This window comes from Oncorhynchus masou, chromosome 11 (genome assembly GCF_036934945.1).
Source record: "Oncorhynchus masou masou isolate Uvic2021 chromosome 11, UVic_Omas_1.1, whole genome shotgun sequence".
In the NCBI taxonomy this organism is placed as follows: domain Eukaryota; kingdom Metazoa; phylum Chordata; class Actinopteri; order Salmoniformes; family Salmonidae; genus Oncorhynchus; species Oncorhynchus masou.
In genome coordinates, this window is record NC_088222.1 from 42,915,942 (window position 1) to 42,988,030 (window position 72,089).

Here is a 72,089-nt window from a genome sequence, read left to right on the forward strand (position 1 = left end):
TGATTAAACAGCATGATCATTATTACACAGGTGTACCTTGTGCTTGCGACAATAAAAAGCCACTCTAAAATGCGCAGTTTTGTCACACAACAAAATACCACAGATGTCTCAAGTTTTGAGGGAGCGTGCAATTGGCATGCTGACTGCAGGAAAATCCACCAGAGCTGTTGCCAGAGAATTGAATGTTAATTTCCCCATCATAAGCCACCCCCAACGTTGTTTTGGAAAATTTGTCAGTGCATCCAACTGGCCTCACAACCGCAGACCACGAGTGTGACGTCATCTGGGCGAGCGGTTTGCTGATGTCAACGTTGTGAACAGGGTGCCCCATGGTGGTGATGGGGTTATGGTATGGGCAGGCATAAACTGTGGACAACAAACACAATTGCATTTTATCAATGGCAATTTGAATGCACAGAGATACTGTGGCAAGATCCTGAGGCCCATTGTGAGGCCCAGTTTGTTTAAAGTATCTGTCACGGCGTTCTTCCATTGAAGGAAAGGCGGACCAAAACGCGGCGCTGTTTGTGTTCATCTTGATATTTAATTAAAGAAAGAACTGAACACTCAATACAAAAACAATAAACAAATGACGACCATGAAGCTAAATGAGAACTGTGATGACACAAGCAATCAACATAGACAATCACCCACAAACAAACAGTGCAACCCAGGCTACCTAAGTATGATTCTCAATCAGAGACAACTAATGACACCTGCCTCTGATTGAGAACCATACTAGGCCGAAACATACAAATCCCCAAATCATAGAAAAACAAACATAGACTGCCCACCCAACTCACGCCCTGACCATAGTAAATAAATACAAAACAAAGGAAATAAAGGTCAGAACGTGACAGTATCTGTGACCAACTGATGCATATCTGTATTCCCAGTCATGTGAAATCCATAGATTAGGGCCAAATGAATTTATTTCAATTGACTGATTTCTTTATATGAACTGTGAATCAGTAAAATCTTTGAAATTGTTGAATGTTTCTGTTTATATTCTTGTTCAGTATAAATAGAAAGTGTCTAAATCTTCATGGGAGGATATTCATTGTGAATTTAGATAGCCGCCTCATTTTCCCCTGACCTTGCTGACTGCCACATAAGTGACTTGGAGCAACAGCCATAAGTATATAAAAATAAAAGAAATCTGTATACTTGCAAGAGATGGGCTTCAAGGCAAAATACAGATTTAAAAAAAAAATTCAACAATGCAAGTCAAAGTTTTAGTCTGACTGTATACGTCCCTTCTGCTTAAAACATGCCCTGAAAGAGGAACCCAGGGATAAGAATGATGACCGTGAATACAATATGGGCTCAGAGCCAAAAGCTTGGACTTAAAGTGGATGGCAACGAAGAATGTTGTTGTCTTAAGTGCTGAAAGTAAACCTGAGAATTCAGGAAGTCTCTAAATGACTCAAGGCACCTCTATTATTCAAAAGATAAGAGAAACAATGGAAACAAAAGAAGCTGTTACATATTGTTTGTGTGTGTATGGGAGTAGGGGGATTTAAGGGTTACTTTCCAACACTGTACATCAAAAAGTGTGGTGCATTAGGTGCATATTTGTCACGTTTTGACCTTAGTTCATTTGTTTTGTCTTTGTTGTAGTATGGTCAGGGCGTGAGTTGGGGTGGGCAGTCTACGTTTGTTTTTCTATGTTGTATTCTGTGTTTGGCCTGGTATGGTTCTCAATCAGAGGCAGGTGTCGTTAGTTGTCTCTGATTGAGAATCATACTTAGGTAGCCTTTTCCCACCAGTGTTTCGTGGGTGATTATTTTCTGTTCTGTGTTTTGTATTTCACCTTTCAGGACTGTTTCGTTCTCGTTGTTTTTGTTTTGTGTTCATATAATAAATACAATATGGACACTTGCCACTCTGCGCATTGGTCCTCCGATCCTTCTTACTACTCCTCCTCAAAAGAGGAGGACGAGAATCGTTACAATATTGGGAATGCCTTTTACATTTGAGCGTTATTCACTGAGTGGATCTTGACAACATGGAACACATTAAACTACTAGTAAAATGACCAGTACTGTTCCATTTTCTGTATTACTACATAGTACTTACATGGTCTGATATTTAAAATCCATACGAACTCATTAGGGGGAAGCCACCCTGACAACCCGAAAAGTGTAATGCAATTAATAGTTTTTATACCCTCCAGTTCATCAAAGCAATACACATTTAATCTGATATTGTCGCAATAAAATTGCAAGCAATATATTTGAGGCACAATCCAGACAATGTTTCCTATTCCACACACCAACACACACACAAGCACGCACACACACAGAAGCACGCACGCACATGCACACACATTCACGCAATCCACACACATCCAGTCAAATACTTTCTAGCAGACACTATTCCAATGGTTGGCTGCGCTATCTAAAAGCAATAGCGATTGCATGCAACCTCAATTGAGATTGACTAGGATAAGTAGCAGATTCCTTCAATCACGATCTGCTTGACGATACAGCTGTGGGGTTCTACTTAAGAGCCGTTACCACTGACAAGATTAGGCCAGTAAAAAGAGCCTCCAATCAATGCATATTAATCCCGTGTTTACTCTACACAACATGAATAGTCAACACAACATCTCAGTCATTTGTTTTAGGAAGGATGCCTATTGTATATTTTTTAAGAATGGGATTTGTTTGGATATCTGATAATCATTTTTTTTTAATCATCAATTTGCAATTTGTATCTTAGTCTCACAGCAGAGTTTGTCTGATATAATATAATGGGTAGAATGGGTAGCCTAATACAGTAGTCTTCAATCACAGCTTCCACCGTTGTAAAACGTATGGTCCTCCACGTATTGTCAACCATTAATTCTTGACTGTGTGAGTGATGCTTTTGGTAGCCATGGAAACCTGATTCACCGAAACCTGATTCACCCCCGCCTCTCTCTCCCCGGCCAGTCCTCCTCTCTCCATCCACTGAAAAGCTCTTAACTTTGCGCATGTACGGCCAAACTGAACATTGCATCGACTCCAAGATGGCGTTAACACGTCTGGCTTGCATTCTGGTCCTGCTCTCAACTCACTGTAAGTAAATGCATGAGGACCACGCTTGATTTCCTTAGCTCAGATACATTCTGGACGTGACATTCGCTATTGTTATTCGGAATTAGCTACTTTGACATGTTCGAGCTACAATGTGATCTGCGTTAGGATATATCCTAAGTGATTCTTCCTGACCTAACTAAACTCAGAAAACTAGCTATAGTCTACCAGCTATCGTGTTATTCATGGATGATGTTCTGATTAAATGGAGATATATTAATGTATAAAGGAAGCAATCGAAGACCAGAAGTAGGAAATCGTTTGGTAACGCACGAGGCTCAAGCGTTGGAATGTTTGATCCGTCGCGAGCCTGCCAGTGCACCGTTATCTGTATGGCATTTGGAGGCATGTCTAGCTTCTCGAACTCTTCAGAGATAGAAAGCCCCGCAAACTGCTGTATATACAGTTCGTTATCGATAGCGCATGTTTATTTGCTACAAACTTTACATTATGAAATAGCAAGAAGTGTTGTTTCAACGGGATGAGTCGAGTCCCTTTTGTCCGTCTTACTTTCAAAAGTTGTCAACTATCAATTCAACTCTAAATGTGTTATTGTGTTGAATAAATACGTATTTGATAGGAACATAGGTTTTTTCAAATGTTTTTTTAACGTGTTTGAATTGTGGTTGATACAAGTTCAGACTGGCAATATTCAGTGATGCGAGATAGCGTTTTTTCCATTCGGGAATAAAGACAGTCCGCGGGAGGAGCCTGCCTGAAAGCAGCATGCAGCGCGCTTTACAATCGTTGAGAACTCATTGAAGATTGGTTCTAAAACGTTGATTTGTAACTTTTTATTAGCCATCTCAGATCAAGCGATTTGTCTCTGCACCTGGCCAAATTGTGGCGTTTCTTTCATGTTTTGATTGGGCTATGTTTCTGAAAGGGTATGATGCAATTTGTTCCGGAAAAGTGTTCCCACGTGTTTTAGACAGCTCATGCATGGTCAGATCCTCTTCGGAAAGAACGGTTAATCATTATGTTGACATTTTAGAATTACGTTTGTATCCACTTTCACAACTGTTGTCATTGATGCTTAATGAAACAACATAGAACTCAGATTAAGAAAAAATGTAACCAAAACATTTAGAATTGTTCCCATGGCTCCTAATATTCTGTAGCAGGTGTTATAGTATAGCCTATGTCAAATTGATATTGTGTGTATTGTAATGAGAAGTATAATCACTAAAGTTAATGATAACTAAGTTAAGGCTACTCGCATACACAATAAATAAGACTAGATCATAGCAGGATGCTATTAAACAGCACCACATGTGATGGACTGGTGGTGCTCATTTGCTTTGAGCAAGGGCTTGACTTAACTGTTTTCCTGGTGTTCTTTAAGCCTGGTTGAACCCTTCATGACGACAGACAGACACACACGAAAGGGGGGGGGCAGACCTCATTGTGCCTTCAGCCCCTCTGATCATCCAAGTGTGTGGATTGGCTTAATTCTATGTGGATTTAATTAGGAATAGCAAGAAGGCTGCTTCCTAATATGTTGCTGATGTCTTTTTCTGTTGCTCTGGATTTAGGCCTACTGACAATCTGATTTAGTGTGCTTTAAGTGGTGTATTATGTTACAGCTTATCCAGTTGTTATTGTCTGTAGGCTATATAGTAAGAGCTGGTTGACCCTGATTGTTGTTGGAAATACTGTTTACCACAACTATATTTCTGAAAGAAAAACATAATTAAACATTTCTGAGGAAAACAACTTTAATCAGCTTTGTACATTTAAACACTTTTTAATTTTATTTTTGTTGCTTGAATCTAAAATTAATTAGATCTCTTGCTATGCATATTCTTTAATTTGTTTTAGGCTAACTCATCATTGGCTTGTTTGTTCACTGTCAAATAACTGTTTTGAACTCATGTCATAGTTTATATTTATTTTGAATAGTTATAAGAAATGTAGCTATTGTGTATGTATCCATCACAGATCTTAGAGAACAGGCTGATATTTCGCTGTTGGATTTACACAAGTTGTTTTACATCAAATTTCCTAAGAAAGGTGTAAGCACTCAGGAACGCATTTTGCCTGAGTGCTCCTGCCAATACTTAGAAGTGCCAAGATATGTGGGAGCTGAACAATGCTCTAAGTGGAAAAGTGCCAAGCCAATATAAACGTTGATCTTTCCTTGATAGGCATAGAAAAAGCACCTAGGCAAAACAACCCTTTAGGTCCAGTCACTCCTATTTGAAGTTCGAGAATTATTGTTTTCTAAAATGCAAGTTTGTACATTGATTGCAATAAAACATGTTTCCAGTCTGAATAAATGTGAAAGAAACATGCATTACAATATACCATGTATTTCTTAAAAGCATGGTTGTGGCAAATGTTATTTCAGACTTGATAAATGACTTTTTAGCAAATAAGTGGCTACTCGTGGAGGCTTGGCCAACTGAAATGATTGTCTCTGGTCTAGTTCTTTTTTTGCTCTATGGCAGCTCACAGTAAGTCTACTAAAGCCTTATGCCTCTTTGGGTGAGAAGAGAAGTCCCTTATTTGAGGTGATAATGTAAGTAAAGAAAAGAAAACACACACACACACAAGGAGGATAAGACGGAAGGATAAGACGTCTGTCTTCTTTGAATTAAGGCGTCCGAGTGCTTTCCAGCCAAAACAGTTTGGAACAGTTTGTGCGTATACTATGATGACATTTTGTGATGTTTTGGTCTTTGGCAATGTTTTTTTTCGGCTGTTTGGGCACACAACATTTTTTCTCGAGGCAAACCGAAGACAGTAGCCGAAGTAAAACCGAAGATGGTAGCCAAAGTCTCCGCCCCCCCCCTCGCCGGTGATTGGTCAAAAGTAGGGATTATTCAATGAAGTGCCTGTTGTCATTCAACGAGAGACGACTCGCCCTTATTCACATTTTTTTCACTTGAGAAATACTGCACCAGACGTCCTAGTCAATTTTTTTAATTTAACCAGGCAAGTCAGTTAAGAACAAATTCTTATTTACAACGAAGGCCTACCCCTGCCAAACCCGGACGACGCTGGGCAAATTGTTCGCCGCCCTATGGGACTCCCAATCACGGCCGGATGTGATGCAGCCTGGATTCGAACCAGATACTGCAGTGAGATGCAGTGTCTTAGACCACTGCGCCACTCGGGAGCCCTTAGATCTCTTCAAAACTGTTAACTCAAGAAATCTGTCATTCATTTTACCTTAGATTAATTCTGACTATTTTGAGAAAATGTATACTGGCTACGGCGTCTCAAAATGGACAAACAGTACTATTGCTGCTTTTAAAGGAGTATGCGAGTGCACCCGTTCGGTTCTGCTAGCTGATCCCGGCTAGGCGCCACCCGAACTGAAGCATGCTGACGACTTTAAGCACTACGAGCATCCATTTAAACAAGTGCCAGATGACAGGTGCTTTCTTCATTGTCTGAAATGTGTGGCATTACTGGGGTAGGCAGGAGTTAGTGAGCCCCAGGGATAGTGCTGCTAGTGCCTCCCCCAGGAGGTGCTTGTTATCAGGTGCTTCCCTTCCCACCCACAGCTTGTGAGCAAATGTTTGGAGCACTCCCTAAATGGCATGCTGGACCCTTCCCGGCGAGTCACATCCAGCTTGAAATTTTAGTGGAAAGACCGTAAATGGCAGGGAAAAAGGGAATAGCACGCTCTGAGAGGAGTTGCTGCCCACTCAGCGGTCATTTGTTTAAAGAGTTAAGAGTTATTCCCAACAGACAGAGGTTGTGTGAGAATGGTAGACCCACTGTCCGTTTAAACTAGAACGGTATCCATTTCCTGTAATAAGGCTTGCAGCTCTAGCCTACATTTCTATTTTGCATGTAAAGCTGTTTACAGTTGACCTATTATTGGGTTAGGTTTTGACAACAACCATGGACAACAACAAGATGATAACTGCGCTACAAAGGTCTATGCGTGGGATAAAAGGCAGCGCAGCAAATACCTCCTACATTGGAATGGCCTGAAACAGCTGAGCAGGAGTGGGTGGAGGTGTTTGGTGTGAATGCATGGGTGACCAGAAATATCTGTGGCGTCCCTCCCAAACCTCAGACGCCGTATGTTAGCACATATGGCATTCTGAATCAAAAGCATACGGAGGGGGGAAAAAACATTCTAATGTACAGTGAATTACAATACCCCTCCCACTCAACAACAACGTCAGCAAGACAAAAGAGCTGATCGTGGACTTAAAGGAAACTGCGGGCCGAGCATGCTCCCCATCCACATCAACAGGACTGTAGTGGAGCAGGTTGAGAGCTTCAAGTTCCTCGGTGTCCACATCCCTAAGGAATTAACATGGTCCACACACACCAACACAGTCGTGAAGAAGGCATGACAATGCCTCTTTCCCCCTCAGGAGGCTGAAAAGATTAGTCATGGGACCTAAGATCCTCAAAAAGTTCAACAGCTGCACCATTGAGAGCATCTTGACTGGCTGCATCACCGCTTGGTACGGCAACTGCTTGGCATCCTACCGCAAGGTGCTACACAGGGTAGTGCGTACAGCACAGTACATCACTGGGTCCGAACTCCCTGCCATTCAGGACCTCTATACCAGGTGGTGTCAGATGAAGCCCCTAAAAAATGTTAAATACTCCAGCCACCCAAGTCATAGACTGAACTCTTTCTACTGCAAGGCAAGTGGCACAAATCCATCAAATCTGGAACCAACAGGACCCTGAACAGCTTCTAGCGCCAAGCCGTAAGACTACTATATAGTAGCCCCCCCCCTTTGCACTAACTCTTTTGACTGTTTATTATCTATCCTGTTGCCTAGTCACTTTATCCCTACCTATATGTACATATCTACCTCAATTACCTCGTACCCCTGCACATCGACTCGGTACTTGTACCTGTGTATATAGCCAAGTTATTGTTTCTCATTGTTTTATTGATTCCTCGTATTATTCTCTTTCTATTATTTTTGGGAAAATGTCTCTCTTTATTGTTGGGAAGGGCCTGTAAGTAAGCATTTCACTGTTATTCTACACCTGTTGTTTACGAAGCAATCATGTGACAAATACAATTAGATTTGATTGACCTGTTTTGTTAAGAGATAGAAGGATACCCCTGCGGATAAATTGGGCTTAATGAAAATGAAAGGGGAGTTAACTAAGAAAGAAAGCATAACAGTTGTGTTAGCTGAAGGAGTTACACATAAAAGCTGGATAAAAAAACGGAATGATCTTTCATGAGACACAAATCCACATGAACTTCACACAAAGAGCTTGAAAGGTGATTGAAGTCGGCTCTATCATGCTTTAAATGAAAAACCTCCTCTGGGTAAGTAGTGGCAGATGCTGAGGGGAAAGTTGAAAATGACATGCTTACTGTGCGCTCCAGGAATGGCAAGCATGTACATTCTTCACATGTCAATAAGACTATCATATGGAAGAAGCGCTGATAAAAAGAATAGGCCTAGTGCCTGGCTGTATAAGCTGAAAGGACTGGCCAAACCCCACCATATATATATATATATATATATATATATATATATATATATATACAGTACCAGTCAATAGTTTGGACACACCTACTTATTCAAGGGTTTTTCTTTATTTGACTATTTTCTACATTGTGTGCCAATAGTGTGTAAAGTTGTCATCAAGGTAAAGGGTGGCTACTTTAAAGAATCTCAAATATAAAACATATTTAGATTTGTTTAACACTTTTTTGGTTTCTACATGATTCCATATGTGTTATTTCATAGTTTTTTATGTCTTCACTATTATTCTACAATGTAGAAAATAGTGAAAATAAAGACAAATCCTTGAATTAGTAGGTGTGTCCATACTTGACTGGTACTGTAGGCCTCAATGTCGTTTCATGGAATTATCAGCATGACAAATCTTTCTCTTTCTTGCACTTTTGTCTGTCGTGAGATACGTCAACATTACGTCTGGAAGAGATATTTCCCCTTGTCAATAGCAGGCTGTTTGATTTACTAAGACATTATTATGTTTATTCTGTGTCTGCGGGATAATCTTTGAAATTCTCTTCAATCGGCTGTCTGAGCAGTGCATGGCTGATTTCCTGTTTGGGCTATCTGTGGTCGCATGATCCCTAGGGGAGGAAGCACCAGAGGATTTTCTACTCCCTGTGTTCAAGTCACTGGATTCAGATAGAGCCAGCACATCAACAGGTCAGGAGGAACCGCCATCGATCACACAATGGGATACTGTCAAATTGGTGAAATGATTACGGAATAATTGATGACAGTGCACAGATAATGAAGTGAATGCTGCTGAAGAACTGCCTGTCTGAAAAGGGAAGGGAAGGCTGAGCTACATGCTTGGAGTCATAGCCAGATAATCGCTTTGGATTCCTCCTCTATTTACCATACTGTCACAAAGGCAATTACTCTCTCTATAAATAGCCAGATGCCAGAATCATGAGACACCCTCAGGTGATTGAACACTGTTTATTCCAAAGCATTGGGCTTGTAATCAAGCAACTCTAAATATATGATTCAACTTGAAACATATGCATAGTGCTGACATCTAAACCATAATAAAACTACTATAGAAACTATTGGCATTATCAGACAGAATTGAAGATTTTGAAAATCATTTTCTCCAAATTGTTTCTCCTCTTCAAAATTGGAGAATAGATTTGAATCATATTAGAAATTCCACTTGACCCAAAAAATAATTCATCAGACACATTGACAACAACTGGCTAGCTTCAGCGCCATCATCACTGCTTTTCTACCCTCCCGAAAATGCAATTTGGCTCTTTCAGAGAGGGCGGTGTTAGGCCCCCAAAACAAGTCTATCACCAACAGCCAAGCTCACAGTCAAAACACTCTCCTTCCTGTGAATTGCAGGTGTGACGACGACTCCAATCCCTTAAAGCAGTGTTCTTAAGTGTCTTCTATGAAGGGCATACGACACCAGAATTGTAATAAAAAAAAACATTCCAATAATTGTGTTGACCGTAACTAATCCACGCTGAGGCATTCTCTTGATGTAGTGCCTTACCGAAAAAGGTCAGTGTGCAAGAGCCATGGTTGTACGGCCTCCAGGGAGGGATGTGCAATTCTTGCGCTAAGACCTGGCAAAAATGTTTGTGTTCATCCAAAGGGAGTGTTGGGAGTTTACTGTGACTTCTCTTTATGTTTCTATCCAAGGTAATTGGCCCAGATGCTTTATCCACCCAGTGACACATTTGCCACAAATTATTCATCATCAGGGAGAAATCCTTCTTTACGACCATCTCAAGCTCAGGAAATGTACAGTAGTCTACTGCAGACTACCATGCCATCGCAAATGAGATTTTTGATCGGATAACGCTTTGGTATTACACAGTTTTAGTAATTTTGTCCAGAGGTTCTTATTCACAGGGCTCGACATTCAGGTACAGGCCAGTGGCAAGTCAAATCCAAAGATTTGTAACCTTTTTAAGCACTTAATTCTAATTCAATTACCAAATTTCTATGAATTGTTGTAATAGACTATAGGAAAAAAACTCTCAAATGTATGCAAAAAAGTATGCATTACCACTAGGGTTGCAAAGGGTCAGAAACTTTCAGGGACATTTTCTATGGGTAGTTAAGCCCTGGAATTTGGGGAATTTTGCTTAAATTCATTTAAAAAAAGTTAGCTCATACCAGTGACCCTTTTTTTGTGGGATACACACAAGGCAATTTTAGGTCTTGTGGCATATTTTGGTTAAACTATCCCCAATTCAATGGAATTGCAACGCTCTGCATGTGCAGTGCATTCTTCCATCACATGTACAGCTGATTCTCAAGATCTTGCACACTAATGAGATGCTATTGAGCCCACACTACTACACTGTCTGAGCCAAGGACTACATGCTTTCTGGTAAGTTTTGATTACAATACTGGGTGGGGTGAATATATTTTATATGACATGCATGTTTTTTTTGTTAACTAGTAAATAGTAGCCTACAGCGAAGTGTGTTTAAATCATTTCTAACTTGTTAACAATTTCTGATAGTGTTTGCTACCATGTGGGTTTTAGTTTGCTTGAGCTTGCAAACTGAGGGGTGTTAATTCACCAGTTTCCAAACATGTTTCACTTTAAAGCATTTATTTTACAAAGTAGTTGTTAAATCTAACTACTTTATTATCAATCTGTACATGGAAGTGTATATTCTTACTCGTTTATTTTCTAAACTTTACAGGAAAATGCCACGGTGCGGATGTGTGGAGACATTTCACTGTAGCTAATGTAGAAGGAAAAGCTGTGTACATTTGCAAATACTGTGCCAAATAATATGTGAAGAATGCAACAAAGATGCAGAATCATCTGGCCGAGTGCATAAAGTTCCCTCAGCACTCACAACAAGCAACCACTGACAAATGTCCCTCTAGTTCTTTTCGAGGTGAAAATGATGAATTAGACACCTTATCGATAGCAACAGCCCATGGTCCTCCTGGAATCAGATGTTTTTTTGACTCAATGGAGGAACGTAGTCAGAGATGCTTATGAATGTTTTGCTCAAGCTCTGTATGCAACAGGTTCACCTCTGATGCTCACAGGCAATGTGATTTGGAAGAGATTTCTGAATGTTCTTTGCCCAGCATACACCCCTCCAACCAGACATGCTTAATCTACTCATTTGATGGATGCAGAGTTCAACAGAGTTCAAGTGAAGGACAAGAAAATCATAGAGAAAGCTGACTGTATTGCAATCATTTCTGATGGGTGGTTGAATGTTCGTGGGCAAGGAATAATTAACTACATAATCTCCACCCCTCAATCAGTATTCTAAAAGAGCACAGACACAGGGGACAACAGACACACTGGTTTCTACATTGCATATGAGCTGAAGGCAGCAATCAATGACCTTGGACCACAGAAGGTATTTGCACTGGTGACAGACAATGCTGCAAACACCCATTGGCTGTGCTGCTCATGCATTGAATCTGCTCCTCAAGGACATCATGGCACTGAAAACAATGGATCCAGAGAGCCATGTATGTGAAGGGTCATCAAGTTACAGCAGCAATCTACCTCAGAGGAAACTACAGTTCCGAAATGCATCAAAAAGCTGGAGACTTCTGCCTGAAGCCCATACACACCGCAGTATACACGTTGGACCCCAAGTATGCTGGCAAGAGCATCCTGTCTGCTACAGAGATCAACATTGCCTATGGTGTCATCACTACTGTGTCTCGCCACCTTGGCCTGGATGAGAGCAAGGTTCTTGGCAGTTTGGCGAAGTACACTTCCAAGCATGGGCTTTGGGATTGAGATGCAATATGGCAGTCGTGCCAACATATCTCATCAGCCACCTGGTGGAATGGACTTTGTGGATCTGAGGCTCTTTCCCCTGTTGCCTCCATCATCCTCCAAATCCCACCAACATCATCCGCCTCAGAGCGCAACAATGTTGGTAAGTGACAGTGTAGATGAGGCCTCAGATTCTGATGTTCAAAAGGTGGACATTGAGGAGGTCCAGGGAGAAGACATGGAAGCCTGAGAGAAAGACAGCCAAGAAACTAAAGCGTTGGTTATCATTTTACAGATGTATGTGGAAAACGTTTTTGGGAGATGCGATGGATCATTCAATATTCACTTTCTTTTGTTGTTCAGTGAAATCATCCCATGTGAAGAGTCAACTCATTTAATTAAAGTTCAATTCATAACTAAATTTTTTATTTATTTTTCTATTGGAAGGATTTAATCATTTGCAATTATGTCTACTTATGATGAGGTAAAATGTTTGTTTCTGTCTCCATATGATATGGTAAATATATCCAATGCAAATTTTTTTTTAAACTGTATTAATATTCATTTGCATATATTTCCGTTAATTCCCATATATTCCCACAGAATGTTTCCACCTCTGAATATTCCCCAAAATGTGCAACCCTAATTACCACTCAGAATAATACATGTTTTAATAGGCCTTTCCAATGGCGTTATGCATTGAAATTCACATTATAAAATATGTAAGAATAAGGTGGGCATTGACTAAACAGACATCATGCTCCAGACAAAAACACTAATAAGTCTGTCCATGCGGTAGCTAGTCAGTCGTGCCATTTGAGATGTTGAAGAGCTATTGAGGTTTTATTGTTTCATGTTTTAAATCGAGAAAGCAACCAAAAACCGGGTTCCCTTTGTAATGAAACGCCAATGTTCAATGTTGTCTTGCTTATAATAACCGCACATGGTTTAAGCGCAACGAAAGCAACAGACTGGTAGAACACCTGTCAATTGAAGCGCTCATAAAAACTGATAAGAAATGAAAGAATAATTATATTGGGGTAGTAGAACTTCTAAATTGGCTGCCATAACTTGAAGGATTTTTCAAGGAGCAAATAGCCAAGAGGAAATGTCTGATTTTCAAAGTAGGCAATTACATCATAACTGAATTGCGCATTGCACATATTCAACCAACAGTTTGAACTTTTTAAATACCTGGTTTGCATACCCATTCATAACTCCATGCAACAACCAGCTGTTTCAGATCTGCATGCTCTCTCTGCCCGACAGATATAGGCCTACTATATGTGCACGGCGTGCTGGTGAATAAATAACCAACAATCTGTTTTTTAAATTAATTATATAGCTTAGATTAAAAATAGCATTATTACCATATTGTTTGTACTGGCCTAAGTGGGCCACTGATTGGTCCAGAGAGTTTCCAAAATCTCCCCGGGCCAGTGGGCAGCCTTGTATATCGAGCCCTGTATTTGGGCAGCTGATAGCTAAGCCTACAACCTACAACTACAGTACAGTTTCCAATTGAATATGGAGGCGTTCGTAAATTCACTCTGGTTGTCTACCCCGATTTCAGAGCACTCTCGTCTGAGTGTGCCAGAGTTCAGAATAACTGATGAATTTACGAACCCTCAACACCCGTTGAATATGGCCGGTGTCAATTAACGTCGGCAAAAAAGCATACTTCAATTGTTGCCAGCAGCACAGTTACAGTCACCAATGATCTGGATAACATGAAAACACATAAAATGGTGATAACATAAAATGGTCAGAGTGAGATTTTACTCTCATTTGTGTCTGGCAGTAGCTAGCCAACGTTAGCCAGTTGGCTTGACGACCGTTATGAGCCCAGAACGCTCTGAACTCTCAGAGAGCAAAATGCGAACAGACAATCTGGCAACTCTCTGAATTTACAAGCGCACTCTGAGCACACTCTGGCACTCCAGATTGAATTTACAAACACACACTATATTTCACATTATAAACTGGGTGGTTCAAGCCCTGAATGCTGATTGGCTGACAGCCATGGTTTATCAGACCATATATCACGGGTATGGCAAAACATGTCTTTTTACTGCTCTAATTACATTGGTAACCAGTTTTTAATAGCAATAATGCACCTCGGGGGTTTGTGATATATGGCCAATATACCACGGCTAAGGGCTGTGTCCTAGCACTCCGCGATGCTTCGTGCATAAGAACAGCCCTTAGCCGTGGTATATTGGCCATATATCACACCTCCTCGGGCCTTATTGCTTAAATAATCTCTCTCCATTAAATGTTAAAATGATGGTGAGTAGGCGACAGAGAACAGACAAAGCTACAAGAAAATATGAATGATTTGTGTTAAACAAAGGAAGGCCTTATTAGAATCAATAGCCTTTTTTACTGTTGAAAATCCACCATTAGCATCAGACTTGCAATGTTAATTTAGCTGACTGGTCAGATAGTGTTGGAAGATTGTAACCAGACCATATGGTGTCCGGGCATTAGGGCTAACACTTAGGGGCTACAGTATTAACTGGTACACTTAGGGGCTACAGTATTAACTGGTACACTTAGGGGCTACAGTATTAACTGGTACACTTAGGGGCTACAGTATTAACTGGTACACTTAGGGGCTACAGTATTAACTGGTACACTTAGGGGCTACAGTATTAACTGGTTACACTTAACTGGTACACTTAGGGCTACAGTATTAACTGGTACACTTAGGGGCTACAGTATTAACTGGTACACTTAGGGGCTACAGTATTAACTGGTACACTTAGGGGCTACAGTATTAACTGGTACACTTAGGGGCTACAGTATTAACCGGTACACTTAGGGGCTACAGTATTAACTGGTACACTTAGGGGCTACAGTATTAACCGGTACACTTAGGGGCTACAGTATTAACCGGTACACTTAGGGGCTACAGTATTAACCGGTACACTTAGGGGCTACAGTATTAACTGGTACACTTAGGGGCTACAGTATTAACTGGTACACTTAGGGGCTACAGTATTAACTGGTACACTTAGGGGCTACAGTATTAACTGGTACACTTAGGGGCTACAGTATTAACTGGTACACTTAGGGGCTACAGTATTAACCGGTACACTTAGGGGTATTAACTACACTTAGGGGCTACAGTATTAACTGGTACACTTAGGGGCTACAGTATTAACCGGTACACTTAGGGGCTACAGTATTAACTGGTACACTTAGGGGCTACAGTATTAAATGGTACACTTAGGGGCTACAGTATTAACCGGTACACTTAGGGGCTACAGTATTAACCGGTACACTTAGGGGCTACAGTATTAACTGGTACACTTAGGGGCTACAGTATTAACCGGTACACTTAGGGGCTACAGTATTAACCGGTACACTTAGGGGCTACAGTATTAACTGGTACACTTAGGGGCTACAGTATTAACTGGTACACTTAGGGGCTACAGTATTAACTGGTACACTTAGGGGCTACAGTATTAACTGGTACACATAGGGGCTACAGTATTAACTGGTACACTTAGGGGCTACAGTATTAACCGGTACACTTAGGGGCTACAGTATTAACTGGTACACTTAGGGGCTACAGTATTAACTGGTACACTTAGGGGCTACAGTATTAAATGGTACACTTAGGGGCTACAGTATTAACTGGTACACTTAGGGGCTACAGTATTAACTGGTACACTTAGGGGCTACAGTATTAACTGGTACACTTAGGGGCTACAGTATTAACTGGTACACATAGGGGCTACAGTATTAACTGGTACACTTAGGGGCTACAGTATTAAATGGTACACTTAGGGGCTACAGTATTAACCGGTACACTTAGGGGCTACAGTATTAACCGGTACACTTAGGGGCTACAGTATTAACTGGTACACTTAGGGGCTACAGTATTAACCGGTACACTTAGGGGCTACAGTATTAACCGGTACACTTAGGGGCTACAGTATTAACTGGTACACTTAGGGGCTACAGTATTAACTGGTACACTTAGGGGCTACAGTATTAACTGGTACACTTAGGGGCTACAGTATTAACTGGTACACATAGGGGCTACAGTATTAACTGGTACACTTAGGGGCTACAGTATTAACCGGTACACTTAGGGGCTACAGTATTAACTGGTACACTTAGGGGCTACAGTATTAACTGGTACACTTAGGGGCTACAGTATTAAATGGTACACTTAGGGGCTACAGTATTAACTGGTACACTTAGGGGCTACAGTATTAACTGGTACACTTAGGGGCTACAGTATTAACTGGTACACTTAGGGGCTACAGTATTAACTGGTACACATAGGGGCTACAGTATTAACTGGTACACTTAGGGGCTACAGTATTAACTGGTACACTTAGGGGCTACAGTATTAACTGGTACACTTAGGGGCTACAGTATTAACTGGTACACATAGGGGCTACAGTATTAACTGGTACACTTAGGGGCTACAGTATTAACTGGTACACTTAGGGGCTACAGTATAACTGGTACACTTAGGGGCTACAGTATTAACTGGTACACTTAGGGGCTACAGTATTAACTGGTACACATAGGGGCTACAGTATTAACTGGTACACTTAGGGGCTACAGTATTAACTGGTACACTTAGGGGCTACAGTATTAACTGGTACACATAGGGGCTACAGTATTAACTGGTACACTTAGGGGCTACAGTATTAACTGGTACACTTAGGGGATACAGTATTAACCGGTACACTTAGGGGCTACAGTATTAACCGGTACACTTAGGGGCTACAGTATTAACAGGTACACTTAGGGGCTACAGTATTAACTGGTACACTTAGGGGCTACAGTATTAACTGGTACACTTAGGGGCTACAGTATTAACTGGTACACTTAGGGGCTACAGTATTAACTGGTACACTTAGGGGCTACAGTATTAACTGGTACACTTAGGGGCTACAGTATTAACTGGTACACTTAGGGGCTACAGTATTAACTGGTACACTTAGGGGCTACAGTATTAACTGGTACACTTAGGGGCTACAGTATTAACTGGTAAAAAGGATGATTTGATAACTCAGCAAGTATGACCTCAGTAATTACTTTGTCCTATTAATGCTCTTAACACGGATACTCTTTATATTACAGTATGCTATTTACCTAGTACTTACTTAGAAATGACGTGGTGAAATGGTAATAAATAGTCAATAATAGCTTAATAACTTTGTTTGGTTTATTTGGGATTAATTGAAAAAAGCACCAGCATTTTGGCCCAGGTAATAGTGTTTTGAAGTATTGCTTTATTTGAATTAAGGACCGAAAAGTATTAATTGTCATCACATAATTTCATTAGTACATACCAGGTAAATATAGACAGAAACAGGGCTGTAAGTATAGCCAGTAATAATATCTTCACGATTGCTTTCAACTGACCTAGTGTGGAGCACATCCATTAAAACCTCATCAGTTAAGTGGGGAAAAAAGCCTGAGAACAGTGTTCGGACAGAGCATGTATACAGTGAATACTTAATGAGCACTGAAATGTTTGATTTCCAGCGACATTAATGGCATTTTCTAATCCTGTCAGTATGTATCACAGGGACGTAGGCGACCCATGTTTTCAGGTTTGCCATGAGTTCTGCATGAGAATACGGTAGAACCCCAGATACAGTATGCACACAGTACAGCTGCCACACGTGTGTGAGTGCATACCTTGGGTAAGTAAGTGCCTGAGATATTTGTCGACATGCCAGAAATTGTTGACGAGTTTGTACCATGGTGGCCCTCGACTGAGCTCCGGTAGAGGGTGTATATTCTGTAGTATTTGCCTGTCAACCATGTTACAGCAAGCTATAGAAAAAATAATAACAATTTGGGTAATTTTCATTGTGACAACAGAGCTTTGGCTGACATTTGTCATGGCTGTAACCGGATGCTGGACAAGGCCGCAGCCTCAGAGCTGGAGAAAGAGGGTTTAATCAGTCATATGTGAAGCTTGCTTAAGAGTCCATTTTAGTAGCAGAGTTTATATGGGCTGATAAGGGTGCTTGCCTGAACTGGTGACGTTGGCAAGTAAAAAAGAATTCAAAAAAGACCAACGCATGGAAGTGCACAGTTTGGATACATTTTCATAAACACTGCTGCATCAGCCAGGGATGAGGAGGGGAAAGAAAAAGCAAATAGGAGTGAAGAAAGTAGACAACTGTCGTCAAATGTGTCACATTTAGCTCAGGCATTTCCCAATTTCTAAAGCAAGAAGGTTGTAATTAAACTAAATTGTTCTAATGTGAAATGCAACGGAGACATCCCAAAATGACCACGCTATCTCATCTGCCATTTCCTCCTGATAGTCGCACTTCCCGAGTTGAACATGTTTACACAATGGTCATGATCAATGCTTACAAGATTACCTTAAAAGGAGCAACCAAGACCTTGGAAGGGTTTAACACAGGCAGGATAATCAGACAGTATTATTGGAGGGGATTATGTGGCTTAAAAGAGATCCTCACAACGTGGATAACACAACAAAGATACTGGTACATTCACCATAGATAGCCATGTAGGTTGGACACGAGAAGAGTAACGCTGGAAGGAATTCAAGACCACTAGATGAACGGCTGAGATATAGAAATGACGACTTCTTGTGAGCAAAGCAACATGGGAGGTGAGACAAAAGACGGATTCAATTTGTCCCTCTTTAAAACCCCTTTTTTCCTTTGTTTGTTGAAGCGCGAAGGCCCCCAAACTTTCCCCTTAACCTATTTGTTGTTGTATGTGTCGAATTGCTACGCTTTATCTTGGCCAGGTCGCAGTTGCAAATGATAACTTGTTCTCAACTAGCCTACCTGGTTAAATAAAGGTGGAATAAATACAAATGTAAAAAATTAAAATCCCAATAGAAGCAACAATAATGCTTTTGAAGTCAGTATTACAATAGATTGTGATATAAAATGGCATGTTTTCTAGTTCTTCTCCACTGGAATAATATCCCTTTCTAAAATCAATGCTCTATATCATTGATTGATTATAAGACCCTCTATGCACGAATGCACATTTCACACACAGTCATAATTATCTGCAAGCTGTACAGGATCATTCTGTCATATCCTCCCCATTTCCTTATAGTCTCTGCGTGTATTAAAGCTAAGATTAATATAGAACTTCGGATTTGTCCATCCACCCACTGGTTTCCATTGCAGACTTTAGTTGCCCTGAATCCCTGACACAGAAAATTGTGTTGTGACTTGTCAGACCCATGTTGAGTCAGTCTGCAGGCCTATATAGGCTTATTAAATCCCAAAATGTCATCAGTTGTGAGCTTGTTATTGGTTGAAATAACACCCCTCACTGTACAAACCCCGATCTTCAAACAAAGACTGCCTGCATTGCAAGGTAGCATATTGATAACAAACCATGAAATGAAATACTTTTGAGAGATATATCCTGACAGTCCTGTAAAATCAGATGAACGTACTATGACCCTGATGGAACATCTGGTCAACCTGCACCAATAGAGTTAAGACACTGAGCTGATAGCAGTAATAGAAAAAGAAAAGAGTCAAACGTCTTCAGGGGCTTGACCAGTGTTCTTCATTTCCAGTATGCACTGCTGGTATGATGAAGACGTGACTTCCCGAAAGAACAATGCGAGCACAGCTGTGCGTCTCCTGAAATATTCAACGCATAAAACAGCAGAGAGAAGGACTAGAGCACACACATCATTTATTGATTGAATAAATAAGAACGGTAGAAAAGAACTAGAACAAAAGCTTTTTAAGCAGGGCGAGTTATGTTAGCGCTCACGCGGGGCCTCAAAAAGTGTGTCTGTTGGATGAAAAGAGGAAAAACAAAAGTTTCTAGCCCCCCAAAAAGTTGAACCGCAGCTTCCTCGGGCCCATCCATTCTGTCTGTATCCGGTTTGAGCCACAATAAGGATCTTATGGGTTTGTGCATTTTCACCACACTTTCAGAGGGAATCTACAGTATATCTCTTGGCTGACGAGTCCCTTTTAAACAGCCTCCTGCTCAGTGTAATTAATTCCCCGCACTGACGGTCGTTCATGCGGAACTGGCCAACCATGCAGTTTTATTTCAGATCATCAACACTCAGGATCATCCCTCATATGTCCGTGGGCAGCATCCCGAGGTTTCAGGGAGATTGTTAGTGCAATGTTTTGAGACCGACCTCCGTTGCGCTGGGAATGACAGAGCTTGGAAGGCCTCGTGGAAGGCTTTGTGGAAAAGCATATATCTACAGGAGGCCCCAGATTTGAGCAATGAAGGTAGTGTAGAGTACTGTATGTACAGTAGGTTAAACATACTGATACCCACTCAATTTGACTGTTTTCCCCTCAGTTTAGCTGGGCGCTTGACTAGAGATCAGGCTGCAGTTGGCCAATCAGTTGGAGACATCACTTATCGGCGGTGAGGCTACTGTAATTGCAAGTGCAAAGAGTCCATCAGAATCTGGACATTCAAATCAAATACAATTTTAATTGTTACATGCTTCGAAAACAACAGGTGTAAACTAACAGGGAAATGCTTACTTACAGGCTCTTCCCAACAATGCATAATACAATATACAAATAAATAATCATATTTGAAAAAATAAATGAAAATAATACTCAGAGCAATATGCAGACCAGTGACACTCCCCAGTAATTGATAATCTCAATTACTGGGGATATTCTCCTCAGTGTGACTAATGAGCTTGACCATGATTATTTCCCATTAAAGGGCAATTTTTCCCCCTCTCGGTTCGCTGAGTCATGCTACAATTACTCAGCTAGTACTGTAATAATAGGTTAAACTGTATCATTAAAGTGTATCTGTAAAGGAATTCTCCATTGCATGAGACACAGAAGATGAGAACAAGCATAGCAAGAAACCCTCAGACAGGTGATTGCTCTCATTGGTTGGGAGTTTGGGTTATGAACACACCTCAGCGGTGCATTGCACATCTGTATAGTGAATAAATAATGAGGATTACCTGCGGGTTTAGAAAGGTCCAGATCTTTTTTGTGACTTTGTCTTGACATGTAAACACTGCTTAATCTGCCAACTATATCATTCAGTCTTTCAGAGCTTCAGGGAAAGGCATACTGTTCATTTAAAGAAGTCCCTGCCAGGCAACTGTGCCAGAATTTCACGTTTGTATGCGACTTTAATCTTGATGTTTCCCCCTTTTCCCTCTGTTACGTTTGAGGCTAAACATAAAGGAGAGCTACTGACGGTGGAGCACTTTTGTTTATCAAACAGAACATCACAGAGGACTTACGGTTGATGTAAGCAAAGACCTGGCAGGTGACAAAGGTCAACAGCTGTCCTCTATTCTTGCCATGAAAGCACTTCCGTGGCTGACCATTGTGTCCCAACATCCAGGTTGCATTGTAACATTGTACAGTATGTCTTACTTCCTGTAACGGCATGCGAGTGACTGCATTTCTAGCGTTAAAGCCAGCCATGGAATGGGGGGGCACGGAGTGCTCAGCGGTTTTGCTATGCAGCGCGTTTATCCGGCATTCCCCATAGGAACCTGTGGGGAATTCCTCCCGAGCAGGTGATGGAAACGGGTATTGTAGGGAAGGTCAGTGGTAACATTCCCTGTCCTGCTCCTCAGACGGACTATGCTAACTATTTCAGTCTGGAGTATGCCTTTGTGTTGTTCTGAAGGACTGCTCACTGGGTCAGTTGCTGGGATTGCTCACCGGGGAATTGCGCACTTTGAAGTCTCAAGTCTTTTCTGTTATATGAGAGCATTGTGTTAGTGTCTAGTCTGGAAATGGTTCTGAAATAGTCTTGATTTATTAAGTGATGTATCTTATGCTGTGGCATTTGGGAGACTTTAGAGTTTGGAGAGTGGGTGGTAAGAACGCTTTTTCCAACCAGAAAAGTCAGAACACAGTAATTCTGGGACGTCAATTTGGGCTGTCCCTGAAAAAATAAAAACACTTAATCAACAAAGTCATCTGTTCTTTTGACCAATCAATTGGTCAAAATGTTTAAATGTGCATTTTTTCCATATACTGTATAAACACACCCTATATGTAGGCTACTGAGCTTGTCTGATGCTTTAAGCACTGCATTCAAAAATGAAGACACAAATGACTAAAGAGGGAGCCAGAGATAAATATAGCCTAAGCAGAAGAAGAAAAAAAACTGTTTCTGATCCTCTTCCTCCCGCTTCCCACTGCTGCTGGTCTTTGCAGATTGTGCCATTACTCTCCTGAAGTCGCTGGTAATAGGCTATGCCAGTGGTCGGCAACCTTTTCCATTTGGAGTGCCAAGTAATCTACACACACTACCTCATAATGACGAAGCCAAAACAGTTTTTTTTAAACATTTTTGCAAATGTGTTAAAAATTTAAAAAACATACCTTGTTTACATAAGTATTCAGACCCTTTACTATGAGACTCGAAATTGAGCTCAGGTTCATCCTGTTTCCATTGGTCATCTTTGAGCTGTTTCTACAACTTGATTGGAGTCCACCTGTGGTAAATTCAATTAATTGGACATGATTTGGAAAGGCACACACCTGTCTATATAAGGTCCCACAGTTGACAGTGCATGTCAGAGCAAAAACCAAGCGCAGAGGTTGAAGGAATTGTCCGTAGAGCTCCAAGACAGGATTGTTTCGAGGCACAGATTGGGGAGGGGTACCAAAAAATGCCTGCAGCATTGAAGGTCCCCAAGAACACAGTGGCCTCCATCATTCTTAAGTGGAAGAAGTTTAGAACCACCAAGACTCTACCTAGGGCTGGCTGCTCGGCCAAACTGAGCAATCGGGGGAGAAGGGCCTTGGTCAGGGAGGTGAACAAGAACCCGATGGTCACTCTGACAGAGCTCCAGAGTTTCTCTGTGGAGATTGGAGAACCTTCTAGAAGGACAACCATCTCTGCAGCACTCTACCAATCAGGCCTTTATGGTAGAGCGGCCAGACGGAGCCCTCTCCTCAGTAAAAGGCACATGACAGCCCTCTTGAATTTTCCCAAAAGGCACCCAAAGGACTTGCACACCATGAGAAACAATATTCTCTGGTCTGATGAAACCAAGATTGAGCTCTTTAGCCTGAATGCCAAGTGTCACGTTTGGAGGAAACCTGACACTATCCCTAAGGTGAAGCATGGTGGTGGCAGCATCATGCTGTGGGGATGTTTTTCAGCGACAGGGACTGGGAGACTAATCAAGGTCGAGTGAAAGATGAACAGAGCGAAGTACAGAGAGATCCTCGATGAAAACCTGCTCCAGTGCACTCAGGACCTCAGACTGAGGTGAAGGCTCACCTTCCAACAGGACAATGGTCCGAAGCACACAGCCAAGACAACGTAGGAGAGGCTTCGGGACAAGTCTCTGAATGTCCTTAAGTGGCCCAGCCAGAGCCTGGACTTGAACCTGATTGAACATCTCTGGATAGACCTGAAAATAGCTGTGCAGCGACACTCCCCATCCAACCTGAGAGAGCTTGAGAGGATCTGCTGAGAAGAATGGGAGAAACTCCCCAAAAACAGGTGTGCCCAGCTTGTAGCGTCATACCCAAGAAGACTCAAAGCTGTAATCGGTGCCAAAGGTGTTTCAACAAAGTACTGAGTAAAAGGTCTGAATACTTATTTAAATGTGACATTTTAGTTGTTTTTTTTAAACCCGTTTTTGCTTTGTCATTGTGGGGTATTGTGTGTAGATTGAGGGAAAAAACAAACAATTTAATCAAATCAAATTTTATTTGTCACATACACATGGTTAGCAGATGTTAATACGAGTGTAGCGAAATGCTTGTGCTTCTAGTTCCGACAATGCAGTAATAACCATCGAGTAATCTAGCCTAACAATTCCACAACTACTACCTTATACAGACAAGTGTAAAGGGATAAATAATATGTACATAAAGATATATGAATGAGTGATGGTACAGAACGGCATAAGCAAGGTGTAGTAGATGATATTGAGTACAGTATATACATATGAGATGAGTAATGTATGGTATGTAAACAAAGTGGCGTAGTTTAAAGTGGCTAGTGGTATTACATAAAGAAGGCAAGATGCAGTAGATGATATAGAGTACACTATTTTTATTTTATTTTACTCAGCAAGTCAGTTAACAAATTCTTATTTCAATGATGGCCTAGGAACAGTGGGTTAACTGCCTGTTCAGGGGCAGAACGACAGATTTGTACCTTGTCAGCTCGGGATTTGAACTTGCAACCTTTCTGTTACTAGTCCAACGCTCTAACCACTAAGCTACCCTGCCGCCCAGAAGGTGTATTGTAGGGTATGTAAAACATTATATTAAGTGGCATTGTTTAAAGTGGCTAGTGATACATTTTTGTCCCATCAATTTCCATCAATTTCCATTATTAGTCAATGTTAGAATTCGGCTGTAATGTAACAATGTGTAAAAATTCAAGGGGTCTGAATACTTTCCGAATGCACTGTAAAGCCAACAAATAAAAATATTGCATTCCGCAGGTAAATATCCTGATGAAAATAAATATCCTATAAATCACGTTGGCTACACATGGCCTGTCTGCAACAAACTGAAGACATTGTATTAACTTGGTCCTGCTTGAAGCTCATGATAGCAAACTTGCAACATTTTATAAAATATTCAGGGTCCTCAGAGCTTCCCATGCCAGTGAGCTCCGGACAGACAGACACAGCTGTAGGCTATTTTGCGGAAAGGGATAAAAAGTAATCAGGTAGGCCCCTTTTTTGCTGAGTGGTAATCAAAAGAGAGAGAGCTGGAAATATTTTTTTAAATAGGCTACGTTGAGGAACTATTGTCATGCTCAATTGATGTAAAAACAGACTGTTGACTTGCTGTTTACCTAGAAAAAATGACTTTGTGAAGCTCTGCAGTGATGGTGAGTTAAGACCATCAGCAATAGTATCAAGATTGACAGCAGCGCTCCAAGCAAAAGCCTTTGAATAAATTGAGAACTCCTAAATGAAATGAAAAAAAAAACAAGCATAGCCTAGGTTCTGCACTCTGCAAAGGTGTCCACTCCTACAATGACCACGATAAAACTAAACATATGTTGAATGCATTTACAGAAATTACTGTAACCAAATAAACATTGCAGATTAGAAGTTATGTGAATTACCTGTTAAATGTACTACTGGTGTGCCAAACCTGCAGCCTCCAATGGATTAGTCCACTCAGACAGGCATGGATCCGACATGTCTCGTGTGCCATCATTTTGTTTTTATACACTTGCCACTGCTCGACTAAAAAAAATCTCGATCAACAGTCTATCAACCAAAAAATTGACCAGTTGACTAAATGGGGTCAGCTGTGATGTCAATAAACATGAAAATACAAACCCTACTGTAGTGAAGACTTTAACATTTACTACATAGAATATATCATAGCAGAGCAATGTATTTGCCTCAGCAAGGCACTTTAATCAGCTTTTTATATGGGTATTCACACTAACAAGCGAGGATTATAAAACGGGACAGTAAACAAATTAACGGGGAAAGTTATGATTGTTGTCATTACTTGACCTCGTCCTGGAAGGACTTTCTCCCACTGAAAGTCTATGAGTAGAGTGTGGGTGTGTTTTAAAAAGGGACCCTTGTCCCTGTCCACGCTTGTCAAAACATCTGCATCACCTGTGACCGATTGTCCCCACTGTGTCAAATGCTTTGGGTGACCTCACATTCTACACTCCTCCGCACTCACTCCACATTAACTGCTTACTAAGGAACAATGAAATAGGCCAGAACTGCTGCCCACAGCATTTCACAAAATATATAACCATATTTATTGAGTCCAGGTCTACTTAAAATCTGGTCAAAATATATATTCTTAGCTGAAGCAGTATATAACTTGTATGGCCGCTGAGTCCCTCAATCGATAGTAGTGATTGTGGACAGCTCTCCACCGGAATAAAAGTGTTGACACTACTATTTTATCAGTAAATAGTAAGTTAAAAAGAAAACAAGCAAAGTCTGAATAGTATGAATGCCTCAGACAATGTTTAGGTAGCCTACATCTTCCAACCTCTCCTCATGCTGGTTGTTTTCTGAGTACAGTCATTCATAACACTCAATCATTTTCAGGAGTCTATTCATGGGTCATTCATCAAAATGGGTTTTGTTGCCAGGACCCATTTTTCATTGAGCACTATCCTGCATGGCCAGCATATTTTAAAATAACAACTTTTATGAAAAGACTTAACTGGGGTTATTTTTACCTACAAATATACAGAGGTGCGAACCTTCATCTTTGAGTCATAAAAAAAGATGTGTAGCACTCACACCTGTAGCCATGAAATGCTTTAAAAGGCTGGTCATGGCGCACATCATCCCCATCATCCCAGACACTCTGGACCAACTCCAATTGCCATATCTCCCCAACAAATCCGCAGATGACGCCATCACTATTGCACTCCACACTGCCGTCTCCCACCTGGACAAGGGGAACACCTATGTGAGAATGCTGTTCATTGACTAAAGCTCAGCGTTCAACACCATAGTGCCTCATCACTAAGCTCAGGACCCCGGGACTGAACACTTCCCTCTACAACTGTATCCTGGACTTCCTGACGGGCCGCCCACAGGTGGTGAGGGTAGGCAACCACACATCCCCCACGCTGACCCTCAACACGGGGGCCTTCAGGGAGCGTGCTTAGTCCCCTCCTGTACTCCCTGTTCACCCATGACTGCGAGGCCACACATGAATCCAACATCATCATTAAGTTTGCTGACATCATAACGGTGGTAGGCCTGATCATCGACGATGATGAGACAGCATATAAGGATGAGGTCAGAGACCTGGCAGTGTAGTGCCAGGACAACAACCGCTCCCTCAATGTCAGCAAGACAAAGGAGCTGATTGTGGACTACAGGAAATGGAGGGCCGAGAACGCCCCCAACCACATCGACAGGCTGTAGTGGAGCGGGTCGAGAGCTTCTTGGGCAATCTGTAGAATTATTAGGACATGTAAACAGTTTAATCAGCGTTCCAGTGGTGTATTTAATTTGCGCATGTGCCAGCACCGGGTAGTGCAAGCTTCCATCTAATGCGCGAGTGAAGTAACGTTTGAAAAACTGAAATTATGCATCTTATAAATAGTTTTGACATATAAACTTTATATGTCAGAGCTCATAAATCAAATGGTATTCGCAAAAATAGTCTCTGTGGTAGAACGTTTGTTTTGATTGCCGATTTTCTGCATTTATCAAAGTCCCATCAGTAGCCTGATTTCAGATGTGTCCGTGTAAACAGGATTATTAGGGAAATCATTTTAAAACAAACAATATTAACCCGAATAGCCACAGTAATCGCATTATTGTGTGCATGTAACTGTGCTCAGGGATTCAGAAGTAACATTAAAACAGCATAATAACTATACTGAAAACCCAAACTACTATTGCTGAGATAAGTCAATGAAATCAATGAGAGAATAGTCAGATTAACTGATAACTAAAATAGCAGTGCAGATGGCACACTTTTGCTAAGTACAGAGAGATATTAAAGGTAATGAATGTGTTGGGGACTTCTGAAATTCAACAGTTTTTGTTGCGCAGCAGAAAGATTAGCATACCTCATATCCAGAGGTTGTGGGTTCGTCCAAAGTACTAAGTGATCATGTCAAATGTAATCATGTTGCCATTGATTGAAAGATTTGACTACCTTAGCTGAACAGCGAACCACTTACCTTAACCCCCATACCAGTTCATTATTTTACTTAAAATGGTTTGGAACACCTGGGACCATGACATGACAAAAAGTTCCAGGGGAACATGACACAACGTCCAAAGAACGTTCAGGGGACCATGACACAATGTCCAAAGAACGTTCAGGGGATCATGACACAACGTCCCGATTACATGCTAAAACGTCCCCGGGACAAATTGTGAAATAGACTAAGGTCCCCCAGAGAACATTCCCTTGGGACCATCAGGCAACGTCCTAAGAACTAGTAAAATGAAAGTCCTGAGAACGTCCTGACATGGCCCTCAGTGACATCCTGGGAACATACAGGGAACTAGACAAAGGTCCCCTAGACCAGTGCTTCCCATACATTTATTAAACATAAGAATGAGTATGAGTTCCTGTCACAACCGGGCTCATGGGAAGTGACAAAGAGCTCTAATAGGACCAGGGCACCAATAAACTCTTTCAGGACCCTGTCTTTCAAAGATAATTCGTAAAAATCCAAATAACTTCACAGATCTTCATTGTAAAGGGTTTAAACACTGTTTCCCATGCTTGTTCAATGAACCATAAACAATTAATGAACATGCACCTGTGGAACGGTCGTTAAGACACTAACAGCTTACAGACGGTAGGCAATTAAGGTCACAGTTGTGAAAACTTAGGACACTAAAGAGGCCTTTCTACTGACTCCAAAAGAAAGATGCTCAGCGTCCCTGCTCATCTGTGTGAATGTGCCTTCGGCATGCTGCAAGGAGGCGTGAGGACTGCAGATGTGGCCAGGGCAATACATTGCAATGTCTGTACTGTATGACGCCTAAGACAGTGCTACAGGGAGAAAGGGCGGACAGCTGATCATCCTCACAGTGGCAGACCACGTGTAACAACACATGCACAGGATCGGTACATCCAAACATCACACCTGCGGGACAGGTACAGGATGGCAACAACAACTGTCCGAGTTACACCAGTGACGCACAATCCCTCCATCAGTGCTCAGACTGTCCGCAATAGGCTGAGAGAGGCTGGACTGAGTGCTTGTAGGCCTGTTGTAAGGCAGGTCCTCACCACACATCACCGGCAACAACGTTGCCTATGGGCACAAACCCACCGTTGCTGGACCAGACAGGACTGGCAAAAAGTGCTCTTCACCAGGGGTGATGGTTGGATTCGCGTTTATCGTCGAAGGAATGAGTGTTACATCGAGGCCTGTACTCTGGAGCGGGATCGAGGTGGAGGGTCCGTCATGGTCTGGGGTGGGGTGTCACAGTATCATCAGACAGAGCTTGTTGTCATTGCCCGGCAATCTCAACGCTTTGCGTTACAGGGAAGATATCCTCCTCCCTCATGTGGTACCCTTCCTGCAGGCTCATCCTGACATGACACTCCAGCATGACAATGCCACCAGCCATACTGCTCATTCTGTGCATGATTTCCTGCAAGACAGGAATGTCAGTGTTCTTCCATGGCCAGCAAAGAGCCCGGATCTCAATCCCATTGAGCACGTCTGGGACCTGTTGGATCGGAGGGTGAGGGCTAGGGCCATTTCCCCCAGAAATGTCCGGGAACTTGATGGTGCCTGAAGAGTGGGGTAACATCTCACAGCAAGAACTGGCAAATCTGGTGCAGTCCACGTGGAGGAGATGCACTGCAATACTTAATGCAGCCGATGGCCACACCAGATACTGACTGTTCCTTTTGATTTTGACCCCCCTTTTTTCAGGGACACATTATTCAATTTCTGTTCATCACATGTCTGTGGAACTTGTTCAGTTTTTGTCTGTTGTTGAATATTGTTATGCTCATACAAATATTTACACATGTTAAGTTTGCTGAAAATAAACGCAGATGACAGTAAGAGGACATTTCTTTTAAATATATATCTCTCACTGTCAACTGCGTTTATTTTCAGCAAACTTAATATATATATAATAAAGAGCAAAATGATTTATTATATATATATATATATATATATATATATATATATATATATATATATATATATATATAATAAATCATTTTGCTCTTTATTTAGCAATCTTACAGATAAAACCTTATTTGTTCATCGAACATTGTGAATAACTCACCGCAGGTTAATGAGAAGGGTGTGCTTGAAAGGATGCTCATAAAATGTTGGGTTGTATTGGAGAGAGTCTCTCTTAAATAATTTTCCACACACAGTCTGTGCCTGTATTTAGTTTTCTTGCTAGAGAGGGCAGAGAATCCACTCTCACATAGGTACATGGTTGCAAAGGGCATCAGTGTCTTAACTGTGTGATTTGCCAAGGGTAGCATACTCTGAGGGCAGCCCAATCAAGAAATCTGGCAGTGGCTTCTGATTTTAACAGAACCGCGTGCTGCAATTTCGCTGAGGCTCTCTTATTCAGATATCGATCAGTGGACTGGAGGCAGGGCATGAAAGGGTTAACGAATCCAGTTGTTTGTGTCATCCGTTTCGGGAAAGTACCTGCGTAATTGCGCACCCAACTCACCTAGTAGCTTTGTCCATATCACATTTGACATTGTCCGTAAGCTTGAGTTCATTTGCACACAAAAACATCATACAATGATGGAAAGACCTGTGTGTTGTCCTTAATGCAGACAGGGAAGAACTCCAACTTCTTAATCATAGCCTCAATTTTGTCCTGCACATTGAATATAGTTGCGGAGAGTTCCTGTAATCCTAGATTCAGCTCATTCAGGCGAGGAAAAAACATTTACATTTACATTTACATTTAAGTCATTTAGCAGACGCTCTTATCCAGAGCGACTTACATATTTGTGTGCACATGCATCATCACCCAGATAGGCCAGTCGTATGAGAAATTTGTCATCATGCAAGCGGTCAGACAAGTGAAAATGATTGCCAGTAAAGGTGAGGCTGGGTAGCCTAGTGGTTAGCGCGTTGGACTAGTAACCGAAAGGTTGCAAGTTCATATCCCTGAGCTGACTAGGTACAAATCTGTCGTTCTGCCCCTGAACAGGCAGTTAACCCACTGTTCCTAGGCCGTCATTGAAAATAAGAACTTGTTCTTAACTGACTTGCCTAGTAAAATAAAAAACTTTAATATTATCTCTCAATTTAAAAAAATGTGTCAATACTTTGCCCCTTGATAACCAGCGCACTTCTGTATGTTGTAAAAGTGTTACATGGTTGCTGCTCACATCATTGCACAGTGCAGAACATACACAAGAGTCCAGGGGCCTTACTTTAACAACGTTAACCATTTTCACTGTAGTGTCCAAAACATCATTCAAGCTGTCAGTTATTCCCTTGGCAGCAAGAGCCTTTCAGTGGATGCTACAGTGTACCCAAGTGGCATCGGGAGCAATTGCTTGCACGCACATTACCACTCCACTATGTCTCCCTGTCATGGCCTTTGCGCCATCAGTACAGATACCAACACATCTTGATCACCAAAGTCCATTTGATGTCACAAAGCTGTCCAGTACTTTAAAAATATAATCTCCTGTTGTCCTGGTTTCCAGAAGAGGAAGTCTTCCTTAATTGACCCCACATAAACGTAACGGACATATACTAGGAGCTGTGCCAGGCCCGCCATGTCTGTTGACTCATCCAGCTGTAACCCATATAATTCACTGGCTTGTATGTGAAGCAGTAATTGTTTCAAAACATCTCCTGCCATGTCACTGATGTGTCATGAAAGTGTTGTTTGATGAAGGCATTATCTGTATAGTTTTTTTGGCCTTTTCCCCCAGCATTGTCCCAGCCATATCCTCAGCAGCAGGAAGAATTAAGTCTTCCAAAATAGTATGGGGCTTGCCTGTCCTAGCCACTTGGTAACTCACCATATAAGATGCTTCTAGACCCTTCTTATTAATGGTATCTGTTGCTTTTATACATGTCTTACTACTCTGAAGTCATCTTAATTCTCGCTCAAAACTCCTGTGGCTTATTTTTCAAATGGGCATGTTTTTGTTTCTAAATGCACGCACATTACTAAATGCACGCAAGAGTGAAGGTTTCATTGAGTTGTGAGATAGTACTTTTGCACACATAACACACTGTGGCTGAGAAAAGGCAATATAAATGAACCCCAAATCAATTGTGTTCTCATCATATTTGTGCCTCTTCGATGGTCCAACGTCCCTGTCTGTTGTTCTGTGCTTTCCCTGGTAAAGGGGCAGTAGCTCTTCGGCTGCATCAGATTCACAACTGTCAGTGGCCACGCTAGCTGGGTTAACAACATGTAGAATTACTGATGCTAGCATTGGATGTGCTCGTGGAAGCAGAACAACTTGTGTCGTCGACAGTTGCAGGTGTAGTACTGCTGGTAGTAGCAGTACTACCAGTAGAGTTGGTATGTGTCTCTATGGACGAGGGCCTTACAAAATGGATTGTTTGAAATCGTGAAGAATTGTTTTACTTTTTTTTGTAAAGGTATTTATTTTTAAAATATTTAAAGCAATGTGAATCACATTTTTATTTGGCGTACCCCCAGCGGCATTGTGTGTACACCATGGTGGGCAAGTCCTGCCCTAGACCATCACGCGACAAACTTAGAACGGTCTCAGACCGTCAGTGGGATAACATTGCGCCCAAAACCCTTAAGGGACCTAATGGGAACGTCGCTGAATGTCCTCAGGGCGTCCCCTTTTTGCTGGGTCTATACCAGGCAGTGTCAGAGGAAGGCCCTAACAATTGTCAACGGTTCCAGCCACCCAAGTCATAGACTGTTCTTTATGCTACTGCAGGGCAGGCGGTACTGATGCACCAAGTCTGGAACCAATAGGACCCTGAACAGCTTCTACCCCCAAGCCATAAGATTGCTAAATAGTTAACCAAATAGCCATCTGGACTGTCTACATTGACCCTCTTTTGACTCATTACATACGCTGCTGCTACTGTTAATTATCTATCCTGTTGCCTCGTCACTTTACCCCTACCTATATGTGTGTAACTTTAGTTATGAACAAATTCTTATTTACAATGAACTGTACCTCAGTTACCTTGTACCCATGCACATCGACTTGGTACTGATATCCAGTGTACTGTATATAGACAAGTTATCGTTACTCATTGTGTATTTATTATTTCTCTCTGCATTTATAGGAAGGACTCGTAAGTAAGCATTTCACTGTTAGTCTACACCTGTTGTTTACGAAGCATGTAACAAATAAAATTAGTTTTAATTCTGTGTAGAATTAAGTGTAGATATGTCTTGATTAGGGCTGGGAATTGCAAGGGAACTCACGATAATGTCACGATACTTAGGTGCCGATACAATATTTTGCAATTCTCACTATATGTATTGCGATTCACTACTGCCATTTTTATTGCGATTTGATGTTCCAAACATATTTCTCACGATATGTCTGCTGCTAAGAGAGCACGAGGAAAAACAAGTTTTAATCAGTCAGGGAAATAAAAGTTCTGAAAATATGTTGGCCCACTATTTAAAAAAGAAGATGGAGAACATGCTATAGGATGAAACATTTTGGTAGGGGCGCATGTTCAGCCAACTAGCGCTAGCTAATGCTACTTTTCAGTAGCAAAATATTTTGTATGTTCAGCTTGAATTTAGATGTTTTTGTCACTGGCCTACACACAATACCCCAAATGTCAAAGCAGAATTATATTTTGAAAAACGTATACAAATGAAACATTTTAAGCTGAAATGTCTTGAGTCAATAAGTATAAAACACTTTTTATTTTGGAAAGCATAAATAAGTTCAGGAGTAAACATTTGCTTAACAAGTCACATAAGTTGTATCGACTCACTGTGTGCAATCATTGTTAAACAAACATTTTTAATGACAACCTCATCTCAGTACCCAAAACATATTTAAAGTTCCTCAGTCGGGCAGTGAATTTCCAACACACATTTCAACACAAAGACCAGGGAGGTTTTCTATGCCTCGCAAAGAAGGGCACATATTGGTAGATGGGTAAAATAAAACAGACATTGAAAATCCATTTGAGGTTATTAATTACACTTTGGATGGTGTATCAATAAGCCCAGTCATTACAAAGATACAGGCGTCCTTCCTAACTTATTTGCTGGAGGCCAATGGTGACTTTAAAAATGTACAGAGTTTAACGGCTGTGATAGGAAAACTGAGGATGGATCAACAACATTGAAGTTACCTCACAATTAGGTTAACCTAATTGGCAGAGCAAAAAGGAAGCCTGTACAGAATATTTTTTATTCCAAAACATGCTTCCTGTTTGCAACAAGGCAAAATGTGGCCATGCAATTAACTTTTTCTCCCGAAAACAAAGAAAGTGTTATGTTTGGGGCAAATCCAATACAACACATTACTGAGTGCCACTCTCCATATTTTCAAGCATAGTGGAGGCTGCATCATGTTATGGGTATGCTTGTAATCGTTAAATACTAGGGAGGTTTTCAGGATAAAACATAAATGGAATGCAGCTAAGCACAGGCAAAATCCTAGAGGAAAACCTGGTTCAGTCTGCTTTCCAACAGACACTGGGAGATGAATTCACCTTTCAGCATGACAATAACCTAAAACACAAGTTCAAATCTACGCTGGAGTTGCTTACCAAGGAGAGTTACCGTTTTGACCTAAATCTGCTTGAAAATATATTGCAAGACTTGAAAGTGGTTGTCTAGCATTGATCAACAACCAATTGACCCAGCTTGAATGATTTTTTTCAAGAATAATCGGCAAATAATGTACAATCCAGGTGTGCAAAGCTCTTAGACTTACCCAGAAAGAAAGACAGCTGTAATCGCTGCCAAAAATGATTCTAACATGTATTGACTCAGGGGTGTGTATACTTAGGTAATGAGATTTCATTAACAATAAATGTGCCATAAAACAACAACATGCTTTCAGTTTGTCATTATGGGGTATTGTGTGTAGATGGGTGAGGAAAAACAATTTAATCAATATTGATTTCAGACAGTGACACAACAAAATGTGGAATAAGTCAAGCGGTTTGAATACTTTCTGAAGGGACTGTATATTTCTTTTTAACAAATTGAGTCGAATATAGACATATCGTCCAAAAATGTCATTGCAATATGTAACTGTATCAATTCCCTTCCCTACCCCACCCTTCACTATTCTTTATATAGAAGTGCTAGCTCATTTTTCTTTTAATGCTAGTAAGAATAACATTCTAAAAGGCATACCTTGCAACACACTATCTCATCAAATAAAATGGCTGTTGACAACCATGACATGTCATGAAAAAAGAAACCACTTAACAGTGTCCAGAATAGAGAGGTGACTAGGGGGATGTATAGTCTATTTATTAACGGTCCAGGCATTCGAAGTTGCTGTCCCACTGCACAAGATGGCTTTTGTTCAGGAGTGCAAACAAAAGGCAATTAATTGGATTGGCTATGGGGGGGGGGGGGGGGGCATTGCTGGAGAGGAAGACAGTGGGGGCGATGGGATTTGTGCTTGGGCTGCTGTTCCAGGGCTGATTGCATCTTGATGAGTGGACTGAATGCTACCGGGAGGCCCATTATAGAGACTTCATGAGCTTCCTGCTGCCTTTTCACAGACTCTGCCCTGTGAACACCATGATTGTGTGGCTAAAGAGTTCAGTATGTGACTATCTCTGGCTGTGCTACAATGTGTTTCGGCCATTGTCACATTGTCCAATAGAAAACTGGCCTGTTCCACTCACTTCCAACAGGATCTAAGCCTACGTAGTAGATCAATTTCATTGGGAAACACAGAGAGATGAATAGATAAAGCCAATCCACTTTGCTAGATTTAGATATGTAGGTTGTGAAAAGTCTCCGTTTTGTGAAAAGCTCAAGCGAGCCAGTGAAGTCTGGCCAATGGCCTTGTCCCCAGAGGCAGTGTCACACGGGACGCCCTGTCAACTCAGCCGTTTGTCAGAGCACAGCGAGCATCCTTTGGACCAGGAAGTGAGGCGGATTAAGGCTTTTGCCCCCACTAAATCAACACGTCTCTGCAGGCAGTGTGGCGTTATTATTCAGCTGTCAGACAAGCCTCACCGGTGTCTGCTGCATACGTCGGCTGGCACTCTCAACAATGGCCGCTTATCGCTGTAGCTCGGGCCAATGTGGCCGAACCTACCCCAGTGTATCGGGCCAAATAGGCCATTACGACGTAAACTATACGCTGAGGCGACATTCCGGAAACTCACGCATTGGTATCTCTTTATGCTCGTGAGGAATTATTAAGGAGTTGTATCTTGTTAATGGAAAGATTTAGGAAAGAGTTATTATCGCAGTTGAAGGATGAGAAGTACATGTGGGGGGTTGTGCATATGTCTGTGGAAGCTGGGATTATTATAGGATGACGTTATACATATTTAGCTCTCTCTTAGGGACTGTCTAGAGATTTAACCACAATAGTATTATCTATCTGTGTATGAACACTGTCAGGGGTTATGGAGTGAACTAGCAACACCCATGTTTCAACCCCATTGCTTGTTTTGTTTTTTCAAAATGTCATCACAATCACATTACTTGACCATAATATTTGGCCAAGGAACCTATTTAAACTCACAAAGCATAGACAAAGCATAGACATTTATTTCCATTGCAATGGGAAAGGCTGGGATGGAAATTACATTCCTAATTAGGATTTAGGAAAAGGTCAGTCTGCTTGGACTAGAATGTGAGGCATTTGCAGCGAGCAGGGCAGATGCCATCTGTGCAGAGTGCTGTGAGCAGCTAATTCTGGCACCCGAGAGCAACACGATTTAACACCGATTTTTGTTGTAGGAGCTTCGCTTCGAGCACGGGATTGACTCTGTCCCCTGCCAAAACTCTGTGATGAGCTGAATTAGGCCCATGGATCTCTTAAGCCCCTACCACGGTCTGAGGGAGCTCCCCAATGCATTTTGACGTGCGAGATGTGTGGCGTGTCAGATTGTAAACACCGGAGTGCTTCATCAGGGACGCCGTCCACTCAATTGGCCTTGACAGAAGGTGTTTTCAGCATCTAACATGGGCCAGCCGGGGGTCGAAAAATCAGCCACCTATTGATCTTAAGGGAGGATGGTCAAGGCTTCCTCAGCTGCCTGTAAAATATCAGGAAACGTAGTGCTGCTATGCATACTTAAGAGTGCAACCATTTAGCAAACTATGGGGGCCACTATAGCTGCAAGGCTTCTCAAACGCTAACCTGTTCTCACCCTACCAGACCCGCTACCACTGATTGTCCACCACATCACCACTGACCTGCACTTAATGTACAGTATTGACTCGAGAACAAGCTATGCACAACCCATATAGCATGGTGGCTTCCCTTTATGCACAGCAGAATGTCGAACTGGCGCACCTCTCCTCTCCATTCGCACTTTCATACCCACTAAAATGTGCATGACTTATAATGCTTCCTGTGTAAATGTGCCTGGATAGAAATATGTAGATTAGCAGTTCCAAGCTTAGATTCTTTTACCTGTTATCAGAACACCCTATCATAATTCTATTGGTGTTATCAGACTTATAGCACTGGCTGTTTTGAATTTCATGTTGCCCTTGGCAAGTAAAAAGAGATTACCTAAGAGGTGGTAATATAAACAGTATGCTTGCCATTTAATACAACACGGGGAATAGACTACAGTGCATTCAGAAAGTATTCAGGCCCCTTTACTTTTTACACATTTTCTTACGTTACAGCCTTATTCTAAAATGGATTATATAGATTTTTTTCCCCCTCATCAATCTACACACAATACCCCATAACGACAAAGCAAAAACAGGTTTTTAAAAATGTTTCCAAATGTATATAAAAAAAACTTATATCACGTGTTTTAAATGTGTCATTATTAATTACAAATAAAAAACAGATATCACATTTCTTGGGCATGACTCTACAAGCTTGGCACACCTGTATTTGGGGAGTTTCTCCCATTCTTCTCTGCAGATCCTCTCAAGCTCAGTCAGGTTGGATGGGGAGCGTCGCTGCACAGCTATTTTCAAGTCTATCCAGAGATGTTCGATCAGGTTCTAGTCTGGGCACTAGCGGGCCCACTCAAGGACATTCAGAGACTTGTCCCGAAGCAACTCCAGTGTTGTCTTAGCTGTGTGCTTAGGTACGTTGTTGTATTGGAAGGTGAACCATCGCCCCAGTCTGAGGTCCTGAGTGCTCTGAAGAAGGTTTTCGTCAAGGTTCTCTCTGTACTTCGCTCCATTCATATTTCCCTCGATCCTGACTAGTCTCCCAATCCCTGCCGCTGAAAAACATCCCAACAGCATGATGCTGCCACTACCATGCTTCACCGTAGGGATGAGGCCAGGTTTCCTCCAGACGTGACGCTTAGCATTCAGGTTTCATCAGACCAGAGAATCCTGTGCCTTTTGGCAAATTCCAAGAGGGCTGTCATGTGCCTTTTTACTGAGGTGTGGCATCCGTCTGGCCACTCTACCATAAAGGCCTGAATGGTGGAGTGCTGCAGAGATCATTGTCCTTCTGGAAGGTTCTCCCATCTCCACAGAGGAACTCTGGAGCTCTGTCAGAGTGACCAACGGGTTCTTGGTCACCTTCCTGACCAAGGCTCTTCTCCCCCGCTTGGTCGGGTGGCCAGCTCTACAAAGAGTCTTGGTGGTTCCAAACTTCTTCCGTTTAAGAATGATGGAGGCCACTGTGTTCTCGAGGACCGTCAATGTTGCAGACATTTTTTGAAACCCTTCCCCAGATCTGTGCCTCGACACAATCCTGTCTTGGAGCTCTACGGACAACTCCTTTGACCTCATGGCTTGGTTTTGTTCTGAAATGCACTGTCAACTTTGAGACCTTTATATAGACAGCTGTGTGCCTTTCCAAATCATGTCCAATCAATTGAATTTACCACAGGTGGACTCCAATCAAGTTGTAGAAACATCTTAGGGATGATCAATGGAAACAGGATGCACCTGAGCTCAATTTCGAGTCTCATAGCAAAGGGTTTGAATACTTTGTAAAGGTCTGTTTTCACTGTGTGTGTGTGTGTGTGTGTGTGTGTGTGTGTGTGTGTGTGTGTGTGTGTGTGTGTGTGTGTGTGTGTGTGTGTGTGTGTGTGTGTGTGTGTGTGTGTGTGTGTGTGTGTGTGTGGATTGAGGAAAACATTTTATTTAATCAATTTTAGAATGAGGCTGTAACGTAACAAAATGTGGAAAAAGTCAAGGGGTCTGAATAATTTACAAATGCACTGTAGGTAGCACACAGTATGACATTTTTCTCTGTAGCTCAGCAGAATAGTTTATGGAGAAAAGTAAGGATAAATGCTGGTTAATTATGAGTAGGACTGATGTCTGACTGTAAAGTCTATGTATACAGAGGGGTCTGTTTCGTGCAGATAAGTGTGATACAACATACTGTGAATCAAGTGCCTGTTTCTTTACATCTAGGTAATATTGAGTGTTGAGATCTGATATCATATTAAGTCAAGAGGAATAAAGACTGCATTAAATGATCGAAACATGATTATCTTAACAACCTTGAATTTAACATAAATATTTCATATCTTGAAAGGAGTTAATGCGGCAATGTTTCTGTTAAACAACTTTACAAATGTAAATCTGGTCAGGCATATCTCTGGACCTCTTAATTCAGTTAGGCCTGTAGGCCAGGGGATGCAATTTTAGTTATGCTTTTCTACTGGGTAAAGCTGGAATGCCATTATTCCTGGCACACAATGGCTATCGACAATTGTTCAGTTGAATTTATCATTCACTCACTCCTACTGCCGAAAACTGTGTCACAATACAATGGTCTCAATTGGCATGCAGGAGGGCCTGGACCCTGTGAACCACCAGTAGGACACCAAACAAGAGCTCTATTTTAATCCAGGAACAAGATTTTATCATGCAAAGACGCTGCACATGACTCAATGAATGAGGACGGCAATATTCTGCTCAAAGACCATTCAGAAATGTTTTGCATTTAGTTAATAATTCAATTGAATAGCACATTTTTGGAGCACTTTGACATCCTGTATTCTAATGTTAAGCGAGTGCAGATCACAAATGGTATGGCTGCGCCACCAAAGGTGAAGAGTGAAGTTTTGTGGACCAGCCTGTGAGTTAGTAACTACTCAGCTGGAGGACAAAGTGATAGCGGCCAGATGAAAACGCTGACGCAAAGTGACAGGTTCCCAGGCATTCGGTGACACCGTCGCCCCCTAACCCCTCCACTCTCTCATTGGTTCTAGTCAGGCCTACTCTTTGACCTGCGTAGATCAAGAGGACCCCTCCCTGCCGTAAAAGCACAGGGGGCTGCCCTGAAGCGGGGCTTATCGCAGCCACACATGCAAATGCAGAATAAATGAATGCGCAAAGAGCCCTTCCGGGTAAAACTGAACTCTGCCAGAGTCGACCTGGAGAAGATGGAATGTAAATGAGCATACTACTGATTCCCAACCACAACTTCTAATCAAAGACCATTATACACACACAGTGCACACAGTTTATTTTCAGCAGTAGGTATCTTACTGGATATAGCATGTTATACAACGGGTGGGTCTAATCCTGGATGCTGATTGGTTAAAACTGCATTCCAGCAGTTACCACCGGCTAAATCTATGATGTTGAAATGCCTATTCATTCTGTTCCATCTCACTGGCACTGCACAATCCACTGTCTCATCAGCCCAGCCAGGCACTTTATAAACTTGATCTCCACTATAAAAAGCATCCAGACATTATCTCCCATTTCTTTTACATTAGCATTTGGTTTTCAACAGCGGAGACTTGGATAAACTTTGCTGTCTGTCTCTCTGACATTTGCAACATTGTTTCAATGTTGAAATTCGATATACAGCTGTCCCATAGTAAGAAACATGTTCTATGCCAGGCGAAATCGTGCATCACTAGCTCATTATGGATGCGTCCAAATAAATGTCACTAAAAACAGCTTAAACAAACACAAAATGCAACTACTTACTACTGTTTTTCTGGCTGCACAGTTTGATGTACTAAGTTAGCTATAGTTGGCTAGCTAGCAAGCAAAGGATAAGACTGTTGCCAGCCAGTATGTCGTTGGAACATTTATAAAGAACGACTGGGCTTCGAGGGCATTATATCATTCACTCCTACTGCCCAAAATACATTGCCGTCATTGTAAATAAGAATTTGTTCTTAATGACTTGCGTAGATAAATAAATAAAAATGAATATGTATCTCGTGGAAGGATTAAATAGTATGGATACATTCATCAAAATAATGTTTTTAATGGAAATATCTTGGTAACCCCTTGTATGGCACGGTTTGCAACAACGCCCATGACAATATATCCTCCAAACACGGACTTCTTGGGCATTATCATTTAAAGATTGCATATACAATTGAAGTTTGCTGCTCTCTTGCACTGTTACAACACTCAGCCCTCCTCTCCCATATCAAGACTGGTGACATTTGCTCGGCAGCTGAAGGACTCCGAGGTATTTTCTTTGAGAGGCTTGCGTTATCTTTGCTTGAACTGCACTATATTTAGTCGCAATGGAATGAGGGAAGACCACAAAGCCCATGTACATTTCTGAACTTGGAATTTGATTGCCTGTATGCATTACCATTAGATATCAAATCCTTTTATGACAGGAGTTAACATTCCTCCCGTGACTGTTTCAATCATCATATAGATGCAACCAATGTGACGTCATTCCCTGATCTAGTATCCACTATCAACCCCAGCATCCTGGATACAAAAGGCCTTTCCCTGATCTGGTATCCACTAGCAACCCCAGCATCCTGGATACAAAAGGACTTTCTGCTGGTGCCATATTCAGTTGTTACTCAATACTGAAAAGAGAGAGGAAAACAGCAATGGCAAGGCAAGTCCAGCGACAACCTGTGATTCTAGGAGATGAGGCACAAAAATGATGTGTGACTCTTAGGGTACTTTCACAACATATTGTGCAATCACAGCATAGCAATAGTGGTCAAATGTTAAAGTTGCCTAGGGTTAATTTCACAGAAGACATTAGGCCCTAATCTATGGATTTCACATGACTGGCATCTGTTGGTCACAGATTATTTTTTAAAGGTAGGGGCGTGGATCAGAAAACTAGTCTGTATCTGGTGTGACCACCATTTGCCTCATGCAGTGTGGCACATCAGCTGCCAGGAATTGTGTACAGATCCTTGCGACATGGGGCTGTGCATTATCATGCTGAAACATGAGGTGATGGGATGAATGGCACGACAATGGGCATAAGGATCTCCTCACGTTATCTCTGTGCATTCAAATTATCATAGATAAAATGCAATTGTGTTAGTTGTCCGTAGCTTATGTCTGCCAATAACATAACCCCACCTAGACCATGGGGCACTCTGTTCACAACGTTGACATCAGCAAACCGCTCGCCCACACGAAGCCATACACGCTGTCTGCCATCTGCCTGGTACAGCTGAAACCGCTATTCATCCGTGAAGAGCACACTTCTCCAGCGTGACAGTGGCCATTGAAGGTGAGCATTTGCCCACTGAAGACGATTACAACGCCGAACTGCAGTCAGGTCAAAATCCTGGTGAGGACGACGAGCAAGCAGATGACCTTCCCTGAGAAAGTTTCTGACAGTTTGTGTAGAAATTCTTTGGTTGTGCAAACACAGTTTCATCAGCTGTCCGGGTGACTGGTCTCAGACGATCCCACAGGTGAAGAAGCCAGATCTGGAGGTCCTAGACTGGCGTGGTTATATGTGGTCTGCGGTTGTGAGGCTGGTTGGACGTACTGCCAAATTCTCTAAAACGATGTTGGAGGCGGCTAAGAAATGCATATTCAATTCTCCGTCAACAGCTCTGGTGGACATTCCTGCAGTCAGCATGCCAGTTACACGTTCCCTCAACTTGAGACATCTGTTGCATTGTGTTGTGGGACAGAACTGCACCTTTTAGAGTAGCCATTTATTGTCCCCAGCACAAGGTGCACCTGTGTAATGATCATGCTGTTTAATCAGCTTCTTGATATGCCACACCTGTCAGGTGAATGATTATCTTGACAAAGGATATATGCTCACTAACAGGGATGTAAACACATTTGTGTATTTAATAGGAGAGAAATAAGCTTTTGGATAATTTCTGGTATCTTATATTTTATCTCACGAAACATGGGACCAACACTTTACATGTTGCGTTTATATTTTTTGTTCATTGTATTTCATTGCCGCCTAGGCACAGATGCTTATATTGCTCCTCGGATTTCATCTGTGCCCATCTGTGACAGCAGACAAACCTTTCGTTTCAGAATATCTTGTCAGAGCTCAAGCTTGGAGGATGAACAGATCCAGTGTTTGATTGAAACCAGAGGTTATTTGTATCATCCAATAGAAGAGAAGTGGCACTTTACGAAAGCAAATGCTGGAAAAGAAACAGGATGAAAATTCAACTAAATACCTCTGGTAATGGTGTTAGTCAGCCCATGGTGGTAATCTTAACTTCTTATATAAAGAGGCTTCAGTGTGCCCTCGCCACTATGTATCCCCACAACAATGTTAAACTGTGTTGGACCTGAAGCGTAAAAATAGGGGTGAGAGGGGATAACAAAGTTGACCGGTCAAGTCAGCTGTCGAGAGTGACCTCCACTGAGGAACTGGAGGTCACTGACACTGCTGGATGACCTTAGCTGTGATAACACAACCTGCGGTTACACGGCCTGCAAGCTTTGCCCTAAAACCGGTCCCTGCTATTGTTGTTGTTATTTTCACTGAAGACTTGAGGTCAGTTTGGCACATTTCTACTAAGGACTTACCACCAGTGTTTTCCCCAAAAGGCTGTTTCCATCTTATGGGCCATTGCTTCGGCGGACCTGGTCTAACCTGGGGCCAAGCCCAGGCCACTGGTACTTTTGAAAATAAGAATTTGTTCTTAACTGACTTGCCTTGTTAAATAAATGTGCAATATTTTTTTAAATAAATAATTAACATAATCACTGGCAACACAATGGTGCTGTAATGGAAAACTCCCATTTAGCCACTCCCCCCCCAGCTCATAAAAAAGGTGGGCCACCACCAGCAGGGTTGGGCAGGTTACTTTCTAAATGTAATCTGTATTTTTTTCTATTTTTTTCTTTAACCTTTTATTTAACTAGGCAAGTCAGTTAAGAACAAATTCTTATTTACAATGACGGCCTAGTAACAGTGGGTTAACTGCCTTGTTCAGGGGCAGAACGACAGATTTTTACCTTGTGTAGTAATCAGTAAGTAATGTAATTTTTGGACTCAGTAATGTAATCTGATTACTTTCCCCACAAGAGGCAGGAAAAAACACAAATTATCCATCAAACACATTTGACTTGTGGTCAGATTCCCTCAGGTGGAACAAACTTAAACTTGCACCCTTTTTCAATGCCTAATTTAAAATCATTGAGAAAACAGAAATGTGTCAGTCTTTTTTCGCAAACATTCTTTCTGAATTTTAAAAGTATTCAAAAGTATCTGTTATCTGATTACAATGCTTTTTTTCTGGTAACATATTCGATTTACAGTTGTTTTGTAATCAGATTACATGTAAGAGATTAACTGTATTCAGTTACTCCCCAACCCTGACAACCAGAGCTCCTGGTTACTGGTGGGGGAAGGGACATTTGCATGCTTTGGTATAGAAACTGTGGAAACTGGAACATGCTTTGTTTTGGGGTCAGGGCTAATCCTTTCTTAGAAAGGAGTTTATTCTATATGGAATATAAATGTCAATTCATGAATTCATTAGTCTGGCTGAGTCCAGACACAGTGTATATATTTGCAGCTAAGCTAAGTGGGAATTGGCATCTCCTAGGGGTAAAACAAATCAGATCTGTATTTTTGAGAGAAAGCAAAGCATGTCACTGAGATTATAGGCTATTTTCATTTGACTTCTGTTGAACACTATCCTGTCTAAAAGTATTGTGAAAGCATTTGGTTTTAGTGGGATAAAAGTAACTCAAAACACAATGTGGTTTAGCCTGCACATTTCATGAAGGGCCTCCCAGTAAATTTCTCACAGCACCGACCAAAGAAAAACAGACTCTCTGGAATCAGGTTTTTAGCCAACCATTCCATGCGATTGAATTACCTGACATATGAAAAAAGTCACGACCGGGAAGACAGAAACAGGAAATGCTGGGACAATTTTATAAATGTCGACAATTTGTTCGTTCAACATGGTGGGATCTTTTTGTGTCAGTAAAATGTATTATTTGAGAAATGGCGGTGGAAACACCTTTATGCGCAAATATTGATACAATTACCATCATATCAAAGTAAAATTGGAGTTAAGTGATTGATGTGTGGTCCTCCACCTACGAATTTTTAACCTTTATTTAACTAGGCAAATTAGTTATGAACAAATTCTTATTTTCAATGATGGCCTAGGAACAGTGGGTTAACTGCCTGTTCAGGAGCAGAAAGACAGATTTTTACCTTGTCAGCTTGGTGGTTTGAATTTGCAACCTTGCGGTTATTATTAGGCTACAGATTACATAATTGATGATGAACTTCACAGGGTGGTCAAAGTGCATGGTGATGAGCTTGATGCTCCTTTCCAATAAAATCAAGGGTCTTATTATGGTGACATGTTGATCGATGCTTGGCTGCCGTTTAACAAATAAAAAAATATAATCTCATCGTGTAGGTAGTTTACCCGCGCTGTATCTGCGAGCTGTTGGCTAGAGTACGTGCCAAGACCAGAGTGGGCACGCTGGCTATATACTGTAATGCAACAGTTTTTCTGACCCATTTATGTATTTTTTATTCGGTACATAAAACAAGTTATTTTTTACGTGTACTACGTCATCACGCACAGCCTTTTATCCGCAATAAATCAGTTTGATGGAAACACATCTCTGGTGTGTAAATGTACATATTGTTTTATGCACTTTTTTGAATATTCACATAAAAACCTGTCACCAATTGAATGGAAACCTAGCTAGTGGTCAAGTACAGTGAGCTCAAAAAGTATTGGGACAGTGACAATTTTGTTTTGTCTCTGTACTCCAGCACTTGGGAACTGAAATTTTACATTGACTTATACATTAATTATACACATTAATTATACATTAAAGTGCAGACTGTCAGCTTTAAGTTGAAGTTATTTACATCCATATCGAATTAACTGTTTAGAAATTACTGCACTTTTTGTACATACATGTAGTCCTCCCATTTTAGGGGACCAAAAGTATTTGGACAAATTCACTTATGTGTATTAAAGTAGTCAAAAAAATAATATATTTGGTCCCATATTCATAGCACATAATGACTACATCAAGCTTGTTACTCTACAAATGTGATGCATTTTCTGTTTGTTTTGGTTGTTTCAGATTATTTTGTGTCCAATAGAAATTAATGGTAAATAGAGTATTGTGTCATTTTGGGGACACATTTATTGTAAATATGAATAGAATATGTTTCTAAACACTTCTACATCAATGTGGATGCTACCATGATTATGGATAATGCTGAATGAATTGTGAATAAACATTCCCCCAAGATGCTAACCTCTCACCATTACAATAAGGAGGTTAGCAATTATTATTATTATTTTTATTTATTTTTTGTGGGGGGGGGGGGGGGATATTTATGCCTCTAACTTCCTCACTCATCATTATTCATTATTCCGTAATCCTGGTAGCATCCAGTGTTTAGAAACATATTATATTTTAGTTTACAATGAAAGGGACTCCAAAATGACACAATAAATTATTTACCATTAATTTCTATTGGGCACAAAATAATCTGAAACGCAAGCTAAACAAACAGCATATACATCCAACAAATTTGGAGATTCCCAAGCTTGATGTAGTCATTGCGTGCTATGAATATGGGACCAAATACTTAACTTTTTACTACTTTAATACACATATAAGTTAATTGTGTCCTAATACTTTTGGTTCCTTACAATGGGGGGACTATGACCAACTCAGTGGCCTTGTGGTTAGTGTCCACCCTGAGATTGGAAGGTTGTGAGTTCGATCCGGCCGAATCATACCAAAGACTGTAAAAATGTGATCTGATGCGAACCAGATGCATCTCTGGGAAACCAATGCGTCTCTGCTTGGCACGCAGCATTAAGTAGATAGATTGGGGGTAAGGCCAGCGATAGACGAGGGTCCTGTCCAGGGGCTGTACTTGTACTTCAAGCTGCCTCACACTACAGAAACTAGAGATAGGCTCCTGCTCCTATGAGCCATTCCAGCTCGCACATGCCAAGACTTGTGCAAGGCTACTTACTTCTGTACAAAAAGTGGTTCAACGGTTCAACCGATATGGATGAAAATACCCTCTGTAAGTTTCTTACTCATTATTATTCATGATTCATCCAGCATTTCCATAATCAGTCTACACTTCAACCACATAGTCATTGTATCATTTCAAATCCAAAGTGCTGGAGTACAGAGCCAAAACAACAAAAAATGTGTCACTGTGCCAATACTTTTGAAGTTCACTGTATGTGGTGACAAAAACTGTAACCTAGTTTTTCTTCCGAAGATAAATATTTACTCTCTTTGGGGCATTCCAAGTGGTCACATAGCCTCCCTCGGCTACAAGTTAAACTCTCTGCAGGCCAAGACACTGTGGCGGTACAGAAGTGCAGTTACCCGAGTGGCTGAATTGGAGAATGTGTGACCTTTTCCACACCTTGGCCAACAGGGAGCCATGCAGAACTTTTAAGAGCAGTAGAGGGAGAAGAGAGCTTAAGTCTTGAGGAGTGTTGTACTGGACAGTATTTCTTAGCACTGGGGTAGAGCCTAGTTTAACACAATCCACATATGGAGTGGAAGTTGCAGAGCATAGAAACACATCCCATCCAATGCCATCGCTAACTAAGGAGGATAATGAATTGCTCTGTGGGCACCACTTGCTCAGCGAACGCACAGCCTCCTCCTCCTGGGGGAACTGAACCAATGGAGCAGTTTAAAAATAACGAGGAATATTATCCGCTTCACGTGCTGTTGAATGTTCACTGAGGAGATGTGTCAAATTTCTAATCACGTGTTTGTGTGCACGACACAAAACAAATATTTGAAGACAGCAACTAGAAGATACTTCGCAAACTAGGTACTTTAATGTCTGGGGTTTTCAAAGGGGCATGGGAGTATCTTGCTGAGGTGCTAGGCAGCGTTGTCACTTGGGGATTTCACTGGGAAGCTTATTTGGAACCCTCAATTTATGACTTCACACTCCTCTATAACTTTCTTTTACTACCAGAAGGGGAAATATTTGTGCCATTCCCAATAGGAAAACACCATAGAAAGCTAGGATCCAATTCACATGCAGGCATCCTTTCTCTAGTCATCAGTTCAATCACCATCGCTCCATGTCATCTGCATGTATAATTTGAAATGAAGCTAAGGGATGGATTTTTTCTCCAGTTGCTCTGCTATTGTTTTATTCAGCACTGTTACGCCTGGGATTTTATCAGGGCATTACACTAAGATTATCAAGAAGAACCAGCCTTCCCTCTCGAGGAGGGCGAGGGAAATTTAAAAAAACATGAATGTAAATTGCCAGATTGCACACAGATGTGCCTTGCCAGGAAGACGGGAAAGAGAGAAGGAAAGACAGGTTAATATAGGTCACAGAGCACCTTTATGGTTTGAGGGCTTAAACTACACACACAAAGGCACACACACTGCAAAGATTTGTCCGTCCACTGTATATGAACCCAGTGGGAAACACTAGAGCAGCCTCTCAGGCCCAGGTGTCAGGGGCTGCATTATGGCACTGGGAAGAGTCTCTCCCAGAGCAAGGCGGAGAGAGAATAGACAGGAAGACAGGCGTCATAGGGCAGGATGTGGCAGACGGGAAGAGAGACGGGAGATACCTGTCCCACAGCGCACAGTCATCACTTCCTCATTGCCGCCTAGACTCCGAATGCTTTACTGGCCACTGCCGCCGATCCGCTAATGCCCCACACCAGGAAAGCTCCATCTGTTGCTGTGCAAACGCTAAGGAGGATGTCATTGTTAAGAGGATGTATGTTCAAGCAAGGGCCTGGCCTGCTGGATCCGCTCTATCTCTTGTATTGTTCAGCTAGCCTCGCCTGCCAAACTAGGGAAATGATTAGGAATTCAGACTTCCTGCCTGCAGACTAGACTATTTTGTGTGTAAATTACCAAATGTCGGGACTCGTTGGGGACAGTATATTTTCACAGTTTTTAGTATGTTGTTTAAAAAGCTGCCTTCTGCACTCCCAAAGAGTATGCTCTTTATTCCTGGAGTTTTTGCAATTTTTGTCCTGGACAGTTGTTTCTAGGCCAGACCTCACATCCTTTTATCGGAGTTTCAAGCTAACTTAAGCACTAAATATGCACTAATACTGTCTTATTTACAGCCTTAGCTAGTCTTTTAGTAAGTAAAAACAAAAATAAAGCTGTTTGGTGAAATCAAATATATTTAGGCAAGCTGATATGGATTTACTGTCTTAAAGATGGAAGCAATAGTGGATGCAAAATAGCCCCATCATTTCAAAGATTCACAACTACCTGGTGCGGCGGTTAGCTTAGCGGTTAGTTGCTTGTTCAAATCCCCGAGCTTGCAAGTTGGAAAAAATCTTCCGTTCTGCCCTTGAGCAAGGCAGTTGACCCCCACAACAACTGCTCCCTGGGTGACGATGACGTGGATGTCGATTAAGGCAGCCCCCCTTCAGAGATTCAGAGGGGTTGGGTTAAATATGGAAGAGACATTTTGGTTGAATGCATTCAGTTGTGCAACTGACTAGGTATCCCTTTTCCCCTTCTATATTTTACAGTAGGTATGAGTTTCCTTATTGGATATACATCCTTCTTTCGACGCTAAACCCACCACTGGTGTGCATGGCCAAAGAGCTCTATTTTCATAACCAAGGGCATGTCTTCTTGTCCCTTGATACTCTGGAATAGAGGAATATGTGAATATGTTTCAGGCTTTGACAAAACAATTTGATGTTTCAGTTTAGAAATACAGTAAATTAGCTTTTCAGTCAAGCATTGTTACAGTATTAACAAATTACTGTATTTTATACTGCTTTTATGCCTTGTCACTTCTAATGCTTGTGGGTTTTTTAAAAGGCAAACTGAATAACTTTTTCCTCTCAGGGCCTAACGTTTGTTGTCTGTCTGAACTAGAACTGTATTAAATGGATCACATCTCGAGAGACAAAGCCCAAAATACTGTTATTAAAGATTCATAGCCATTAACATTAGCAATGTGGGGAACATTAAAGTTTCAAAGGCTTACACTAAAGAATTACTCATAGTCCTTCCTTTCCATCGCTCCCACTCCTCAACTTTAGCAATGGATTGACATTTACATAATGGTTACCTGGAGGAAAATGGAGGAGGGTCATGCTTTTTCAATTTCAGTCAAGGGGAGGGTTAAGTATTTGTTAAACATAGTCCATGGGAGGATCATGTAATTTGTAATTGATTCCATTTCTGTATTTTTCAGTGTTTTAGAATTAGTTGCTTATTAAGTTTCAAGTTTTAATGTCACATGCAAAAGTACAGTAAAATGTGTTTCTTGCAAACTCAAAACCCAACAGTGCAATAATCAATAACAATATATTACTAGAAAAAAACACAAGAAATATGATTAAGAAATATGGAAAACTTTTATTGTGTATTTAAGTAAGGATGCATAATATATCCCGGGAATATTTAAAAAGTCAGGTCCAATACCACATTTACATACTGGAGTGACAAATTGCCATGCTGCAGCAGAAATAATAGTCTATGGCTTGGGTGGTTGGTTTCTTTGACCATTTTCTGGGCCTTCTTTTCACACTGCCTGATATAGAGGTCCTGGATGGCAAGGAGCTCGGCCCCAGTGATGTTATGGGCTTTTTATGAAATAAAATGGCAAAAAGCACAGGCCTACCTTGTTAGCTAAACATTTTGAAGAAAATAAAATGGATCCGATTATATAAACTGATCTATAACAGTGCTTTGGTCGGCGATGCTTTACGCTAGAAACAAGTTGTAAAATACTGGAAATGTCACGATCGTCGTAAAGAGGAGACCAAGGCGCAGCGTGATATGAATACATGTTCTATTTATTAATGAAGACGGACACTAAACAAACTATACAAAATAACAAACGCGACGTTATATAATCTAAATGTGCATACACATGCAAGTAGACATAGATAATAACTCACGAAATACCCAAAGAAGTTGGCTGCCTAAATATGGTTCCCAATCAAAGACAACGATAAACACCTGCCTCTAATTGAGAACCAATCTAGGCAACCATAGACATATATAAACACCTAGATGATAAACAACCCCATAAACCTACAAAACCCATAGACAGTACAAAAAACACATACATCACACATGTCACACCCTGACCTAACCAAAACAATAAAGAAAACAAAGAATACTAAGGTCAGGGCGTGACAGGGAAAGATGTGACTCCGATGGATATGGGGATTTCATTGTTTAATTTTCTTTGACATTCAGAGGCAGAGCTACAACCTTTATCCGAGGAGACAAAAAATAGACTGCTTGAGAAGTAATCTAATTCTGCCACTATCAATTGATTAAGCTATTCACTTTCGGTACAATATAATGTTTTTGTTTAAACCCAGACAGCTTTTCGGTAAACACTTGTGACCTTTTTTTATTGGGTTAAGCCACAGAAGAAGAGTAGCCAGCAGTTAAAGCTTACATTTGTCTGGGTTGGTCGGCCTCGGGTGGAAAGGTAGGCCTAACTTTTGAAAGTACCACGCTCAGATCAAAATGTTTAGAAACAGCGACGGGTTCGTGGCAAACAAGACACACTGATTTGGAATTGCAGAAATATGATAAGATAAACACATAGGCCTATTGCTCTATCCATCCTTAGCCTGCAATTTCAGTAATTTGTGTGGTATTAAAAAATAATCTCCTAATATGTAAAATGAAGTACAATTGCGTGAAATGTTTCTAAAAGGCTATTTTTTTCTCTGACCTGCAAATACGATGATAGATTCATGCAATGTTTTTACCATAAAGGCGATCTTTCCACCCCTACTCTTGTCTACAGTGGTATATGCCAACCTACAACCTTCTGGCCCGCAGCCCTGTGCACTATCAAAATTCCTGTATTGCCATGTAATGCTGACAGGACGAAGAACAGTTTCTAGAACTGCATATCTAAGGCTCTGGTCTATCCAAGAAGTGAGGGTAAACGGATCACTCCCTTACTACATCTCATTAATTGTTCAATATAAGATTAATGTAAGAGGGCGGATAATCACCTTTTTCAAAACGTGGGACAATGTATAGCATGGTGTTTAAACTGACGACATAAGGTAAACAAGCTGTGATCTAGTAATGATCTCAGAGACATTAGGGTAAGCAGCTTACACTGTCTGCTTTAGAAGGCAACCCCAGCCAGCTCCCTCAACCATGCATGCATTGGATAGTGCATTGGATAGCAGGGAACTGGTATGATACCAAAGCAAGCTGACCTTGACTTTCTAGGAACTGTGTGAGTGTCACAGAAAACACACCTACTTTAATGCCTGGGTGTGAGTAGAATTTCCTGGGGAATGGTCTACCAAAGGATCCGTGACCTTACGCTTTCAGAAAGACTTGTCTCTTCAGGTCACCGACTCGCCTTACTGTGTGAAAGAACTGTGTGGTGCTTTGCTAATTCACTGTGTCAGCAGAGGCCTGGTGAACTCTAAAACAGTAAAAGGCTCCTGTCTTTTTAATGGATTGGGGGGCTTAGGCCTCTAGCAGCTACTTGAGCCTAAGCTTTAGTCTCAGGGAGACTATTCATGGGTGTATGACTGGGTTGGGATGCATGTGTGGGAGCATGGCCTTTCTGTATGATTCTGAAGTGCACACGGCAAAAAGTGAAATCTAATCAAGCATAAATATCTTATATTGAGTGATAATTCCTTTATTAAAATGAGTGGTTTTTTTCTTACCAAGCTAAATTATCTACTATCATTGGCAGATAAATTTTTTTAACCTAAAAATGCCAGCACCAAACCAGTGTCTCTACATTTGTATGTTTGGTAGAAAACAATAATGTTAAAAAGTTCTAAACTGTGATTTTCAAACACTATAAGATTCACGGTGATGTAGGGAGCAAGAAAATACCACCCCTCTGGCTAAAAACTTGTTGCAGGTTTTGAAAATCATTAAAAAAAATTTTTTTATCCCACCCTGTGATGTCACAGAGAAGCATTTTTTAGGACTCTTTTTATCTTTTTAGCCACAGATCATAGAAGCCCGGCCTTTTCACATATGTCGACACTGGTTTGGTGCTGGAAATAATGAATATGAGGTTGAAAAGTGATGGAGTTGCAAGTACTTTATCTCATTTAAAGATAAGACGATGTAAGGTAAAATATCTTGAAATACATGTAAGATAAATGACTTGCAACTCCATCACTTTTCAACCTCCAGCACCAACCCAGTGTCTACATATGTGAAAACGCTGTGTATTTTTTTCGTTAAAAGTGAAATTATCTGCCATTGATGTTCGATAATTTAGTTTGTTCAGAAGAAAACACATTTAAGATGGCTTCAATTCAACTTTTTATAGTACATCCCTCTGTCATAGACCAAAGCGGGCGTGTTTCCAGGGCACTCATGGCCCATTATTGCTACATGGGCACACGTGTCAGGAGCAGAGAGAGAGAGAGAGAGAAAGAGAGGAGTCGGGCAGGCGGCTAGGCTGCCATTGGCACGGGAGAGCTCGCACCAAGAAGGGCGCCCGTCGCCCTGCACAATTACCCACCGTGCGCAGAAACTGAGCCCGCCTTGTGTATGTCCACATTGGTTCGCCCCGCCAGACTAAAAATGGAAGGTAACAGATCCAGGTCATGGTACGGTGGAAAGAATGAAGAATGCGTCTGGGTGGGGTGGTAGACTGGGAGCAAGGGGATGGAGGGGTTGATGTTAATTGAGTTTCTGGAATTTTAGATGAACTGACTGGTTAGAAACATCCCTAATGCAGGCATAACAGCCAGCTGACATACCACAGCTCTGCAAACAGCTACCAATGGACATTGCATGTGTGTGTAATAGCAACGTTTGGCAGTAAGGCTCATATTTCTTCCTTTCCTGTTTTGCAGGCTACTTCAACGTATTGGCAGTAATACTGAAAACAACGAATGATGCGCCATGGGCCAACGAGTTTGAATGTAAGAGCCAATCGAGATGTCGTAATATATACACCAACATGACAATCAGTTACAGACATTTCCTGCTTGACCTTGACATGACACTAAGGAACCAGAACTAGATAACATCGACCCTCTGCTTCTTCCTTTAAAAAAAACCTTCAATCTAATTCCCTCTTGTCTCCTCTGGCAGCTATCGAATTGTCCTGTTTGATAGAGTCCATCTCCACAAAAAACCCAAGAATCGAATGGAAGAAAATTAAGGATGGGGAGCCCAGTTATGTCTATTTTGAGAAGAAAATCTCAGGTAACAGACTCAACGGAGTGCTTTGTCATAATGGCGTCTTCACTAATATCTCCAACATCAATATCAAAGTGACAAACCCCCCCCCCCCCCCCCCCCAAAATGTTCAAATCCTCTTACAGACACAAACAACTTGGACTAATGAGGGAACGACATTCTGTTTTATACTCATCATGAATTATGCCTGTATTAAATCAATGGCAACTTAAAGCATGTTTTTTTTTACTCCTGCAGGAGATTTGGAGGGCAGAGCAATGATCAGAGAGCCTGCGACATTGGTGATAACCAACGCCACAAGATCAGACTCCGCCAGTTACCGTTGCGAGGTCAGCGCCCAGACTGACCTTAAATCCTTTGATGAGATTTTGATCAACCTCGTCGTAAGAGGTAGGTCTATCATCCCACCCAGCCACATTTCTTCACATCTGCTCAACACATCATCATCATCAGCTTCTTGCACCAGAAGCACATCATTAGTTGTATTACTACAGTAAACGGTGGTATAATATTGAAACCAGAACAAATTCAAGACTATACAACCACACGAAGATGCATCACCTTGTGGCTATGACTGAAATGACATGTTTGGGGAAAGGAGCATTGCTGCTACCTCTGTGAAATTGCATGTTTGCCATCAGTCATTTGCGTTGCAATAATGCATCTCATCATGATTTAATGCATCTAATAATTTCACTGCTAAAATGTTTGCCGTTAGTCTTAAACCTTGAAGCTTTGAAAGTTGCTATGAAACATAACATACAAAACACAATGAACATGTAGTCTTTGTACCTAAAACAGCCATATCAGTTTACAGGGACTCGTTTTTCCCCTGTTTTACTAAAACGGAGCTGCATTAGTGGTTACAACTATCGATGCTGTAAGCTGAAACCGTGTTTTAGGTCACGCCAACCTTTTGGCACACGTACAGTATGAGGATGCTTTTTGACAGGCCTGTCCCTGCCCCAAAGGCGTGTTCTGGGCTATATGGGGATACCTCTGAAACAGCACCCTCGCTAAATCGCAGTGCTAAAGATGGAAAGTGTTGGCAGGGTTTGGCACGGGGCAAAAAACACATTCCCACCCTCCGAGATCATTCATTGGCCTAGTAACTACAATTCAGCGTGTATCATAGGCTATGCTGTTTTTGACACAATCAGATGCTGAATGTTGCCATTGCTAAATGTGTGATTGTGTCCACAGTGAAGCCAGTGGTGCCGAAATGTGCTGTCCCCAAATCGGTGCCTGTAGGGACGGCTGCAGAGCTGCGATGCGTGGAGGATCAAGGTTTCCCCAAGTCTCAGTACCAATGGTTCCGCAACAAGGAGGAAATCCCAGATGACCCCAAGACCAGCCCTAAGTTCATCAACTCCTCCTACACGCTCAACGCCGAAACAGGCACCCTGGTGAGTGTGTGTTTGTGTGCGGTGACTGGGAGGGAAGGGGCCACTGTAGTGCAAGGCGAGGCTGCGGGGGTGGTGGCCTTGCCCCCAGCGGTAGGGGCAGATATTTTGGGGTGACAGTTGATGGTGTGAGGGGGCTTGAGCCATTAGGGGAATCTGCTGTCCTCATTGGCACATTCCTGAACTCCCTCTCCCCTGCCCAGCCAGATAGTCAGTGGCTCGGCCTTTTCACTCCACTCAACCTTTACACTGGCTTCTAAAGTTTGGCCTGGTTGTCACTGGCATACTTTACTTCCAGGGAGTCACACCCTACTACTGTTCATATTGACCGCTTGTCCTTGAAGACCACCAGCACATGCTGCCAAATCTGCTTTTCATATCCAACTGAAAGCTAACTAATTAGTAACAGGACTAGAATTAGAGGATAAGACCTTTATTAACGTGGGTTAAAATCCGATGGGAGACAGCATACAACGAGAACTGAAGGGATATCTGTTGAACAGTAAAGCAACTCATTTTTGGGACAGTTCCAACCCCAATGTAATTCAAATTGAACCTCGTTATAAGCCTGCACTTTCCCACATGCAGTAAATACACCAGAATGAAAGGACTCCGTTTATACAGAGTGTAATTGAGACTTGCTGCTGTTGGTTTTTCCTCTGCAGAAATTCAGTGCTGTCAGAATGAACGACTCAGCAGAGTACTTCTGCCGAGCAAAGAACGACGCGGGCCACTCAGAGTGTGGACCGCAGACAATGGAAATCTGTAAGTCTGTCTGACAGCTGACAAATTTGTACACAAGACACATGTTGTTTGTTGAAGCATGTCATCCCAGTAGTCCGGTGTTCAATTCATAAAGAGCCAGTTGAAGGTATCTCAACATCAATTCTTCCTGTTGTTCTTCCCCAGATGATATCAATATTGCCAGGATCATCCTGGGAGTGCTGGTGGTGGTGCTATTGTGCATAACAGTGGGCCTCTGCTTTGCGTACAAGCGTGGCTACTTCGCCAGCCAGAAACAGACTGTAAACAAGTGAGTGAAACTTCCTCTTGAGCGGCAATAGGGATGGGTCATGGCTCATTGAGGTTTAACATTTGCCAATTTAGACTTTATGAACAAGCTTGACCTCACAACTTGACCTGGTTAACTTACAGCCCGAGGTTTTATAACATGCATGGAACAATTCTTTCTAGAAATGTGTTGTTTTTGCAACAGCGTAATGCCTTCTGATCATGTCTCCGTTGTGTTTCACAGTTACAAAGCACCAGCCAAAGGAGAAGGGGTGGACTACGTCAGAGCCGAGGACGAGGTGCGTAAAGAAAAACTACAATTTGTTTTAACTCCAAAAAAGTTCAACGAGGCAGTCCTTTAACCTCTTGAAACTCCCCATCCCGGATCCGGGATTGTGACTAAGCCTCAGGCTCATTAGCATAACGCAACGTTAACGATTTCTGAAAATCGCAAATAAAATTAAAATAATGCGTTTGCTCTCAAGCTTAGCCTTTTCTTAACAACACTGTCATCTCAGATTTTCAAAATATGCTTTTGAACCATAGAAATTGACTAATTTGTGTAAGAGTATGCAAAGCTAGCATAGCATTTTGTGTAGCATGTAGCACGCAACATTTTCACAAAAGCCAGATAACCAAATAAATAAAATAATTTACCTTTGAAGAGCTTCTGATGTTTTCAATGAGGAGACTCCCAGCCACATACCAAATGCGCAGTGTTTCCTGAAAGCGTCTGTGTGTAGGAGAAATCGTTCCGTTTTCTACATTGCGCCTGGCTACCGAAACGAACCGAAAATGCAGTCACCTACAACGTGAAACTTTTTCCGGATTAACTACATAATATCGACCGAAACATGGCAAACGTTGTTTGGAATCAATCCTCAAGGTGTTTTTTCACATATCTCTTCATTGACATGCAGTTCTTGGAAGCTTGCTTCTCTCTCTCTGCCCCATGGAAAAATACTGGCAGGTGACTTTTGCGCACCAATTTCGGCGCAGGACACCGGGCGGACACGTGGTAAATGTGGTCTCTTATGGTCAATCTTCCAACGATCTGCCTACAAATACGTCACAATGCTGCAGACACCTTGGGGAAACGACAGAAAGGGCAGACTCATTCCTCTTGCGTTCACAGCCATATAAGGAGATCATGAAAGACAGAGCCTCAAAAATCCTTGTCATTTCCTGGATGCCAAGTCATCTTGATTTTGCCTGAAGCTCACGTTAAAGGGCACGCACAGAGAAGATATTTGTATTTCTGGACACGTCAGAGTGTTTTCTTTCGAACAGTAGCAATTATATGCATAGTCGAGCATCTTTTTGTGACAAAATATCTTGTTTAAAACGGGAATGTTTTTCTTCCAAAAATGAAATAGCGCCACCATAACTGTAAGAGGTTAACTAGCGTACTTGCTCTTCCTTTTTATTCCAGGGCGACTTCCGACACAAATCTTCGTTTGTCATCTGAAGAGAAAGACGAAGGGCATGGAAGTGAAAGGTGTGGTACTTTGGACGGAACTCATTAAGTGTGTGAGATGACCAGTGAGCTGCCACGTGCCTTGAGCTCTCAGCATGTCTGAAATGATTCAAGTTTGCCAAAGATGACAAGTTTTCACATCTATATAGAACTGTTAACCATTGTTACAGACAAGTTTTCACATCTATATAGAACTGTTAACCATTGTTACAGACAAGTTTTCACATCTATATAGAACTGTTAACCATTGTTACAGACAAGTTTTCACATCTATATAGAACTGTTAACCATTGTTACAGACAAGTTTTGAAACCAACTTGTTGACCGCTTTCATCACCAATCAACTTATTTAGCTAAATTATGGAGTTAAGTTAGTTATTGCATGTTTTAAAAGGTATTTAACATCACCTGCGGGAGGGGGGGGGGGGGCATTTATGTAAGATCTTCTGCTAGAAGGGAAAAAAGTATTTAGCTAAGTTCTGAAGTAAATCTAACATAACACATTTCTACTGTAAACATTTGCTTCAAAAACCTTTGTCATTTCTAACTTTTCTTTTCTACCAGCAAAATGTCATACTATTTTTGATGGAATATATTTTGAAACGCCTATAGATAAAGGTTTACTTTTTTAAATATTTGTAAAATACTAACCGTTTTTTTATTTGGTTTTGGGAAAAAAATCTAGGTTTCAACCACTCAATATTCAGCTGTAAACAGTCACCTTTCCTGATCATGAAAAAAAAATGTAATTACAAAACCTAGCATATCAATTTTTTCCTCTAGAATTGTCTTAGATATTTTATTTACTGCTGGGATTTCCATGTTAATATTGAAAGAAAGTTACATGTTGATGTTTGTATTGTAGATATAGTCTTAGACAGTAGGAGGCTTCAAAGAGTACCAGCCAAAAGCTAGGAAACACTGTACACAATCAGTGGTGCATATCCTTGATTTTAAGTGTCCTTCTGTGCTTTCTGTTTATCTTGTATATTTTGAATATACTGTCCAGGTTGGGTTTTTTGCTGTATGTCAGGAATATGTTCAGTATTTGTAATAATACAGGGTTGATGTTGGCTAACAATTGTACTGATTGTATATAGATAATAGTTTGTTCCCTCCCACCAATCGAGACTATGGTGAAAAACATTGGTAGTTTTATATCTGATTATTCTCCAAAAGGAGGCAATATGAAACTCTTTCCATGGTTTGAAAAATACATGGTCATGGTAGAGCTGATCTGCCTAATGTTTGCACATAGGAAGATATCAATACTGTTCAATCATCTCTACTCCAGGCAAAAATAACTGAATAACTGAATTTGAAATAGAAAATTGAAGTAAACGACTTAGAGAAATGGTATTTGACATTTTCCCAAATTCATTTCAGACATTTCCAAGAGTTACAAAACATTCTGAGATACATACACAACAATTGCCTGATACACAAATAGTTTTTCACAAAACAGGTACTGAAGTTTTTTATTTGTACATTGATAAAGATCATTCCTTTTAAGTGCCTTCTGCCATTACAACAATAGATCAGCTTCAACACTTTCTTTTAACAAAAACCTTAATAGCATTTTTAACTCTACAGAGTTTGAGAGGAATGATGACATTGCCACCTATTCTTAAGACAAAAATAGTGTCACATTTTCCCACCCAAATAATTTGTACATATCTGCTTTGCTTTGTAAATAGATTCTCGTTTTACATTCTTTGAAGGATTAAACTCGTTTCCATTGGAGTAGAAATAGAGATGTATTAGTGCCTAAATATAGTGGGAATTATTTTTGGTAAAGAGTAAAGACACAGCACTAGTACACAAATTGAAGAACATGTACAAAGTTTAACAGACTAAATGGATGGAGAAACACAAAAGCATGTGGCCTACATTTACCGTAAAGCCAGAAAATACCTGAAACTTCCAAGGCATTGAAAATAGATGTTATTTACAAGCCCTTTCTTTAAAACCTACAATTTAGTTGTAAATACACAGTGAAAGATGTATTCCAATACATGTTCTGTGGTTGGGGCTAGCTTAGCCAAATACTAACTGCCAATCACGTTTCCTCCAATCCAAAGACCATGAGGTTCCATCTATCCAGTGTTGAAAATCTTCCTCTAATTTCTTCAATCCTGGAGGTTGGCATTGAATTCATATCAAGGGTCAAGCTTTTCAAGTGTTCACATGTTTAATTTATTGATGACATTTTCTGAACCAAACTCATGTAACACCCATCTCAGGCCAGGTACAAATACTCTGAGAATTCTTAAACCGTATGTCTATGAATAATAAAACTCACTTCTAATATTCTGACATGTGCGGTGGATTTTAATTTACAAAAATAAAAACAGAAAATATTAGATAGGACATTGAGTGTGTTCAGTGCGGACAGAAGAGAACATGAAAAAGAGAAAAATAAACAACTTTTGCTGGATTTGTCTTGTTTTATTATTGAGTGGGGACTGCAAGTTCCATTACCTTGACAAGAGTTCTGAAAATACAAGAGAATAATCAGGTGAAACATTCGACCCATTTAAAATGGTTTAACGCTTTACAATTTTTACTCGCTGCTGATCAGGTGACATCTTCCCCAGTCTTTGAACCTGTGAAGAAGACAAAAACAGTCAAACCAAACATTATCACAATGTTCTTATGATCAAATGGCATCTGTCGAAAGATCAAAATGTAGCATACCTGTTCTCCGGTCACTGAAGATGGTGCTGACTCCTTTCCCGAATGTAACTTAGTTTATGTTACCTGAGTAACATTTAACAAGGATATTATGTTGGGAAATGAGCTTTTTGGTCTTTAACATTAGACATAAGGTTAGAAGTTTGGTTAGGATCAAGTGTAGGGTTCGGCATTAGGTTAGCAGCTTTTTAAAATAGTAGAACTTCTAGCTTTGCAGCTTAGTGCCAACTGATGACTTTAGCGACTGGGAAATGGCCACCTCCGGACACTGTTCTTGGTGGAGATTTATCATGGGCTGCCAGCCATTGATTTGTGGCTTAATGGCAGCACTTTTCTCTCTACCTTAAGGACCTTTCATTTAGTCAGTAAATTGTTGACAGTACCTGAAAATACCACCCGTGGTGATTTTACTATGTAAATCTTGGTGAGGCAAACTTCTTTTTCATCACCAATGCATGCCAGCAAAGCCACAACACAACACTAGACTTTTCATAAATTTCGCTATAATGGTGACAAACGGTGTCCACAAACTGTTAGGGCCTACATAAAGCTGTCCCAACAGCAGAGCTTTCTTTGCACCGATACGTTTTACCCTATAATTTCTCTTCATATGACAAGGATTGAAAAGGATTTTCCAGTAGATTGTCGACTTGATTCATGATGATTGCTAGCTAAGATTTTAAAAGTATGATGTTGACACGATCAGTCCAATCAAATCTACAGTAGATATAACTTGATTTGACGTAATTTTATCTGTGGCCAATTATCTTGAGCCTTCTTGGATGGGTACTTCTGATGTAACTCTATGGCAGCACCAAAGGGGCTTGAATTGTCTAGCTCTCCCTGTAGATTTTGCGGTGACATAGTGTCCCCATGAGTGACAGAACACTGAGCCAATCACAGCGCCACAAGAGAACATTACCACCCTACTCTCTGTATTTTCCGCTGGCTGCCCCACCACCACAGACAGCACTGAGCAAGGATGAAACACTTCAATTCTGGAGCCGTCTTCCTCAAGAAAGCAAAAAATGTTTGTATGCAGTTTTATTAACTGAAATATTATTATTATGTGACAATAAATATACAGTACCAGTCAAAGGTTTGGACACACCTACTCATTCAAGAGTTTCTTTATTTTGACTATTTTCTACATTTTAGAATAATAGTTAAGACATCTAAAATATGAAATAACACATGGAATCATGTAGCAACCCGAAAAAAGTGTTAAACAAATCAATACACATTTTATATTTGAGATTCTTCAAAGTAGCCACCCTTTGCCTTGATGACAGCTTTGCACGCTCTTGGCATTCTCTCAACCAGCTTCATGAGGAATGCTTTCCAACAGTCTTGAAGGAGTTCCCACATACAGTGCGTGCTCATCCACCCCTTGTACTCCTTATTCACCCATGACTGTGTGGGCGGGCACGCACGCCTCTAACTCAATCATCAAGTTTGCAGACGACACAACAGTGGTAGGCCTGATTACAAACAACGACGAGACTGCCTACAAGGAGGTGGTCAGAAACTTGGCCATGTGGTGCCAGGACAACAACCTCTCCCTCAACGTGATCGAGCCTAAGAAGATGATTGTGGACTACACGAAAAGGAGGACCGAGCACACCCCCATTCTCATCGACAGGGCTGTAGTGGAGCAGGTTGAGAGCTTCAAGTTCCTTGGTGTCCACGTCACCAACAAACTATCATGGTCTAAACACACCATGACAGTCGTGAAGAGGGTACGACAAAGCCTATTCCCCCTCAGGAGACTGAAAAGATTTGACATGGGTCCTCAGATCCTCAAAAGGTTCCACAGCTGCAACATCGAGAGCATCCTGACTGGTTGCATCACTGCCTGGTATGGCAACTGCTCAGCCTCCAACCGAATGGCACTACAGTGGGTAGTGCGTATGACCCAGTACATAACTGGGGCCAAGCTCCCTGCCATCCAGAACCTCTATACCAGGTGGGGTTAGTGGAAGGCCCTAAAAATTGTCAAAGACTCCAGCCACCTTAGTCACAGACTGTTCTCTCGTGTTCTGTATGGCAAGCAGTACTGGAGCGCCAAGTCTAGGTCCAAAAGACTTGTTAACATCTTCTACCCCCAAGCCATAAGATTCCTGAACAGCTTCCTGAATAGCTAATCAGATGGCTACCCAGACTATTTGCATCTCCCCCTTTTACACTGCTGCTACTCTGTTTATTATTTATGCATGGTCACTAACTCCTACATGTACATAGTACCTCAACTAACCGCTGCCACCGCACATTGACTCTGTAACGGTACCCCCTGTATATAGCCTCACTATTGTTATTTTACTGCTGCTCTTTAATTATTTGTTACTTTTATTTTCTATTTTTTACTTATTTTTCTTTTTCTTCTTAAAACTGCATTGTTGGTTTAGGGCTTGTAAGTAAGCATTTCACTGTAAGGCCTACTACACCTGTTGTATTCGGCGGATATGACAAATTAAATTAAATATGTAGCTTGTTGACAATTGAAATTCTGATTCAGACATTGCTTCATATTCTATATTAAACAGCCAGATATCTTTTAAAGTGCATTTGTAATACCAGGATTGACAGGGATAGATACTTCTATATTTGAATAAAAACAGCATTTTTTTGTGTATTTATTTTTCACCAGGTAGGCTAGTTGAGAACAAGTTCTCGTTTGCAACTGCGACCTGGCCAAGATAAAGCATAGCAGTTTGACACATACAACAACACAGAGTTACACATAGAATAAACAATGTGTGTTTGGCACTTGTGCCGCTGTAGCAGCAGCTGAAAATAAATCCCCAAGTGAAAATTAAACAGAAGTTATGATTAGCTCCCAACAACCGCTCAAATGGCTTCCTATTTCGCAACAAAGAATCCTTCACTCATGCTGCCAAACATCGTAAAACTGACCATACTACCGATCCTCGACTTCGGCGATGTAATTGATAAAATAGCCTCCAACACTCTACTCAACAAATTGGATGCAGTCTATCACAGTGCCATCTGTTTTGTCACCAAAGCCCCATATACTATTAGGTATTAAGAAACAGAAAAAAATCATGTTTTTTACCATTTGCTTTCATTTGATTAAAACCCCTCCCTCAATGAAGGCTACTTGCGTTCGACAAGTAGCCAAGCCTAGCAATAAACGCTTTGACTCTTGAGACTTGGGTGAATTTTCAAAGCAGCTTTATTAAAAGATCAAATTTGGAAGCAGCAAAACAGTGCTTTTTTATCTAGTTATTGTGCAGGCCTACATGATTTTCGCCAGCTTCCGTTTTGGATGTACATAAAAAACCCTCCACGTGGGCTACATGTGTCCATATGCTTATCATGAAACGAGAGATGAGATGATGCTGGTGACCCTTGTATGTTCTCCATACGCCTGTCCAGCAGGCGGTACCGGTGCATCAAGGTTCAGCTAGACAAACAGACTTAAATGGATCAAAACTACTGCTCTCCCTCAGACTATCCAAACAGATTCTGTGCCCATCCACAGGTCTCTATCCACTCAGACACAACCTATCCTGCTGCTAAAATGGGAATTGATTAGATGTATTTCTCCATTACACTGCTGTTCATTAATTGATTTCCATTAACATTAGTATTTATCCTGCTACTGGTCAATATTGCTCCTGTTCACATGTATATATTACTATAAGTAGTTATATATTCCTGCTACCAGTCACTTTTCAGCCCTGTTTAGGATGTATTAGTGATGCACATGTTGACTCATAGCCTGCAGCCCCCAGGCGGGTTTAGGGTCATGAAACGTTGTGTGGATTGAAACCTTGTGTGGGTGGCAGTCGGGTTGAAAGAATCCATAAATGTATTGTTTTTGACAAATTAAAACGTGTCAGTTTGTCACTTTCACGAGGTTGGAGTAGTAACACGTTCAACTACTTCAGACATGGGCTTGAATCTAGGTTGTGCCTTTAGATTGAGAAAATTAACAACTAAGGAAGAACCTTTCACTTCTCTCACTGACTTCTCAAACCTAAAACCTAAGTCTGTTTGGTCTATTTCGAAAGCGTTCCTGTAAGTATGGCGATGTTGTGCCTCTGGGTTTAGAACACATAAAAACAACCAAAATATTGTGGTGAAGCTGTAAGGGATGATGTCACTAAATCATGAACTTTTTGCTTGCAAGACTCAAACTGAGAAGGCACAGCAGAGAGCTCAGGCAGGTCTTGATGAATGTTAGGCTTATAGGCTTCGCAAGTATCCGTATTGCACTCACCTTAAAGGTGGAAGGTTGCTGTTCGCTGCTGGGTAAAGCAGCCTGTGACAAAAACAGGTAGTGCGGAGGGATTTGGGTAACCAGGTAAGATAATGGGGTTGCTAGGAGTGCAAGCCTTCTCCCCAGGAGTGCAAGCCATCTCCCCGGCGTTTGTGAACAGAACGCGCTGCGCGTTGTAGCGTGTTCTTGGACATGCACATTGATTAGCTAAGCTTCATCAGTGTTTGTAAACACAACATGCTCCTCTATTCTACGTAATGAATCAGGCTAAAACCTGCAGTGATCAACCTGAATCCGAGTATAGCCTAGTTGATGTTCCTGTCCAGTTTCTAGGAGAGGTATCTACTGCTATTCTGCGAACCCAACGGTGGTGTACACCACAGACCTCATGTGGAGGTCCGTCAGCTGGAAGAGCTAAATATTCTTAAAGTGCCACATTTAAAATGTTAATGTCCATGTCCTCTTTCGTTGGCCTAGCTAGTCTTGTTAAATGTTTTTAGAATGTATAGTTGTTCAAATACAGCATGAGTTATATGTGAGGCGAACAGAATGGGGATTGCAGACTGCATAGCTCAAAGCGTGGGGGGGGGGCTTATTTCTCACTCAATGTGTTTAAATACCTGTTAGTGAGCACTTCTACTTTGTCAAGATAATCCATACACCTGATGGGTGTGGCATATCAGGGAGATGATTAAAGAGCATGATCATTATACAGGTGCATCTTGTGCTGGGAACAAAAGGCCACTAAAATATGTAGTTGTCACACAACACAATGCCACCGATGTCTCCCTACCTTTAAGGTATCTGAGACCAACAGATGCATAACTGTACTCCCAGTCATTTGAATGAAATCCGTAGATTAGAGCATCATTTATTTATTTCAATTGACTGATTTCCTTATATGAATTGTAACTCAGTAAAATCTTTGAAATTGCTCTTTTATATTTTTGTTCAGTATAATTTCTAAGGTCGTTATCAGGGACATTATCCCATTATCCCTCATGGACTCATGATGGTGGCTGTCCTCTCTCTCTCTCTCTCCCTTACCTGGAGGGAGCCCATGATGTCCTTCAGAACTGGCCAGCGCTTCTGTTTCAGCATGCTTTTCAGATTGATGATGATGGGAATCATGTTATCGATCTAATCTTTCTTCTGGATGTGGGTGGATGAAAGGATGGGTGGGGGTTTGTTAGTTAGCCGTTGGCGCCCTCTAGTGGCTTGGAACACAAGTTGTGGTTTTAAGTACTGTGTGGGACAAGTGCATGTTTATTGTAAGTCACTGGATATAAATGACAAAGAGTGATATTATCACTACTACAACAATTGTTTTATAATAAAACAGTGTGTACTATCAATACATGTTGCTTGTAAAAGTAAATAATTAAACAAAGCTTCAATTGCAACCAAGTGGTACCCTTTTGTATTATTTACAAGTACAATTATCATTATCTATTTTTACTAGTACCAATATTCAAAGTTTAACGTACCTATGAAACTATCTTCTTCTGGTCCACCTTGGCCATGGCAATCTACTCGTCGCCACCAGCCCCTGCTGCCCCACTCAGCGCTGACGGCTTGATCTCCTTGAGGCTGAGGATCCCAAAGGCCTTGGCAGGCACCGCCGCCCCACCACTGTCCAGGGGCAGCTCCCCATCCACAAAGCATGCATTTGAACTCATATTTTGCAACTAACTGCCATTTCCTGCAATGTAGAGGAAACAAAATGTCCTTAAATGAAAACAAATCAAGTAAAAAATGCTATATATATATATATAAAAAATATATATATATTTACATAGTGATGCAGCCAGTCCAGAAGGTGGCACATCGCCCCTCTTACATTCTTTGGAGAGAACCCTGCAATGTACCACAGTTGTTGCTCTTACCTAGGATGTTCTAGCTGATCTTGATGGTGATTTAAAGCACAAGGTGTCTAAAGTGCTCCAGCAGGAACTTATAGATCCTTTACCCTCCTCTCTTTGTTCTGGTCTCCTGTCAGGGAGAACAAATAATCTGACATTTACAACAGTGTTTTCCAACCTGTTAAGGACCAGGTACTGGCTAGCTACATAATTGCTATTGAACATAATGGCACCCATATGTACTCTGTAACACATGGCACACATTTCCTTGAATGGCTAATTCAAATAGTCTAGTTCACAACCACACTAGGACAGTAAAGAACAAGTCTCATGGATGGCTTAGCTGACAACCTCACAAAAACAATGTGCAGGCTTCCATAGGGGGGGACTGATTTCATGTCAATGCTAATATGGCAAAAGTTAGCTAACCAACAACTGTAACGATGCATTTGACAGACACGTGCTCATTGTGCAAATGTATTTGTTTTCAATAAACATTGGTGACGAAATATATCTTACATGTTGTCAACAATCCAAACCAAACCCGTCTGTTTGGCCCCAAAATTGCGCACACTTCAGTTTTGTTGCGAATTATATAACCGGTGTGTCTAATCCTGAATGCTGATTGGTTAAAAGCGCATTCCAGCCAGTGTCTATTCCACAAATTACCACCGGCTAAATTTATGACGTTAAAATGCCTATTTACTCTGTTCCATCTGACTGCGCAATCCACTGTCTCATTAACCCTGCCAGGCAAATGATACATTTGATCTCCACTATAAAAAGCATCTAGACATTATCTCACATTTCTTTTAGACTAACATTTCGTTTTCAACAGCAGAGATTTGTATAAACCTTGCCATCTGTCTCTCTAACATTTGCAACGTTGTTTTAATATTCAAATTCGATCTCCAGCTGTCCAATAGTAATGAACGTGTGGGGGTCGGGACGAGACAGACAGCAGGGCAGCGTTTGTCAGCAAATCGAAATCATGAATCAGCTGGCATCATTTTTATGGATATATCCAAAAATAATATATTTGTTTTTTTGAATAAATAAATTAAATAAATAATAATAAAATATATATACATATACATACACAAAGAAATTTACTTTAAAAAAAGGTGAAATGAAGTGCAGCTAGTTTGCAGTCTTTCCAGCTTCAGTTTGAAGTGATTGAGTTAGCTGTGTTGTTGGTTAGCGCCTCTGACCAACAGTGTCAGTCCTGACGAGTAAGCATATTTTCTTTGTTTTTTTAATACATTTTTTATTTACCCCTTTTTCTCCCCAATTGTGTGGTATCCAATTGGTAGTTAGTCTTGTCCCATCATTGCAACTCCCGTACGGACTCGGGAGAGACGAAGGTCGAGAGCCGTGAGTCCTCCGAAACACAACCCAGCCAAGCCGCGCTGCTTCTTGACACAACGCCCGCTTAACCCGGAAGCCAGCCACACCAATGTGAAGGAGGAAACACTGTACACCTGGCGAACGTGTCAGCATTTATTGCGTCCGGCCCGCTACGAGTCGCTAGTGTGCGATGGGACAAGAACATCCCTCGCGGCCAAACCCTCCTCTAACCCGAAGGACGCTGGGCCAATTGTGCGCCACACCATGGGTCTCCCGTTCGCGACTGGCTGCGACAGAACCTGGACCTTAACCAAGATCTCTAGTGGCACAGCTAGCACTGCGATGCAGTGCCTTAGACCACTGCGCCACTCAGGAGGCCCCGTGAGCACATTTTCTATGCCAGGCGAAATTGCGCCTCATTAGCGCATTGTTATGGATGTATCCGAATACATGTCACTAGAAAACAGCTTAAACAAATGCAAATGCGGCTATTGTTATTCTTTTTGACGTTTGACGTGACTGTAAGTTAGCCGTAGTTGGCTAGCTAGCAAGCAAGGGATAAGAACGTTGCCAGCCAGTATGGCAATGGAATATTAAAAACGAATGACAATATGTCAATCATTATTTGAATATGTTGGTAACCCGTTGTATAAAAGTGATAATGCCCTCGAAGCCGGTGTTTGGAGTATATATCAACTGTCTCGGCTTAACAACACCCGTGCCAATATATCCTCCAAACACTGGCTTCTTGAGCAACCAACCCATTTATACTACTCATACACTGAATATAAAACATTTTCACTGCGCAAATCTCTGACCATCTAACCATGAAGGGCTGGTCAGCAATATCCCAAAGACAGCGTGCAGGTTGAAAATCACAGACTTCGAATAGTCCTTATTACCTTCCTTGTAGAAAGCAATTGGTACCAAGTATGAAACTTCTTTAAACCCAAAATAGGAGCATAATCATACCTGGTCTTTTGAGGGAATTAGTTGTAGGTCTTGTATTTCTCATAGTAGTTGAAGTGGAAGATGCACTTGATGAAGTGCTGCGAGAATTTCACTGGGTTCTTCTTGAGCAGGAGTTGGACCGGGGTTGGGATTGATTTAACAGTTCCCTCAGTTAATTAGGTTATTTCTTTATTGGAACTGGTGACTGATGAATGATCATCACTTTCCTAGCGATAATAGGGTCAGGATCCACTAGCACGGCAACGAAACGGAAGAACAGCGAGCCCTTCCATTTGACAACTCCTACAAACAGCGATAGGTAGGATTCATCATTACACTCTTTCTGACAGTGACAGGTTTATCGGGAAAAACTTTACATTGTGGCTTTGGCAAGCTGAATTTAGGTGTAGGAATTGTTTTATTTTATTTATTTAACTAGGCAAGTCAATTAAGAACAAATTCTTATTTACAATGAAGGCCTACCCCGGCCAAACCCTAACGACGCAGGGCCAATTGTGCGCCGCCCTATGCGACTCCCAATCACAGCCAGTTGTGATACAGTCTGGAATCGAACCATGGTCTGTAGTGACACCTCTAGCACTGAGATGCAGTGCCATAGAGTGCTGCGCCATTCGGGAGGATTAGACAGAAAATAGGATTAGAAATAGGATTAGATATTCCTATGCATTGAATAGGAATCCCAAGTATATTGACACTACCGTTCAAAGGTTCTGGGATCACTTAGAAATGTCCTTGTTTTCCATGAAAACATACATGAAATTAGTTGCAAAATGAATTGGAAATATAGTCAAGACGTTGACAAGGTTATAAATAATGATTTTTCATTTAAATAATAATTGTGTCCTTCAAACGTTGCTTTCGTCAAAGGTAATCTGTTGAGGTAATCTGAAGAGATTTCATCCCGTGCTTCCTGAAGCACCTCCCACAAATTGGATTGATGGGCACTTCTTACGTACCTTACGGTCAAGCTACTCCCACAACAGCTCAATAGGGTTGAGATCCCGTGACTGTGTTGGCCAATCCATTATAGACAGAATACCACCTGACCGCTTCTTTCCTAAATAGTTATTGCATAGTTTGGAGCTGTGCTTTGGGTCATTGTCCTGTAGTAGGAGGAAATTGGCTCCAATTATGCCCTGTCCACAGGGTATGGCATGGCGTTGCAAAATGGAGTGATAGCCTTCCTTCTTCAAGATCCCTTTTACACTGTACAAATCCCCCACTTTACCACCACCAAAGCACCCCCAGACCACCACATTGGTGGTCAACCGTGCTTAACAGATGGCGTCAATCACTCCTCCAGCATCTTTTCATTTTTTCTGCATCTCACAAATGTTCTTTGTGATCCGAACACCTCAACTATGATTCGTCTGTCCATAACACTTTTTTCCAAACTTCCTATGTCCAGTGTCTGTGTTATTTTGCCTGTCTTAATCTTTTATTTTTATTGGCTAGTCTGATATATGGCTTTTTATTTGCAACTCTACCTAGAAGGCCAGCATCCCGGAGTCGCCTCTTCACTGTTGACGTTGAGAATGGCGTTTTGGGGGTACTATTTAATGAAGCTGCCAGTAGAGGACTTGTGAGGCTTCTGTTGCTCAAACTAGACACTCAAATGTACTTGTCCTCTTGCTCAGTTATGCAGCGGGGCCTCCCACTCCTCTTTCTATTCTTGTTAGAGCCAGTTTGCGCTGTTCTGTGAAGGGAGTAGAACACAGCGTTGTATGAGATCTTCAGTTTCTTGGCAATTTCTCGCATGGAATAGCCTTAATTTCTCAAAACAAGAATAGACTGACGAGTTTCAGAAGAAAGTTATTTGTTTCTGGCCAGTTTGAGCCTGTAATCAAACCCACAAATGCTGATGCTCCAGATACCCATCTAGTCTAAAGAAGGCCAGTTCTATTGCTTCTTTAATCAGAATAACAGTTTTCAGCTGTGCTAACATAATTGCAAAAGGGTTTTCTAATGATCACTTAGCCTTTTAAAATTATAAACTTGAATTAGCTAACACAATGTGCCATTGGAACACAATAGTGATGGTTGCTGATAATGGGCCTCTGTACGCCAATGTAGATATTCCATAAATAATCTGCCGTTTCCAGCTACAATAGTCGTTTATAACATTAGCAATATCTACACTGCATTTCTGATCAATTTGATGTTATTTTAATGGACAAGAAAATTTGATTTTCTTTCAAAAACTTTGAACAGCAGTGTATTTCCAGGGTTTTTTCTTTTATCTTTATTTAACTAGGCAAGTCAGTTAAGAACAAATTCTTATTTTCAATGATGGCCTAGGAACAGTAGGTTAACTGCCTGTTCAGGGGCAGAATGACAGATATGTACCTTGTCAGCTTGGGGATTTGTAGTTACAACCTTCTGGTTACGAGCCCAACACTCTAACCACTAGGCTACACTGCCGCCCATTGGCCATTAATAACATTTAGGAAGGCACAGTCATTTTCAAGAAGATTGGTATTGATACATTTGAATCATATCACAATCCAGTCATAGTAGCATAGTAGTGTCACTTCTACTCATTTTCAGTCTGTTTATTTTCCTTCGGCCACTAGATTTACATTTGAGTCATTCAAATCAAATCAAATTTTATTTGTCACATACACATGGTGAGCAGATGTTAATGCGAGTGTAGCGAAATGCTTGTGCTTCCAGTTCCGACAATGCAGTAATAACCAACAAGTAATCTAACTAACAATTCCAAAACTAATTTCTTATACACAGTGTAAGGGGATAAAGAATATGTACATAAAGATATGAATGAGTGATGGTGCAGAGCAGCATAGGCAAGATACAGTAGATGGTATCGAGTACAGTATATACATATGAGATGAGTATGTAAACAAAGTGGCATAGTTAAAGTGGCTAGTGATGCATGTATTACATAAGGATGCAGTAGATGATAGTAC

General features: G+C 41.2%; 1 protein-coding gene across 1 annotated transcript; it reads left to right on the forward strand.

Moving 5' to 3' along the window:
* Positions 1 to 2,977: 2,977 nt before the first annotated feature.
* Positions 2,978 to 60,354, forward strand: LOC135548722 (junctional adhesion molecule 3B-like). The gene is made up of 9 exons (XM_064978585.1): positions 2,978 to 3,062; positions 53,805 to 53,873; positions 54,046 to 54,159; positions 54,391 to 54,543; positions 55,357 to 55,559; positions 56,222 to 56,321; positions 56,466 to 56,589; positions 56,812 to 56,866; positions 58,000 to 60,354. Exons 1-9 carry the CDS (start codon positions 2,978 to 2,980, stop codon positions 58,033 to 58,035), a joined length of 939 nt encoding a protein of 312 aa, XP_064834657.1. The 3' UTR covers positions 58,036 to 60,354.
* The last annotated feature ends 11,735 nt before the right edge of the window (positions 60,355 to 72,089 follow it).

Coding starts and splice junctions, on each gene's coding strand:
- LOC135548722 (XM_064978585.1), top strand. CDS start 2,978: ATGTACGGCCAAACTGAACATTGCATCGACTCCAAGATGGCGTTAACA. Junction 56,322..56,465: donor ACCGCAGACAATGGAAATCT/GTAAGTCTGTCT, acceptor GTTCTTCCCCAG/ATGATATCAATATTGCCAGG. Junction 56,867..57,999: donor ACGTCAGAGCCGAGGACGAG/GTGCGTAAAGAA, acceptor TTTTTATTCCAG/GGCGACTTCCGACACAAATC.